The following is a 72089-nucleotide window of genomic DNA, read 5'->3' on the forward strand; positions in this document are numbered from 1 at the left end:
TCAGACTGTCTGAGTCGGGATTTAATTTTAGCACAATTGAAAATAAGTACTAGCTCTAATGATGATGATTTGGGTCACCAAGGCATCATATATAATTTGGAGAATTGGATGAGTGCAGTGTGTATGAGACCAATACACATGAGGTTTGCTTTGAGAAAAGAGGTGATGAACCCATCTTTACCAACTGCTTTAGGAATAAGAGCCGCTACTTATGCTGAGTTGGGTGATTCTGCTGAGTTGGGCTGTAGATGCTAAGAACCAGAACTGAAGTCAGCTGTCTGTGTTATCCACAAACAACCAAAATATGAACCTTCTTTCCTCCCCAGTCATGTCCATTCACATTTCACAAAATGAAAACCTACAATATTCCCAGACTTGTAAACCTTCACTCAGAGCTCACATTTTACCAGGCACCCATGTCAATTATCCACAAAACACATCTACAGAGACCCAGACTTCATTAGTTCTGCTACTTGTTTCTCCTCACAAATTTTTAATTTCCTACTCTCTCCTTAGTGTTTAGTAGAACACTACTAAAGAAAGAATGGAACAGGCACAGCAGTTTAGATGGAATTCTAAGCTTTAAATCTCTTTTTTTTTTCCCAGTACTTTTTTATTTTTTTTTAAATATTAAATATCAAGAAACATAATCCTTTAAGATATATATTGAATTTGGCATCCTGTCTATAAAATTCACTAAAATTAATTAAATGCACATTAGTAAGCTTTCTAAAACATTCCTGTAAAGTTTTGAGCCAGAAGTGCTTTGGCAGGTGTGGCGCAGAGATTGAAAGCTGTCAGCTGTAATGTTTTTCTGGTACTATAGTAACAGATTGCAGAGAAAGGCAGTAGCTCTAGGAACACTGCCATGTCTCTCATCATCTACTGTGGGTTTCACTGGAAATATTACATGCCACATCAACCTGGCTATCTACTACATCTCATGTGAATGTTACCCAAATCAAATTTACAGACTTAAGTGTTGGAAAGCACACACGGACCTGGGGAGATAATTTTTAGTATTGAGGGAACAAATTCACAGAGTATTTTGTGATTGAGCCAATTGTCATTAGAAGGAAAACACCAATCAAAAGTCCAATTAGAGCTTGAAAATTAGTGTAAGTATCATCTGTCCAAACATAAATAATGCTGACAAACAGCTGAGATGATAATAGGAGTAACTTCACATGCCCCAATGTCCCATTTATCAATACCATAGAGACTGAAGCACCAATATCATTATCTTGTGATAAGGGCAAAAGCTGGGCAACATGCTGAAAGGATTCCAGAATCATCCCTGCAGTCAGCTAATATAAAACTCTTTTATCTGAATTAAAAAATGTGATCAACATGAATATTTTCTAACTCAGCCTGAATTTGTACATATCTGAAAATAACATTAAAAAAAAATTGTTGTCCTCTGTGTTTCAGAAATAATACCTGGCATAAATGGCTCTTTTGTCAGTCATGGACTTTATTCTGTAAAATTAGAGTAAGTTAAATTTAATTTTAATACCTCTTGAGGCAAGACATATTTCTGAAAATAATTGTATCATGCATTTTTTGAGAAAATATCTGCATCTCCTGTTTCCATTACATGTTATATATACATATATTACAACTATTACTATTCCAGTAAGATATGCTAAATTTTCCTGCATAACTCTGTAAATGTATTAACTCTTACAGTATTTAACTGGCAAAAATATAGCAGAATGGTTGAGATTTTTAGATCTGTATCATCAAAATATGTCACTTATCCCTTCATATAAAGAAGTCAAAATGATAAAGGGAAAAAATTAGAAGGTTTGTTCTGTTTTCTGGCAAAACCCAGCAACATTAAAGTGCAAAGAGTCATTAAGTTTCACATCTAATTTAATTATACAAAGAGTTTTGAATTTATTGAATAGTGGCATATAAAGGGAAACAACATAGCAAAGCGTCAGTTAAAATTTGGTTTTTAATATTCCTGTGTTGTTTTACTATTGCTTTTTCATTAAATATCACTCAGGCCTCCATCCAGAAAACTGCAAAAAATTATGTGCTCATACAGAGTAACTTTGGATTTTAATTGACCTCAAAGTTCTTCTGGTGCCTGAAGTTCTGTTCCTAGGCACAGACAGAAGTTCTTGAGGTTCAACCAAGCAGAACATTTGGGTTCCTGCAGCCCACTAAAAGCTTTCATTACCCCAAGACAAGAGTTGTCCTGTGTCTATTGCTCATGCCAGGTACAACCCTGTAGTTTCACATAATCAGGATTTTGTCAACCTTTTCTTATAGAAAGTAGAGTCCTATGTCGATTGGTCTTGATCAGTCTAACTAATCTGCACATCTGTAATGTTTTTTAAAGACAGCTAATGTAAAGTAAAAAGAAATTGAATGAGTATATGGGAAAAATTAAAAGAAAAATGAACAATAGTATAGAAATCAGCAGTATTTGAGAAAATATTTGGAACTTATTCCTTTGTTACTAACAAGAGAACATAAGAAGGTGTTTCTGATTAATTTTACCTGCAGAGAAAATAAACTTTTGTGAAAAATACTAATTGGCCTTTGAAATTTTTCTATGTAACACTTTACCTGGGTAATTAATGGCAGATATTTAAGAGATTACTGTAGTTTAATTAAAATTAAAACTCTGTTTTTAAAACAATACCATAAAACGTAGCAAAGCAGAATAAATTTTTTCAATTAATTTGAGTGAATTTTAAAAGATCCTCTATGAATGTTCACATAATAATGAATATAACTTGCGTGAGTTCTATTTTATCACCTCATTTTAAATCCTAAAAATATTTTACACTAAAAATGGAAAAGTAACAAGTTATTTTTGTCACCATATTGTAGATACAGAGAGTGAAGTTCATCTTAAAAATGACTGAAAAATTCCTTTTAAGGTTTCTTTTTCTTTCATATATTATTTTGCTTGAACTTTTATCCTTTTCTAGACCCAGAAGTGTCATCACTGTGATTATTTTACTTTAATTACAGATATAGAGTCAATTAAAAAAAAAAAAAAAAAGAGCATGAAAGAAATATAGCTTTCAAACTTTTATACATCAATTGTATTTGCTCTGTCTTAACCCCACTTAAATTTTTTTGTGAGGGAAGCTCTATGGCAACATTTGCCATGACTTATTTTCTAATAGATTGTTATGAAGTTCCATTAATAACACCGTGGCATCCACTTCAAAAACCAGCATCTTCGCATGAGCAAGCAATTACATGTAAAGTGCATAATATGTAATTATTAGGTATTCTGAGTTGGCTGTTTTTCTTTGCTTCTTTTTTTTTTTTTTTTGTTTTTTTATAGAGGAAAAACAGAAAAAAGGATTTGATCATAACTTCTATAACACCTGTTGTTAGATTTCTTCTCTCTAGTTCTTGATAAACTTTTTTTTTATTATTATTTAGTAAGAATGAATAATCCTCTGTGATTTAATTTCCTTATGTTTTTCTGATCCCTGTCATAAAGTCATAGAGATGTTTAAAGTGAATATGTCACTTGACCTCATGAGTTGATTGTTAACTCAGAGATGAAATATAATTTTGTCTCATAATTCTCAGATTGATTTTATTCAAAGTTTTGAAGGTTATTTTCTATTTATTTTCCTTTGCATTACTAAATTTGATGACAGCCGAGGAGAAAAAAGCTGAAAATTTTCTGGTTTTCTTTATTTCTCTGTTTTTATATTGTAATATGCTTTTCAAAATATATTGTTCTAAGCAATAGGAGATTAGTTTAAGAAGTTTAAATGATGTCTTTATTTTCAGAGAAATTCAATGTAAGATTAAATAATCCTACGATTCAGTCTTCCTTTCCAGTTCTTTACTGCTAATCAGACGGACTCACTGAGAGATTATTTCATAAAACTAATAAGGAGCCAAATCATACTATTCATACTGAATACCAAATTTTCTTTTATTTCAGGTCCAGTGCTCTAAATGTTGACTAATGAAAGCATGCAAGTTTTTGTGAAAGGTAGGTAATTCCAAAGTATGGGAAAACTTTGATACATCTGGTAGTGTAGCTCTCTATTTTAATAAAATGTTGTGGACTTCTGAGTGCCTTGCCATTGAATAGTAGTCATAAGATACCATAGAATAGTCTGGTTTATGTAGCTACAATTTAAGTTGAATTTGTGAGTTCAGTTTCCTATTTCTTTTTGACAGTTTTAACGAGAACATATCCTTTACTTTTCTAAAATATTTTTTTTAAATGCTGAGCATTCATTGTTTCACTGCAGTGAGGTGCTTTTTATTATTTTTTAAATATTTGAAGTCACCTTGCCTAATACTGAGGTTGTCTTGCTAGGCATATGTCTTTATTAGTCTTCTGAAATTTGGAAAAAAAAAAAAAAAAAAAAAAAAGAAAAAGATCTTTAAGTACATGCACCTGGGAGATGACATATGTTGATTTAGATACATCAAGAATACACTTGGCAGAACATCCTTCCCACTGTAAGTTAAAGTAATTCTGAAACGGGATAACTCAGCTCCTGCTAGTGCTTTAGCAGATGTTTAATTATATAGGGGAAAATTTGAACATTACAAGGAAGGATTGATAGAACTATATCCCAGATACCATACAGCTTAGTTGAGAGCAGCATATTCAATAATTGGAGCAAGAGTGGTATTTCCACTCTCAACAAAAGCATCCAAATCCCATTGCCATAGTTACCATTGCAACCCAGAACAAATGATATTTGTCCTCTGCATTACCTAGAGGAATCGCTCAGCCACTTTAAGGAGCAGTGAAAAAGGTGAATGACAGATACCAGCAAGATTCACTACAGCTCTGGATAGAACATGGGTATGGAATGGCAGATTTGAGCTCTCATCTTTCGCATTTTACTAGGGAAATTATGTCCAAGGTGAATATCCCAGCTACAGTGAAGACTGAAGGTGGATCTGACAATTTTTCTTTTCTATTAAATGCATAATTCATTCTCCCTTCCCTTTTTTAACTCAAGCAGAGAGGATTAAAAAACTAAAATTATGGATTCATCCCAGATAAGTGTAGGCACTTTACTGAGGATCCTATGCTAAGATCCTAATCATTCTAGGCTTGTGTTAAAGTTAATGGAAAGAAAGTTGCCTCCTGAGAGCAATTAAGACCTTAGTTGACTGGAATAACCAGATGTAAGAGCCCTTCACTCTTCATAATATATCTTTAAAGCTTTTGGGATAATTCTGGACCAAATATTTAACTTGGGTTTTAACAGGTCTGTCATGTTGAATGGATCACTTTTCTAAGGAAAAAAAAAAAAGAACAAAACAAGAAGTAATATTTTAAATCAAGCATTTTTGGGCTAGAAAAAGAACATTTTTCCTTTAAAAATTACTTTAGCATTACTATAAATAGTCACCTTACTAAGTATAATAACTCTTGTATTTATATTAGTCTTAAAAATGTACTTATAATGGGCCAAGTTCCTCCTAATATATTTACAGTAAGAATACATTTGAACTCAAATATTAAATAGCTGTGTAGCTTTTACTTCAAATTGAGAAATGAGCCAATGGATATTATGCAGGTTAAAATGTGATACTGCATCAAAAACAAGCCCTTTGTCTTTCATTGAAATCTTTAATTTCTTCTCATTTTTTCAAAAAGATTTTCAGCAGGGATTTAAAAAAAATATTTTGTTAAACTGCCAATAATTCTCTATATTTCTGTTAGCATCTGGTATTTTCAGATTCCTTCTTTTCATGTCATTAATTTTTATCCACCTGAGTACCAGCAAAAAACATGTCTGTGTTTTTCTCCAAAGTGTAGACATGATCTATCCTATTAAGTCATAGGGCCACTATTTATAAAATCCAATGGTATTGTTAATTAACATAACAAAGCTGTTCTAAATTGAAAAAATAAAATAAAAAATTATTTAACTCTATGTTAATATTAATTTAAGTACTAGGTATTAAGTATAAACTGTTCCATTAAAGATTTAGAGATTAAAGAGCTGTATAATTTCCATATTTGAAAAATACTTCTATAAAATATATAATATTTTATTTTCTAATATCTTCTAATACTAATATAATGTAATATATGTAATATAAATACTGGAAGAAATCTCACACAATGCTTACAGATTCTGTTCCTTCAAAACTTGGTGACCACTTAAACTACATTTTTTTTTGAATTTCAAACTGTGAGGCATTTCAGAAGTGTGGCAGTGCCTTGAAGACAAAAGCTTGAAGAAGAAACGTGCTATCACAACAAACTGAAACACAGTGTTAAAATCAAATGAAAATTCTGACGATAAATTTTCTATCAAGAGTAACCACTGGTTCATGAATTTGCTATGTGGCCTCCAGCTGTTCCTCCCCTATCACTCCCCTTTGCAATATACACTCCCACAAATCCACTCCCAGTGCTTAGTTCTTCCATGAAGAAGAGGCATAGCCAGGTTGTTCTGACTTCCAGAGATTACTCCGTGCAATATCAGCTCATCACCATGTCTTCTGGCCTTCCAGGTTTTCCATGATGTTCCTTATGTCCTTGCATCATCACACTCTCCGCTGTTTCCATGTCTTTCACAAGTGCTCTTTTGCCTGGGAATCAAAATAGCAGTATCAAATGTTGAAATTGTTCTGGAGCTATATTTTTACCCATGCCTATTTTATTATGCCTATTGGATTTCTAGGTACTATCACTCAGTTGATATTTGACTAAATGAATTCCTCACTGGAATGCTGGTGAGTGCTCTCTTTCATCAATTTATCTGCTTTTAACTAATTATAGTAAAATTTCTGGACTGGTGATACACTTGAAAAATTACTTCTTCCTATCCTATTAGAAGTGAATATTGCAGTTGTGAGTTACCTTCAGGAAAAGAGGAGTTCTAGAGAAACAGAGGCAGACATGCATTAGCATCAGATAATCTGGATATTCCGATAATGGTAGGTAATTTGCATTATAGCACATACAACTTTTGCATTATGTTATCTATGATTGAAACATAGTTTTTCAAAGATGGACAATAAAACTGGGTTTTAATAAATTGCCTCTGTTACCAGAAGGTAATGGGAGACTCCAGAGTGACAAATCCTTTTGGTTCTTTTAAAAGGCCACAGAAGATTCTAATTTACATAGACAAAAACACTTCCCACTTACCAAAAGATTTATTTATATTTTAAAATAAATATATTTATTTATATTTTAAAACTGAATTCCAATGGAGCTCTATAAGAGCACTCAGAACTTGGAATAGACAAAAAGATCAATTTTAGTAGCATCACTTACACTTTATGATATGGTAAAATATTAAAGTCTTTAAAAACTTCAATAGTATTTATAAGGTTCAATATGCAGCTCAAAATTATTTTAAAAGCATTTTGTGTATTGGTTAAGAGGAAAAGTCTGCTGTGTTTCAGTTTTGACAGAAAGTTACAGTGCAGAAAAAAAAGATGATTATTCCTCTAGCATCTTATTAAAAACACCCAAAACCAAGTTATGTCTACAAGAGATAAGCTGCAGCTGCAGCTGCAGCTTTAAAAACAAACAAACAAACAAAAAGTAATTTAGATGATAGACTGCCCATCAAACATTAATCTGCAAAGCCTAAGCATCACAGGAGAGACAGACCTCACTTCACAACTTTCTACAGGAGATTGCAGACAGCTGCAGATTTGGTTATCAAGAACGACTGCTAAAATCTAAAAGTTTTCCAGCATCACTTTCCATCACTCTATTTTTCAGAGAATATCTTGAGCCAACTAGAACTTAGAGGAAGGTTGTGTCAAGCTGTTTCTGTTAACCCCTGTCTATGGTGGAAATGGCTTATATTCTTCCACTGTTTTTTATCCTTTTGTTTCTATGTCTTGTGGGCATTTCAAGCACTTGTGATTCTCTATGCGAGAAAGGTTTTTAAAAAGCCATGTATGCTTTAAAAAATTATGGTTTTGCCTACTTTGTCTTAAGTTTCTCTGCCTGATGAGTTACAATGTTTTTAATAGTTCATATGTGTTCAAAAAGTTCATACAATTTTTTTGTATCATATTCATTCACAGTTACATGTAACTTGTCATGTTTTATGTACCTTTTAAATTTTCTTGATTTGTTCACCTCTTCCACTTGGAGATTTTAATGGGTGTCAAGATCACTTGTTCAGCTGTTTAAGTTGCCTTTCAGCCATGGTGACGTTTTCCTTCTTCCAGAATTCCTTTGATCAGCAGCATGAAGCACCTAGAGCATCTCTCCTGTGAGGACAGACATAGGATTTTAGGATTTTGGTGTTTTGGGTGGTTTGTTGTAATTTTTTGTTATGGCTTGGCTTTGTTGGTTGATTGGCTGGTTGGCTGGTTTGTTGTTTTTTAATATTGGGGTGGACGGTGTTCGTTTGCTGGGAAAATACTGATTTAGAGTGTATTGTGATCAGAGACATAGATTTTTGGGGTGTTAGCTACATCTTGAACCAAAATATCAAGATCAAGAACTGAAGATCAAGAACGATACTAAACAAAATATCTGTGGACTATTTAATTAATTTCTGCAGGAGACAATCTTGTACTTTGTATAAAATGAATTGCACCATGGAGATACATTTATCAGTTTATAGACTTGTAATTGGACCTTTTCATTCATATTTCATATTTTCACAGCTTCTCTAATCTTGTATAAGTATGACATATTTACAAGAGGAATTACATCACGTGGCACATGTCATACTAGAGAGTTGAGTGAGGCCTCTAGGACCTTTTTCAATCATATGATCTCATAATTTTGTGAAATAATTTTATTTTTTTTGGCTTAAGATAGATAATTTTCAGTTTGGGAATATATATTATATATGAATCACATTTGAGAGCTACCTGAAACATGTAACTGTATATATGTATGTATGTGATCTTGACATTATTAAATTATATTATATAGCCTAAATTTTGAAGTTATTTAGGTGATTGGTGAGAAAAAATGATCAGCGATAGAAGAAATAACTAATATTTAAAAAAAATTAATTAGAGATAGAATTTTATGCTTTTTTTTTTTATGGAAAAATCACTGTGCATCAATGAAAACAGTTAAGCTCTTCCCACAGATTTTATATGAACACCTATCAAATGTAGGAAAACAGGCCTTCCTTTGCAAGCTTGTTTGTGTGACTGGCAGATGTGAAGTTTACCATAGCATTTTCTTATGAAGGTGTAAATGCTTTTTTATTACAGCTTGTTATACAAATAGTATTTCTCAAATTTATAAATTTGAAATAGGATTTTTAATAGATAAAATGCTTCATTAAAATTCTAAGTCAAAAATACTTCAAGTTCTTTACAGTTGAAATGATAAAGGTTGGAGAATTTGTCGTTCTTACCATATAGAAGCTTCTGCCATGAGGAAAAATATATTTTTTTTTCCTAATTATATATCGGTATGATACTGTTAGCTTTACTTTGGCAAGAAAAAAAATGGAACTTCATAGTAACTTCTATATTTGTGCATTACTCCTTCCTGTCCCCCAACAAGTGTTCCTCTGACAGTGAGTAGCTACAAGTCTCAGAAATGTTGAGCATAGTAACTTGCCTGACACTGAAGGATCTTTTAAAGTGAGCCACTGAAAAAAAGAATATGAATTTCAAAAAATATCTGATTTACACATTTAGGATCAGGAAACTTATCATTTGTTATTCCTACGTGATGAGCTGTGGTTCTGACTTCACAATCTGTCTGTGAGGGCATTTTTAAACCTCAAGACACAGCTGTTGCTTGTCTTGCTTTAAATTAATCCACTCGCTTTTGTCAGAGTCTGGACTAGCTCTGATTCCTGAAGCAAATACAGTTCACTCTTGGCATTTTTAATTAAAAATCCCATCTCTTAGAAATAATATCCATTCTATGTCAATGGTTGCCATAGAAGAATCAGGCTCAAGATACTTATTTACACCTTAAACACCTCCGCAAAAGATTTTTCTTCAGATACTATGCGACCTAAGATGACTCTGGACACGTGTTATGTTGTCAATGTTAAGAGATGTAGAGGTCTTTCCTAGGACTGATACTGATGTCTTGAATACAGGACTGGCTCCCCAAAGATACAGATATTTCAATATGTTTGAGCAGATAAGATTAACTCACTACATGATCTTCTTGATTAATGGTGCTGCCACTGCTTGGATAGCCCCCTCACTCTTCACAGTATTCAATACATTTTAATGCTTAAAGCTATTTTCTCAGCCAATTTATAGTTCCTCAAGGAGAGAGGTTTATCTTTTGTATAGGTTTTTAAAAGCTCATGCCTACTTCAGCACTTTTATTAGCTATTTAACTACAAATAAATGAGTAACAAAACTTTTTCATAATCTGCTTATCCTATCACTAACTCAAAGACATTTACTAATTGCTAATTGCATTAAAATATATTCAGATTTTGTTGATCAAAATTCCTCCATACTTTCAACACTTGTAAATGACTTCTGTTTATCTTGACATTTGCTCACTAGCAGAAAAAGAACTACTATCAATATGAAGCAGCCAAGGGTATGTTGATTCTTGTAGTAAGTTAAGGGAAAATTGGTAGAGATACAGATATTAATGTGGTACAGATGCCATTTATATCTAGGTTTCTTTATAACATTGCCCCTCGTAGAACATTATCTTGTGTATCATCTGTGTTGGTCAGAATGGAAGATATCAACACCTTTTTGGATGTCAGCCTTTCTTAACTATTTAGCATTTCATGAAATAGTAATTTGAAATGTATCTCACAATGCCTACTCTAATGAGGGAAGGAATCCTGCAGATGGCTCTTGAAAGCCACACACCAAGTGGGGACTAATATCTGCTTCACTCACAACCACAGCCTTAAGCTTAACAAAAGCTAAGACTTGTTTTCCAATGCTGGAGCTCCAGCCATTGCCCAGATAAAAAAATACACAGGGAAGAAACATTTTTGCAGCCTATGCCTTTCACTGGGAACCAGTTAGGAGACATTAAAAACTGGATCTCTTCAGGCTTTAACTCTGCTGTGGTTTGACCCCAGCTGGCAACAGCCCCACAGAGCTCCTCACTCACTCCTCCCAAATGTGATGGGGAGAGCATCAGGAGAGTAAAAGTGAGAAAACTCATGAGTTGAGATAAAGACTATTTCAGAGGGAAAGATAAAGCTGCACATGAGAGCAAAATAAAACAAGTTTGTCACTTTCCATGGGCAGGAAGATATTCAGCCTTCCCCAGGAAAGCTGGGCTCCATCTGGTCTAACAGTAACTTGAAAAGAAGAATGGCATCACTCTGAGTATTCCATTCTTCCTCTTTTTTTCCCCCAGCTTTATATGCTGAGTATGATGCTGTGTGGAATGGGATATTCCTGTGGTCAGTTGGGGACTGCTCTCCTGGCTGTGTCCCCTCCCAGCTCCTCCTGCACCCCCAGCCTGTATGCCAAGTCAAAGCCTGAGTTTGACATTCTACCTAGAAGTACTGCCTGTGAATGGATATTCTTTTTAAGCCCTTGGTTCAGGATTGACCAAAAGGCATTTCATGTGATTACAGTGTATTTCCCTTAAGTATAGCTTCTGAGGAGTATGCCATTTGAAGTAATGGGAAGCAGTGCCTATTTGCTTTAGGAGGGGTGGGTAGAGCTTATTCCTAATATACTTGCAAGCTTACATGCTCACAACTTGTCAAATCAGTTCTTCTCATATTCAGTGTTGTTAAAGGTAATTTACCTGGGAGAAGTGCAATGCAAAAAATGAGTCATTCCTGGAGTAGGCATCATTGTTCAAATGTGTCATTTTCTATATGCATTCTGAATACAAAAGAGCAAAATAACCCTGACCTGATGTATTTCAATTTAAATAAAATAAGGTGTAAAAGGTACAAGTTGTTGTACTGGTCACTTTTTCTCTTATTTCAACTTGAAATCAAAAATATGTATTAGCACAGAATCATGATATAAAGGAATTATTTTTTATTATAATTGCATTGTAATTTGAGAATTTCAGCTGTCTAACTGGACTTTTTTTTAAATTATATTTGAGATGTGCTGCATCAGACTGTAAATGGAAAGTAGCTTTTGTAAGTTTTCATTATATTGATTTCATTTTTTGATGAAGGTTCATTTTCTGTAACATTTGAAGATCAGTCTCAATCACTGTAGAATTCAAGAGCTACTCCAGAACCAATTCTCAGGTTTAAAGATCCAACACATCTTCCACTCCACATCTAACTTACAAGGCGCCTCCCTGTAGGGTTGAAATGTTCACCTGGACACTGTGCAAAGCATTGAAAAAGCCTCAGGGATCACTGACTCCTCTGTACTGGCTGTAAGATCCCTTCTTTTATGGACCTAATTACCAAAACAACATAAACAGAAGAAATAGTAATAATAATAATAATAATAATAATAATAATAATAATAATAATAATAATAATAATAATAATAATAATAATAATAATAATAATATACCAAACAATAAAAATAGGTAAAATATACCATTGTTCTTTAAAACCAAAGTACTGTGACTGGGAGAATAATGGCACCAACAAACGCACCATATCACTTAGATATTGCAAGGACCATTCAGTAAGAACTAATTAAAGAAGTCCCAAATTGAAGGTTCTGTTCTTGACAGCTTGGACAGAGTCTAGAAAAATATGCATTCCATCTGTTATACAAACATAACTGGGTGAAAATCCAATGATATCTTTTGATCCTGAAACAAAATCCAGAAGCTAGTGAAAAAAACTCGTAGCAAAACACTCTCACAGAGTATTTTTTCTTCCCTTTTCATCTGAGTGACCTCAATAAAATCAATGCTTAAATAATTCTGATCTTTATTTAGCAAAATTCTGAAGATTGTGAAACCACTTTGCTAACTACTTAAGTATGAGCTTTAACTTCAAGATTGCAATTATACAGAGTTCAATAGGACTCCTTACTAGCTGTTGTTTTTTGTTGAGGTCATGATCAGTCAAATTCTTTAAAGTTATATTAAACGAGACATTTCTGAGAGAAAAGTCTTGAAAAGTAGAGGAGTACCTTTATAAACCTCTTTTTGACATTTAGTAAAGCTTATATGAAAACTTGTTACAAAACTTATAAAAAGGGACCACAGAAATGATAAAAGAGTTTTCAGTTTTCTTGGAAAGATGTACAGGTACTCACTGCAAAACAGACTAATTTTTATTCAATTATTTTGACATTTTATGCAGAAGTGGACAAAATTTAGAATAAGTTTGATCAAGTGGATTGGAAGTAAGCATATATTATATATTCCCCTACTTGTTGTGTATTTTTCATCTCCTGAACTTTAGAAATACATGTAAAACTGCAAAAGATTATAACTTTTTTTCTGATCTAATCTTAATCAACTACTCAGAATATTTTTGTAAAAGTGATTTTTAAATATGAAAAGAACTTCTACAAAATTATCAAATTTGGATTGAAAAGTACTGTCTTTCTCAATGAGCTTACAGTTTCTACCTGAAAAAGTCCTAGTGATGAGAAAACGTACACATAATTACTTCATCTTGGCTGTTGGCTTGCAACTCGCTCAGTTTAAACTCAAGCAGTGTGCCTGCATCCTTCTCTTTGCTGAGAGAGTCTCATTTATCATCATGCAAACTATCACATTGTCAGATTCACTTTTTCAAGACTTTCTGCACATAACTCCCAGTTGTACCATTCTAGTCTTGGCAGTCTCCTCAAGTCCTTATCCAAAGGCAGTCTCTCTTCCCTCTCTAACTACCTCACCATTTTCTTCACCATTTCCCTCTTGTTTTGAATTCCCAGACTCCCCCTCCCTCATTCCCAGGCACCATCTCTGCTTCCACCCTGATTCCTTATCCTTATCTGTGTTTCTTCTCCCATTCCAGTCTGGCTCTCTTCCCACTGTACTCCAGTCAGACATCTTTCCCTCCCTAATACCCTGGGAAAGAGCAGAGAATTGAAGGTTGAGTTAACAAAATGTAAGAAAGGTTTTAATTTTCTTCTCTCAATTCCAGTTCTCAATCTCCTTCCCACTTACAAGAGGAGCTGTTATTGCAAGATAGGAAATGTCTAAGGGTATTATCTATAAATAAAATTTTCAGTATTACTTAAAATGACATGAAATGCAGTCTGAATTCTGGTTTCATCAACTTACATATCATTCAGTTAAATCCACAGAGCAGGGGATGAAAAGCTCCAAATGTACTCCCAAGTTAGGCCAGTGATCTACAAATTCATATGTTCACACTGTAAAGTGCTTTTATTTTTTTCTATTTTTTATATTAAATTTTTAATTTCATTTAGAATGTGAATTACATGCTTGCATTTGTATGCCAAAAATGAACAGGAAGCAGTGTAGGTACTTCTGATGTTAACATAAGGCTAGGATACTTTTGCAGTTGGCTTTGAAAGCAAACAAATTCTTTATGTGCTTGTTCATTTCCTGGACAATATTTTTATTCTCCTTTTCAACTAAATGACTTTGTATAATAAAGAGTGCTTTCATATACACTCCTAATATACGCATGAATAAAATACTGGCATTTTAAGTTTTTGTTCATGAATGAAAATATACATTGATTCATTTTAGAAAATATATTCACATGCAATATCTGTCCAGCAGGGAGATTTTAATAAAATATAATTTATTTCATTATGCTTTAGCAATTTCTACTCTTTCCCGTGTGTGCCACCATGGAAATTTCATTATTCATATTGGCATTTAGACCTTTTTTTTATTCAGTGACTGCATCTTTTAAGAATTTGATGTATTTCCATTAGGCAGCACACAAGTAAAAGAAAATAACTGCTGAGAAAAAAAAAAAAAAAAAGATAAAGGAAAACCAACAAAAAGCAAAACACATTAGCTCTACAAAAATGAAGAAAAACAAATCTAAGAATCCAATTCGGGAATGAAAGCTTGATTAAGGCAAGAATGCCAGGGATTCCTAACCCTCGCATCCCTAAATCCTCATTCTGACACAATCACAATTTTGTCTACAACCATAAATTTAACTTAATGAGGAGAAAAATAAATCTTATTAGAACACCCTTATTTAAATCCACAGAGTTACTGATATATAAAGTGATTTTAACAGCCAGAGAGCGTATGTTTCAGCGAGTGTCTGGATCATACAGTGAGGTAAAGAACAGTGTGTGTGGGGTGAGTAAAGGAGCTAAGGGAGCCCAGCACTCACTTCTCACACACCTTCCAGGCATGCTCTCAGCCTACTGATAGCATTAGAATGCAGAACCAGGAGTGGGAACTGGCAGCCTCCCATCAGTTAACACAGGGGGGAGCAATTCAAAGAAGTAACTGAACTTCCAAAACTTTAAATTTTTTAATATCAGGCACCCAAGACTCTTACCTTTCTTCTTTCTTTACTGCAATAACTTCACTCTTCTTCCGTTTCCCTCTTATGTCTCCTCCATATTATATTTGTATTCTGTATAGTTTTGTCAGACAAGTTCCCTTGGGGCATTCTGCCAAGCTTGAGGAAGGGAAGATTCAGCAGCTGTAAGTAGGTAATGCCCCTCTCAACCAGCACAAGCCCAAGCAAATTGCTCTACAAATGCTCTGAAGTGCAGCAAGCCAAAGGAACGGCTTAATTTGCCCTATGATGCTGCACAGCCCAGAAGCAAAAGGTTTATTAGTCTTTGCACATCATGGTACCAATCAGCATATATTACTCGTATCTTATCAGCTTTGTATTGTTTTGTGGGTTTTTGTTATATTTTTTTTTGTTAGTTTTTGTTTTTACTTTTGTTTTGGGGGACTTCTTGTTTGTTTGTTTGTTTTGTTTTGAGTTTTTTTTAAGGAACTGAAAGAGTTATTGAGTTATTGAGAGACTTGAGTCCTTCTCAGTTCAATAACAGCGTTTTCTGATATTTCAGGAAACACTGAATTCATGATACATGGGTAATCGATGGGTCAATATCTTATGTGAGTTTAGCAAACAAGACAATATTGAAATACTGAATTACTGTATAAACAGGAGCAATATTGAAAACATTTCAGTTCCCTTCCTGTTTAAAATTCTGGTTTCTGAGTGAAGAGCAATTTGTTGCTTCCTATTCTGCTTTGTGCTGACCACTGATGATTTTGAGGTGCAAAACAAGCACATGACAAAAAAATGAAAAGACAAACCATATGAAAACAACCAATCTGTTATGCATCCATATACCTCAGAGACTTTTAATTGCCACTGGGGGATTTCAAGGAATTTCTAAAATTAATTGCAGAGATGAATACTCTCCAAAGAATTGAATGGTTGTGTAAGAGCACTAGAAGCAATGTATAAGGACCAAACATCTCACATCATAAAAAATAAAGTCTGTTTATGAAAAAAATGACCTGTTTAACTTAAAGATGCATAAACACAAAAGGAAGCAAAGGAACAAACAAAAATACAAGGATATTTCATCCATCTAGAACGACAACCCAAGTTGAAAAAAAAAAAACCCAAAGAAAACCCTCAAAAAAAATTGGAGATACTTACTACTTCCTTAAGTTGTGTCTGGTCAATGTACACATTTCTGCTCTTTTTTTGAACTCTGCCTCTAAATAAATATTTTCAGTGCTGGGTTAGTGATTCTTTTTGTTTATTTGCTGGAGGATTTGCTGTAATTCTTAGAATTCAACATCCCTAAAAAAGGGACTTTAGTATAATAGATAATAATTCTGTTGTTGGTTTGGGTTTATTTTAATAAATTAATGAATAAAACCCAATACAAACTCAGTAAAAATAATAAAATTTATTATTATTGAATTAAATTTAATGTTAGGGGTTTTTTATGACTTGTACTTTGGGCTTGGACATTTGGGATTCTCAGAAAAAGATGATAGCCTTAATAATTATTTTTTTTTTTTTGATCTGCATTAGTTATTTGAGTCTCAATATTAGCTGTGTCAATCCCTGTGTTAGCAGTTTTTCATCTCAATCCATATTCTACTTGAATTAAATTTTATAATTTTTGCTGTAAAAAAGTTTATTTTATCTGCAAAAGAGTTCACCTTTACTTTTGCAAATGTGATAACTGTGCAGTTTGGCTTTGGAGAAAACAAATGCAAACTGTAGATCTGTATGCAAGTTCCATAGTTGTTATTGGCTTTAAATTGCCTTTTGTTCCACAGTAAAGTCATAGAATGATAAGAAAAAAGGCAATGTAGAATCATGTGCAATGTCTAATAGTTTCAGTCACTTCACTGTTAGATTTTCTTTTTATTTGTTTTATTTTGGCTGCAATCACTGGGATATATTGGCTACAATACTTGCAGATGGAAACTAAGCACAGATGTGCCAACACAGACTCCAGGTTTGTGAGTATACAAATTTTTATTGCAAGTAGAGCAAATAGCTTTCCTTGGATTATCCAAGATGAAGTTGAAAAAGTGCCATATATGTAAGATTTCCTTTTGGGAACAGTTAAAACTCCATGTACAACTGCACTTTGAATGGGATATTATTTTTTGATGCTGTTTTGGGGCAATTCTGTTTCCTTTAGTATTGGAGACATTACTGTGGTTTTCTTGAGAAGATGTGCACTGCCTAAATGAGTTCCCTTGGACAGAGCAGCAGCAGACAGAGCAGAAGCATGTTTGTCTAACTCAAGAACAACTGTAACCAATTCAAATCTTGCTGAGCATAACACCACTGCATTGGGACACCAGCTGATTTTACACTTCTTGAAAGCTTTTGGGATTTGTGATCATTGATGTTTTTACATTTTACAAGATTAGAATTTTGTATTGATTCATTTAAATTCATGACCAAAATTAAGTGCTTGAAACAGATTTGTTTTTGAAAGATTTGTGTCCTGTTTCATACTTTTTTTTTCCCCAGTGACTCCATAAAAACTTGATTATAAGGGTAATTTTGTCTCTTCAACCTTCTGTCTTTTTTTTTGGTCTTTCCAACTAATTTCTGTAAGATTATGTACCAGAAACAGCCCTTGAGAAATAAGTAGTTTCTAGGGAAAAAATATAGACAAAAATAATTAACATCTGATTGAATATGTAAAAAATTAAGGGGCAAAATATGAAAAATTACAAGCTTTTTTATATCAATCATTTTGGTTTGGTTTTCTAGCTTCACAACCTAATGCTTGAAACACTATATGTTCCTAACGGATATTTAATGTTTTCTCTTTACGACATTAATATTTAAAGAAGCCTAAAGAGTTTTTGCTTTTAAAATATTCATGACTACTGCTCTTTTATGTGAAACAAATTTCTAAGGAAGGATTCCTAATTCACTTATTAACCAATTCACATGTCTTCTGACTTGCCTAAGCAATTTTTAGTGGTTTTATCCATTAATCTGAGTCAAAGTGCAAATTTGATAATTGCACTGAAGTAACAACTGTTGGGTAGATTTACATTTGGGAGAATGGCAAACTATTTTTTCCAGATTTCTTATTGACTGTAGAATTACATGACTTGGAAAAGCAGGCATATTTTAAGGGGAAAAAACTTATTGCAAAGAGTAAATGTCTATCTGAAACATATTTTCTAAGCTTACTTCTACTCTCCAGAAACTTGTTTTGGTGCCTTTTAATAAAAGATATTAGAACACTATTCTGGAGGGTTTGGCAGTGAAGTACTCCCAAGAAATGTAAAGGTAAAAACTTAAGCATGTAACCATACATCTCTTTTTTACTGATGAGCCTGTTCCAGTGAGACTGTCCCAGGGAGTAGCTGTGTAGCAGAGTTCACAGCTTCATTCACCTCTGCTGTGTGATGGGAAGAGTCCCACCCTCTTGTAACTGAGTACCAGAAGTGGATGGAAACTCAGAGGCTGCCTCATTGCTTCACATGGAGAGCAGGTGACAGCTGCTCTGGTCTGAATTTACCTTGGCAACATGAGCATGACAAACTCATGTCCCATTATTAGCAATATGCTCAGACAGGGCTTCCCTTACTCTTGTTTTCATTTTCAAATGTAGCTTGTGAAATTTACTCTGTTTTTCAGATGAGCATCACAAGAGACTGATGCCAATCTGCAGATTTTCCTCCAGCAATCTATATTTGCGCCCATGGCAGAGTCTGCAGGCAGTTTTTTGGCAGCATCAGATATACTTCTGTGTTTGCCACTTAATTAACTGTTGATGGACCATCTGGGCAGCTTATTCTTTATGCATGTAATTTTTCTTTGATTCACCTTGGTGTCTGTATAAGCAATTCACATTCTTCTTTTAAAACAAAGAAATTAAATTGTTGGGTAAGTATCCTTTATGATCAATGTGTAAGCATATTTTGAAGGCTATATTGTACCAAAAAGCTCTTAGATTATTATAATTAGACATCAAGAGGGGAGGGTGAAATAGGTTAAAATTGATTTTACAATATTTTTATCCCTAAAATACCTAAACAATCATCTTATTTCTCAGGGAGAAATCTGCACTACAATATTCCACTAATGTCTTTAATTTGTTATTATGGGATTTCAGAAGAAGGTGAAAACCCAAAATGTAGTTTTAAAGAAGAAGTAAAAAAATCAGATTGTTTTTCACTATCTAAAAGAGATGTCTGTGAAATATCTCTTTTGTAACAAATATACAACAGAAGTCATCCTAGCCTTATTTTCAAAAACTCTAACCTCTAAATCAGGATCTAATTAATTAGTTCCTGCTTTGAAGATGTTAAAATAAATGCCCTATTTCAGAGGTGATACCTTCAGCTAAAACAAAATTAATTTAACTCCTGTGAGAAAAAAAAAGTCTGAAAAGAATCCAAATAATATTTAAAAAAAGACATATCCGCATTTATCTCATATTTTATCTTGTTCATTTGGGGTTTTATTGTTTGTATGTTTGTTTGTTGTTGTATTTTTTTTTTTTGTTTGCTGGTTTGTTTGGTCCATTTTTTGGTTTTTTTGTTGGTTTAGTTTGGTTTGGTTTTTGTTATTTTTGTTTTTATTGGTTGGTGCTTTATTTGGTTTTGTTTGCTTGTTTGTTTGGTTTATTTGCTTGCCTGTTTCTTCTGGGACTTTTGCTCACTATAGAGCACAGATTATTCAAAAGCCTCAAGACCTGACAGTGTCGTCTCATATCCTCAGGCAGGTTTTTTGGTATTATAAGCAGTCATTTCAAATCCTTTTTTGGAAACCTAAATGGCACTTTTTGCTTAGTACATCTAGGAGTATTTAAAATATATTTTCCATTATAGTAAAAACACACTTCCTGGCTTCAGCACTGTAGTATCTGGAAATAATGAATGGCTTGCACACTTACTGCTGCAATAAAGTAATTTACTGAGTTAATATAGAAAATAATATTTTCATTTTCAAGTGCTAAGAAGCAATTATGTTTCATATACATCATGATAAATAAAGTGGTCAAGAAAAATGGTAGGATAAATATATATATATATATAAATACATGGTTCAAGAGCCATAAACAAGAGTTTAACTTAGGAACAAAAGCTTTAAAGTAAACTTCCTAGATATGATACTTCCTGTGCTATTAAACTTCTGAATAGTATATTTTTAAAGATTCCTTTGCATTAAAATTTTCTTTTTCTGAAGCAGCATCATTGAAAATAGGAAAACAGATGAAAATACATGGAAGATAACAAAAACATCTAAATTATATTTAGGACAAAAGTTTTATTATCATAAACTATTTTTAAATTATTATATTATTTCTGAAATTACTCAAATTCTTGTGGATCTTTCAACTTAGGGTTTCCTAATTCTCCATACAATATTTACTAAGTCCAAAATAAAACTGACAAAGGAGAACATACACTTTCAGAAAATACCTAATTTTGCAGAATCAGCACAGCTTATTTAAAGTATTCTGATGTTCTAATGTCTTTGTGACATTTGCAATATACATTTTAATTGGAATTTGTGTCAATTTTTGATGACTTTCTCCTTTCTTCTTTGATATCTTCAAACTTAATTTGAATGATTTTGCGTATTTGTAGGTTCCAGTGAAGTCAATGGAACTTTCAGTGCTGATCATATTTCCTCAGGGCTCAAAAGCAGTAGGAAATTAAGTGAAATTTAGTTTAATTCTGCAGATAATCTGAGAAGATATCTATATCTTGCTCCAGCACTGTGTTCCAGAAGTGACTGCAAATCCCCTCCTCTGATATAAAGAGTTGCTATTTGAATTAACTCTGGTAGTAAATTAATTTGGAATCAATAAAGAATATTTAGTTTTGTTTCATTTTATTAACCTCATGCCAGTTGTAACATTCTAACTTAAAGTTGTACTTCATTAATAAATAAGTGGCTGAACACAATTTTTGTACTTTGTTCTACTTTCTTGTAATCCCTAGTCTGTTTTAGGTGATGTCACTGTATTTCACTCTCCTATTTTTACCTTAAGAGATCCTACAGTGATTCTGAACCTTTACCAGCAATCAGCACCTTCTTAACTTCACAATGTTACAAAGCCAGACAGATTAATTTCAAAACTCTTCAGCCTAAATAAATTTTGCTGCTTTTCCTTATTATTATTATTTATTATTTTCATTAATACATGGCCTAGAAATGGGCTAAAACAGCTGGCAGATTTTATAACTAGTATCCTTCTGGACAAAATATTCAGCTCACAGCTGGATAAATACATCATGAAAGGGTGAGCAGCTGGTTCAGGGGTCAGGCACAAAGGGTTTCAGTGAATGGGGTGACATCAGACAGGTGACCTGTGACTAGTGGGGCTCCACAGGGCTCCATCCTCAGCCCTGTGCCCTTCAACATCTTCATTAATGGCTTGGACACAGGACTGGAAGATATACTGAGCAAGTTTCCAGGTGACACAAAACTGGAAGGAACTGTTGATGCCCTTGAAGGCTGGAAGAGCCTGCAGAGAGACCTTGATAAATTAGAGAGCTGGGCAATCACAACCCATATGAATTTCAGCAAGGGAAAATGCCGGATTCTGCACCTGGGATGGGCCAACCCTGGATGTTCAGTACAGACTGGGGAATGAGATGCTGGAAAGCAGTGCCATGGAAAGGGACCTGGGGATCCTGGTCAATGGAAAGCTGAACATGAGTCAGCAGTGCCCTGGCAGCCAGGAGGGCCACCCATGTCCTAGGGGACATCAGGTACAACAGTACCAACCAGGCAAGGGAGGCAATTCTCCCACTCTGCTCTGCACTGGGGCAGCCTCATGTCCTGGGAGCAGTTTTGGGTGCCACAACATAATAAAGATATAAAGCTATGACAGAGTGTTCAAATGGGGGCAACAAAGATGGTGAAGGACATTGAGGGGAAGCCGTATGAGGAGTGGCTGAGGTCATTTGTCTGTTCAGCCTGGAGGAGACTGAGGAGAGACCTCATTGCAGTGTGCAATCTCCTCCTGAGGGGAGGAGGAGGGGGAGACACTGATCTCTTCTCTGTGGTGACCAGTGACAGGAGCCATGGGAATAGCCTGAAGCTGCATCAGGGGAGGTTTAGGTTGGATATTAGAAAAAGGTTCTTCATCCAGAGAGAGAGTGGCTGGGCACTGGAATAGGCTCCCCAGGGAAGTTGTCACATCACCAGAGTTCAAGAAGTATTTGGACAAATGCTCTCAGGTATATGGTGTAACTTTTGGGGATGGTGCTGTGCAAAGCCCGGTGTTGAACTCAATGATCCTTGTAGGTCCCTTCCAACCCACCATATTCCATGACTCTGTGATAGCTCACACCTTATCTTATCATACTGGTTGCAACCAAATTAAGAGAAAAAAAGAGAACTTAGTATTTTTAAAGCAGAAGTGGTGGATGAGCCATAAAAATGTTATCATTCATATGTATATTATCATTACCAAACACCATCTGAATCTCTTGAGGATGCAAATTTAGCCCTGGTTTCTGAAATTGGATCTTCACAAACAAATTCTGTGTACAAATCTTTTGGGAATTTCCATGAATTAAGTGCCCCTCTTCAGAGCATTAGTCTATGCCTTCGTAAAGATCAGATTTCAAAATTAAGACAGTTCACTAGGAGCTTTAAGAGGCATGTAAAGCCATTTCATACCCTAGTGGATCATGAAATACCCATATTTATACACTCCCACAACCCAAACACCTCTTGCCCCAGTTGAAGAAGAAACAACAAAGCAAAAATAAGTTTCTTTTGGTTATTTGAATTTTGTGTAATTTTATTGGAATTTGATTGCATTTTATTGGAATACCATGAATACTAGACATGAAGCCACGCCACAGTATTTATATCTAAAAAAGTGAAATTATAATTTCTCATAAAATCAATGTCCTTGGTTCTCATAAACAGTTCTAAAGATGTCTTTTAGCCCCTTTACAGCTGGGACTGAAATCTATTCCCTCTCCCTTATTAACAGTCATTGAAGAGTTCCGTAGCTGTTGAGCAGAATTCTGAAAGCTTATTTCTTGGTCTAGGCACTTATTGTTGTGACAAGAATTTTTTCCTTTAATACCCAGGAGGAGGGAGAAAAAAAGAAGACAATTTCCTGAGAAGCTATTTCACTGGGCACTGCTTTTTTTTTTTACAGTTCTTCCAAGGCTGTGAATGTTAATAGCAATAAACTGATATTGGCAAGTAATTACTCCTTTATGGGTACCATTTGCATTTGATGCATGTTGGTAGACAGGTAATGATTATCCCAGAAACTTCCCTTACAGCTTCATTCATTCTCCTAATCTTTGTTATAAAGCATGACTAAAATTTTATTATATTTTCAATGAAAACATGAATATAGGGAGACAAGTATTTCCACAGTGTGATGTATGTGTGTTTGGTGAAGATGCTTACAGAACAAAAAAGAAATTTCTGGGATGGCTAAACTCTGAAGTAACTCCCTAATGTTAAGTGCACAAATTAGGTAAGAGTAACCAGAACTTCTGGAAGCAATCTTTAAAAGAAAAATCTGCCTTTTCTAGTCTTGTGATACTAATTCATAAATTAAACTTATTTTCATATTTTTCTTTGTTTTTCTTTTAATTAAAAAATTGAAAATACTTATCAACACATTTAAAACCAGATTCAACTGTATCTCTGTGGTGTTTCTCCTTTCATGCAGCCCTTGCTATTTTGTATCAGTCACCTTTAAAGCACGCGATGAAATGTTCAGACTTCTAAAGGAGATTCAGTATCAGTCGCACTTTTTAAAAACTAGACAAGTAACAAGAAATAATACAGAACCATGGTTTTTGTTTTGTTTTGATTGGGGTTTTCCGGCATTGAGCTCTCTAAATATATTTGATGTTAGCCTTACAAAATTACTGGCTGGTTTTCAGATGTTTTATTTTAATGGAAGTTTAACTCAGTGAAAAATAAAAGGTTCAACTCAGCAGAAAATTCTAGTTGAATGAACAAATTCATTTTCCATGCATACCATATTAGCTTACTACAGACTTTATAAACTAAATTCTTCCAAAAATATAAATGAACTAGAGGCTGTGCAATTCAAATTGAGACAAGGATTTAAACATTTGTCACAACGGTAGATTTAAAACATGCATCTAAATAAGGGCATAATTATAGTCTGATGCACAAAAATTATCACAATAATAAAAGAAGTATAAAAATAGGAGTGTATTATGCATTTGTATGATGTATTTGCACAGCAAATGAGAGGAATTTCAGAATGATGCTGCTAAGAGTTATGAGCATCTTTTTACATAATTCATCAATTCTGTTTTTAAACAGGAAGACAAGCACAGCACTGAAGTGTGAGGCTTTACGTGGAAGTTTAAGACATAGTGTAATATTTGATTTCTTAGTTGCCTGTTTTGGTTCTATTGTATGATTATGACAGTCACTCATCAAGTAAAGAAATAAATTTTCCTAGTAAATTGAATTTAATTTGTCTTTTTTTTATTTTAATTAAGACATAATGTGGTACTACAAGGATGTGTTAAACTGTGTGTATTGCCTGCTTCACTTAGAGTCAAATCCCATTACATCTTGGTAGAACCAAATATGATTTAATAAGAAAAGTATCCAGATTGGAACTTTCTGCATAAGGAAAGACCAAGTCAACAGGGCTCAGCAATATGGTCTACTAGCAGTGATAGAAATTAGATGTTTATGTAATAATTTTTCTCAGTCATAAGAATGTTTTATTTTTGGTTTTCTCTTTGATGAATTATAGAAACATGATGACAATAATTTCAGTGTAGCATCCTAATTTTCTCATTTTTACATTAGATTTAGCTCCATGCTTGCCCACAGAAAATATAATTTTTGTTTATTTCCCTTTCCAGAACAAAAACGAAAAACCTACATACACAAAAAGACATGTTAGAACTGAGAGATCCACAACTCAAAACTCATCTATTAGTTGTTATCCATAGAGAAGTAAAACTGGTTTGTTTTTTTCCAAACAAACCATGTACTCTTATTTCCCACTCTCTTCACAATAAATTGTTTAATGCAGTACTTTAGGCTTGCAAAAATTAGGAGCTTTATTTAAGATGCATAGTACTAGGTATCACTGGTGAATTAAGATATATGATTTATGCATCATATCATCAATCTGACTGAATTCTGTTCAAATGGTTTGAACCAATGCTCTTCAAGATCTCCCTGCAGAGCTATATTACTGTGTGAGGAAAAGGCACAATTGCAAGAAAAATAAAAAGAATAATTAGAATAAAATACCTTTTGCACTGTAAATATAAATATTTAAGATCTATTCATATCTTTATTGGGCATTATTTTTCAATGAATAGGGTTCAACTCAAACAAAATTCAGAATTTTCATTTTGCAAACAATATCTATATACCCGTTCCACTTAAACATGACATAAAAAATGTATACAAATTTATCCCGAATCCTAGTATGGACATTTCTTTATACAATATCTTTGGAAAGGAAGAAAAACTCAATTTATGTGGGATTTAAGTTAAAATTTTTGTAAATTTTAAGCAGATTTACTTGACTTCACAGAATATGAAAAGCAGACTATGGAATGACTGATCCATGTCTCAGTCTCTTAGCAATAATTAACAGATTTAGCACAGCACAAAGTTTTTTGATTGCAATGTAGGAGATCACTGAAATTTATTTTTAATACTCTACCATGGAAATCTTTTTCCATCACCTACTTAAACCTGAAAATGTCAAAAATTGTGCCATGTTTTACATCCATCTCTAAATGCTCATGTTTTTCTGACACAGTTTAGAGCATTCAGTCTTGCAATAGCAGAGCTCTCTGATGGTTAACATGTGATCTCACAGGGACACCAAAAAATTAATGTTCTCCTGCTAAAAGCAGTCCAGTTTGGTGGATATTCTGATAGCATATCTAAGAAGTTCAGGTCTTCAGAGAAGACTGCTAAATCTAGTTTCTTTGAACTTACACTGGTAGAAAGACCTAGCACCCTCCTAAACACATCAGAACACTTGGACTGGATATTGCAAGCCGTGAGTAAAGATGTTGCATTATTCTGACTTAATTTAAGGATTGACTCATTTTTCACTCTATAAACTGAGATAATAAGAAGCTTTAATGGCTTACATTCTTAAATCTTGATCTGCTAATCTGTAGATGAGCTGTTGTAAACACCACTTGAAAATTTGCTTTCTCAAAAATACAACTGCAAACAAAGTTGGAAGACAACACAATTTCTTTCTTACAGTTGTTTTCCATAAAAAATCATAATTAAAAAAATTATTTTTTACACAGATTTTTTTTTTTTTTTTAAGTCCTCCACATTTAAAGAACACTTTAATCATCTTTAAGGGGGTTTCCCATCACATATTTGCAGGGTTGATACTTTTCATTCTGGTTTAATGTTGATCATAGACTGAAGTTATCTAAGATTTTGCTAAAAATAGAATTAAAATTCATTGCTAAATAATGAAATCATTACTGGCAGATTATTAATAAAAACCCTGTAATGTTTACAGGCACCTAGAATATTTATAATTTTATATAGGAAGGGATCATGCATATTATATGAGAAGCAAGCAATCAAATATTTAAAATGGATTGAATGATTCAGCATATTAATAATGGATTACATCACAAGGCCTCTCATCACAAGATTTATTTCTCTGCAGATCAGTAGGAAACAGACATTATTGCAATGTAAGAACTGCTGGGTGTTTTCCTGGTCTGGACTTTCAGAATTTAGTAGGAACACTTCCACTGACATCAGACTTTCAGGACAAAGGTTGCATTCTAATTTTTACTATGCTTTGAGGGCAGAAAATGGCTTCATGAACCTGAATATGTTTCAGAAAAGTTGTGGTGGATCTCTTAAAGATAAAAAACCTCACTCTTACCAGGCTCCAAGAAAACAAGAATCTCTCTGAGATATAAGCTTTCATTTTATCTGATGATCAGATTTATTTTTTTAGACAACCTTCTGAGTGACACAGAAAGTTAAGTAATTGCTTCAGATTCAATTTTGTTTCAGAGAAAAAGAAATAATTCATCAACTATATAAATCTTTTAATGGAAACCAATGAGAAATCATAATTTTCTAAGTTTCAAATACCAGAGAAAATCTGAGTGTTCTCCTCAATTAAAAAGCAGACAAAACAAAAAATATTATAGAGCTTCTCCACATCAGTTTCTTTCCAAAAGAAAAAATAATTGTTTCCTCCAATTTAATGTCACAGAAATATTTAAATATTTACTGTAGTAAATTCAAATTTATCCCAAAATTATCCATACGAGAAATTAATTTCTACTCCCTTCTTTTCTCTTCTAATCTTTCCTTACACTAGCAAATTCCCCATACACAAGACAGAGTATTATTTTGTAGATTATTAGGGCAGAAAGGTGAGGAAATGCTAGTGGCACTTAGAAATTTAGTAGTATTTATTAGGGAATATTCAAGTTCTCAGAACCTAATTCAGAGTTACAGAAAATACTTTGAGACTGATAGCTTAAATGTAGGGAAAAAACCTCCGTTATATCAACAGCTTTCATTTGAAATATTATTCAGTTGCTCACATACCCAGCAGGAAATAAAGAAGGAAAAACAGGCTTTCAAAAGCAAGTATTAAAACTAAATGTCTGTAGACTTGCAGCAGATAACAAACAAGCAAAAAATATTAATGACCTTTGCTATAATTTGCTAAACTACAACACAGCTGGAAACACTGAAGGAAGAGCCCATAAACAAACCTTTCACTAAATACAAATTCTGCTTAGCAGGGAAAGAAAAAGGAATTCTCTGAAAACCCATTAAAACTCACAGTATGAAGTGGCATAAAGAATTAAATGGGACAACATAATACAGTAGTCGAAAATCAGCATGTTATATGGGAAATTAATAGAGATGACTTCATCTGAATTTCTTTTATAATGGGAAATTACATTCCAAAAGTAATACCCCAAAAAATTAATTACATAAATATTTTCATCTTACGGTAAAAATCTAACCAAAATACAGGTTTAGTTGGAGGATTTTTTGAGCTCTCATCTAAATTTCACTGAACTGAATCAAATATTTGACTTAACTGGAAGAGTTATTGGACAATATATTCATATTATGACAGTGCCTTAAGAAAATCACAGTTTGCTACGGAAAATATTTGCAGGAAAGGACAAGAAAGTAGGGAATTTAATCCAAAATTGGTGTTGAAATAAGTAAGTTTGTAACTACTTTTATTTTTAATGCTTTAATTTTATTTTGAAATTAAGTTTGTAAATATTTTCCTATGTAATTCTAAATTTTTCAATGTGTGTAGTCGTTTATGTCTAGACAGAACTTCAGGGGAAAAGAATACAAGTACGACAGTAATCTGTTTCTACATTTTCTGTCTCTCAGTGGATTCATAATGTAACAAAAGTTTAAACTTAAATTGTGTTTCTGCTGCTCACCATATGCAGAATACATCTGTGTCCTACCACAGAGACTAGCATAGAGCTAGTCAAGTAAGTTTAAATATCAGAAACATTATTAATTCTGGGATTAATCTGCTGCCTTTATTTGTGAAGCAGGGTAACTCTGCAATGCTATCCATTGTGTCCTAGAGACTTTGGTTAACGCTTTCGGGGCCCACTACTTAGTCCAGACCTGGGCTTCTGCCTAGAGAAGGAACAAAATGCAGCCTGAAAAATGCATTCCAAAGTTTGAAATTAAGGTGTTTCTTCCAGATTTATTCCCAAGACTTCTTGAGCAGAGCTGTTTTTCCGTGCAACATGAGCATAGCAAATTCAGTTCCAGGATACACCAGACAAGCTGCCCAGCACACCTCATTGTCAGTATGCACATTCACAATAGCAATTAGTCCAGGTTACTTGGACATTCAGAAGCTTGCTGTTACTAACCTGAAAACATCTCCAGATATCCTGCAGAAATGCCTAAAAGCATTGTTTGTCTCTTGAGTATTAGATAGCACATTCACTCACCAGCTGAGCTGGTGATAAATAATACTTTAAACATGAAATGCTGAAAAGACAAGATTAAAATAACGAAAGTCGCAAAAGAATTAGTATATAATAGCCAGGGATTTTTCTTGTTTTTGTCACCGATTTTATACTGAACAGAGAGAGAAAGAAGAGTTTTACTAAAATTCTCTCTAAAGCAAAAAATGGTAGATGGATGGATAAATGAAATAAAATTTCCACTTCTGTACCCAGCAACCCTGTTGAGCTATACTGCTAAAAAAAAATGATTGCTTGCAAAAGAAGGCCTCTTCACAAGCATGAGTTTCTCCTGTCAAATGGGGGAATAATTCAAAGGCACATCTGAAAGAGACAGAGGAGGAATATAAATGCTAGATTAAGTAAGGTGTTTAGACACCGAGAGATAACACAGTGCAATGTCTGACTTTTAGTCACTGTCATAGGAGAACATGAGTTACAAGCTTCCTACTCAGGATCTAAGTCACAATGCCAGACCTTCAAAAACAAGCCTAAATATACTTGTTCTGGTTGGTCATAGATTTCTGTCAGGACGTAAATATCAATCCACTGCTATTTACTTCAGACTCGTGACTACTTGTGAGTAACCTTCTTCCACATAATAGCTGTAATTTTGTATAAAGACTGTGACTAGAGTTCATCCTCCAAAACACCATTGCAGGACAATGAATGTTTAAAACGAGTAATAAATGCAATCTTGGATGCAGGCTGGAAATCATAGCACACACATATATGAAAAATGCATTATGAAATAGAAAAATAAAATGTATTTAGGGAAAGATGATGTTTTATCGGTAACTTCATATAAAACTTCAAATGAAACTTCAAAATAAGAACACCTCTCAAGTTAGACACAGCAGAGGAACAGAAGACTTTACCATATCTGTGTGATTTTTGAGGGAGAAATTATGAATCAAACACTTTCTCTCCAGGGAAACAGAAAGCAGAAGCCGCTGGTTCTGGGTGATATAGTAGTTGTGAAATAGTCCCACCATCTCTCTTGCTTCAGCAACATAATAAGATAAAAAAACCCAGCAAGCTCCATTCAGTTCTCACCCTCCACAGAAAATTCCAGGCACCAGACCATGGCCAGACATATTCATCTGCAAGCCTGGACTCTGGAAGAATTTCAACAGTAGAATTAAACAGTAGAATTAAACTTCACCTTTCTTCTAAAATGCCCAAGAGCACTTGTCCTATGTTTTGCCATTTGGTCTCTTTTGCTAGTGGAGGGATTCAATTTATCACACTGGTGTACTTTACATTTCTGATCAGATAGTCTATGGTGTATATACAGTTTCTATATTCTTCACACTGCCCTCCTGAGCCACCTACAAAACAAAGTTTTGTGATGCTGTAACTTCAGAATGAATGCAGTTCCACCACCGTACAGCACCCCTGAAGTTTATGGATAATAATGGACATACCATTAGCATAACTGGGCAGAGAAGAGGCAAAATCCTACGGTATAATTGTCTCATGGCAGCTGAAGAGCTGGCCTTACACTCAGATTTTGAAGAATTCATATTAGTTCTCTTGGTAAAAGGCAGAATTGACCACTGAAGAAATTTTTAGGTTCACTTGGTAGGAATAACAAGTATGAAAGCACATTTGCTCACTACACTACTTGTGTCACTGCAATAGTTTAGACCCCAGACAGAGCTGGGTTGTAAGACCAGAGATGAGCCTTGATCTCCCCATTTCAGAGGGTCTCAGTGGAAACAGTCTGTCACTCACTGGAACAAGACAGCATAAATATTAGGAATACAGTACTGAAGCCTTTCTCTCAAATTTCTGTTTTGCAATATATTCTGCTCCTGTTTACCATCGTTCAATCAATTTCTGTTCCAAGGAAATTTGAATTATTGCTGGCTGAATTATGAATGATAAATTAAGAATACTTGATTCAAATCAGTGAATCATTCTACATGGACAAGTTGTTTCCATATTCTGTGAACAGTGTGGATAGAATAAAATTAATTTAATTCCTCTGAGAGACATCAGAATTGAGAAACAATTTAGTGAAAATTCAGGCAAAATGCGTTTTGTAAATATGCTGTTATAAAATGTGTTTAACTCCGTAATAGAATCCATATATATCTCATTCTGTGTGGCTCATCTGCTTCTTCTCCTCTCAATATGTCAAACTATTTCCATTAGTTCTGCAAAAGACTTCCTTGCTTATTTCATATCAATTTATTATTTTTCCATCATGATTGATTCTTTCTCTTAATTTTATTTCCATTATTTTATAATAATAAATACCTTGCTCCTTCCTCTCCCCTGATATTGGACAAAAGTAAAGGAAAAGTTTATTATTTAGAGCTTGGTGTTTCATTCCTGGTATTTATTAAATTACATTTATTCCCCCATTGAAGAAATTTTACCTTGAAAAGTTATCTTCTTGTTAAGCCAAAAAAAACCCCAAACCAAGAAAACCAACTGAAAGACAAACAAAAATCCTGAAAAATCCCATATTCAATTTTTTCCTATGCTGCTTTTATTCCTTACATTTTAATTCCACTGAAATTGTTATCCTGAAATAGTCTTTCTACATAAATTCTTGTAGACAACCCTTCCTATGCTGTCTTTCAATAGCTACAGGTAACTCACCTACTGTATATTAAGTACCACTCAGTCTACTCAGTTCTTTTTAACTTAGATAAGTCAAATGTGTAGATATATGCTTATGTGTCTGATTTTTTAAATTTATTTTTTAATCCTGAGAGAAACATAACTTTCATTTTGTCTATTTTTTTTAAAAATGGAATCTAGTGAATAGAATATTTAGATTCATTAAGGCTGCTACATGTATCTAACCCCATCCACAGAATTATCATTATAATACATAGAATTTTTGTTATAATTGTCTACTGGTATAAATATTTCTGATAGTTTTTCCCCTTTTCTATCCCCCCAAAGAGACTTTTAAAACCTGGTTCAATTATTCATTTTAGTTTGTCATATTATCAGGGTTCTCCTAAATTTCCTGTTGTAATCACTTCCCACTGTAATCCTGACAAGAAACAAAATTTAAAAGAAATATTTTTATCTTGAAAATCAGATATCATAGTACACAAAGTTCTTGTTACTTGTTTATTTTTAGTTTTAAGAAAGGTAAGGAAACAATTTGCTTTAAATTGCTTTGTTATTTAATAATAAAATGAAGAGGAAAAATTGCTCAAGCCAAATAAGAAGTTAAGTGAAAAATATAAAGGTGGTTTACTAGTAAAATTCTAAAACTGTATCTTGCTTATAAGTCCCTCTCATGAAAAAAAAAAATAATAAGTAAGAGATGACTCTTATAGAGAAACAATAGCACAATTAACACTCCCACCTACCAGTGTTCAAAACAGCCTATTAAATAATTGTTGACCCAAAACTCAGACCATGTAGATGGCGAAGGAGATGAAATGGTACTTGGCTATATATCCAAACATTAATTCCTCAGAAATATATTTCTGAGGAGGAATAGTTTTATTTTTATGTGAGGTTTTCTAGGCTTTTGAACCTGCACATTTGAAATGGTATTATTTTCTAGAAGTGTATCTAAGCTAAACTCGTCTCATTCTGTGGTCAAACGAGGGGAAAGCCTGAGTATTACTTGCTGTATATTGTGATATTCCAGTTTAATGCAGTACTTGAGTCTGAGTCAAAGGCTTTGCAAGCTAATAAGAACTCATGGAAGAGGAAAAATTAAACAGGGAGCTCATGAAGCACCTTGACTGAAGTAGTATGTATTTTTCTCCTGTGGATAACAAAGGAAAAAAAAATGATTTTAGCAATATTACTGTTGCTAATGGTAATGCATACACTTCTGTGGGATTCAGCAGAAGTGTACTCACTTGCATCAGCTAATCAGAACTTAAATTTCTTCCATTGCCACAAGCTTTGTACTTTGGACTAGACCTGTTTGATTTGTGAATTTCTTGTTCTGAAGCATAAGTATTTAGCTTCAAAAGTGAATTTGTAGAGAGGGACTGGGGGCATAACTTTTTCCTTTCAGCCCTTCTATTTGAAATCATGGGGATAAATATTTTAGACCTAGAAAGAAATGAATGGTCAGCAAATATTGTCAAAGACACAATGAAGAGGTTAAGAGGTTGCCTTTTTTAAAATATTTTGGTGGGGAAGGGAAGGTTCTTATTATTTATTTATTTATTTAATTTTAATATATGGATTATTGTTTCCAATCCTGAGAGAAAACAGTCTGACTTTGATGGAATTTATATACACTGCTGTACATGTCAGTATACAACTTGATAATACTCTCTTTTACAAGGTGTAATTTTGAGTGCATACATAATGTTTTATTTTAAAGATGTTTTTCAGTGTTTCCCTTTGACTCTCTGTTTTCCAATGTGGCGCTGGTTTCGGGTGGGGTAAAGCTGATTTTCTTCACAGTGGCTGGTGTGGGGCTGTGTTTTTGATTTGTGCTGAACACAGGGGTGATGATACAGAGATGTTTTTGTTATTGCTGAGCAGGGCTTACACTGAGCCAAGGCCTTTTCTGCTCCTCGTACTGCCACGTTGGTGAGGAAACTGGGGGTACATGGGAGGCTGGGAGGAGACACAGCCAGGACAGGTGACCCAAAATTACCAAAGGGATATTCCAGACCGTGTGACATCGTGCTCAGTGTATAAAGTGTGGGGGAGAAGAAGGAGGAAGGGGGGGGACATTTCTAGTGATGGTGTTTGTCTTCCCAAGTCACCATTACATGTGATGGGACCCTGCTCTCTGAACACCTGCCTGCCCATGGGAAACAGAGAATTAATTTCTCATTTTGTTTTGCTTGTATGTGGCGTTTTTGCTTTCCCCATTAAACAGTCTTCATCTCATCCCCAGGGTTTTCCATCTTTTACACCTCTGATTGTCTCCCTGATCCTGCTGGTGGGAGGGTGGGTGGCTTTTTAGGGCTTGGTTGCTGACTGGGGCTAAACAACAACTTAGAAAAGCTGTAGAGGCTAAATCAAATGAACTGACTGATTTAATGTACCTGTCTACAGGTACACGGGGCAGATAAGTAATGATGATATGGGCACAGAATATCCATTACTGAGAAGTGAAGGTTTGTCAGGTAGAGCCATTAAAGGGAGATGAAAAGGGCATTAAAAATTAGGCTTTGGCCCAGGAATGTGGCTTTGAAATGCAGAACACCCACATTTTATTTCTTTGTCTCTGGTGATAACCTGCTCCAGATGCCATGCAGCAAGTGTCTGGAAGTGGCTGTCATTCACAAGAATTGCTGCAGTTATTTGCTTCAGCTCAGGAGATTAACATCTTCCTCTCCTACAAACCTCTTTTGGAAGCCTCTTAATGGAAATAAGGGTGGCAAAGGCTAATCCTAAAACTAGGTTTAAGCTCAGCTCACTTTACCTGTTTTTGGTATATCTCCATCTCTTCCATATGGAGGATATTCTGGTTATCTGAACCTGTCTCATTGAAAAGAGAGAAAGGTATAATTAAAATTGTCTTCTGGAAATCCCTTTGAGCTCTTGGACTAAATTATGATCAATTGTTAAAATGAAGAATACCTGAACCAGTAGAAAAAGCAAAGGTTGATTAAAAACAACAAAAAAAGAGGTTAAAAATATTAACTATGCCAAACTTTGAGTGGGATCTGTCAGGAATCAGAAAGTATTTGCACAAGTGCAAACAGTTATAGGTCTGTTGGGAAATATGGGGATAAGAAATACTCAGTGACAGAGGTCACTGAACAGTCATAATCTTTATTAAACAGAGCAACTCAAGCTGGAGATTTTTAGCCAGAGTTCTTTGTATGATCTGTTGTGCCTGAACTCTCCTGTGCAGGTAAGAGTGCTGTTTTCCAGCAAGTGCTCACTTAAGAGCTGTTCTCATTTGTGTGAAGAACTGAGAAATTTTGAGTGTTTTTGTGCCTGAGCCTATCTCCTATGCCTTTCTCCTCAGAACACTTCTGTTCACATTAATATTTCACCTTGCTTTAGAGGACTAAGAAAGGAAATTTCCTGGCAGGTTTGCTTGGAAAGGTCTGGCACAACATAAGAAGAAATTTATTATTTTTTAATTTCTTATTACAAGTGAAGGAAATCAGTGGAAATTGTTGCTTCAACTTTTATTGTCTCTTTTCTTCTTATAGGCATGATCTCCTTCAGGCTTCTGCAAGTTTTGGGTGACAAAAAAATGGTTACATTTAAGATTTAATAAAATTTGTGCTAAAATTTAATCAAAAGAAGATTAGGAGAAAGCATCTAATCAAGGTCTTCAACTACCTTAATTAGTGGTCATAGAGGAGTCAAGGCCATACTCTTTTTAGGGCACACTGTAAGGAGGAAAGACACAGGACACAAGCTGCAGCAAAGGAATTTCCTTTTAAGTGTGTGGAAAAAAACTTCACATTGGTCAAGCAATGGAATAAGTTGAATGCAGCTTGATGAGGAAGGCTGTCTCTTTGAGGAAATTGAATATTTTCCTTGATAAGACCCTGAGTAACATCACTAAACTCTAAATAATATGCTTTCCTTTCAGCCAACACTACACTAGTGATGTCCAGAGGGCCCTAGCAACCTAGACTATTCTCTAATTCTGAAACAAACAAATTGCATCCATTGAACAGAACTGTTGAACTTTTCAATAAGAATAACTGATAGACAAATGTGATTCGATATTTGCTATTATAAAACTGCAAAAGGAGATGAAAGGACATACTTGAAAATGAGAACATGAAAAACCTAAGGCAAGGTCTGTTACACTGAAAATAAAAACAAACTACACTGTTTTAAATTTAATTTTATCAGTTTTCTTTTTTACTCTCAGTCTCCTTGGATAATAGTATTCTGTAATTATCTTCACCAGTTTATCTGTCCCAGTTGTTCAGTTTGTGTTAGAATGTACTTTTAAACCTTAAGAAATTTGCTCATAAAAAAAATCTTCCTTGGGAGATTGATTATTGCTGTACACATAACCTGCCTGTATTATTGAATGAACTTCCTATGTTCTTATATATCTTCCAAAACCAACACTGTGTTTAAGACTTTTTTTCTTTTTTTTGCCTTACTGCTCAGAAGGGTGTTGGTCTAGCAAATGGCCATTACAGTGTAGTAGTATCAGATGTTTTCTGCAGACTGCTGCCTCCATCAGACATGTGTTTCAAATAAAAGTTGCCATAGGTCCCACACCATACCTATTTTCTTTTACTTAATTCTGTTGTAATAGTTATTCTACCCAAATTTTATCTCCCAGCAATAAATGTAAAACTTAATTTAAGCTATACCAATTAGATCTGGGTTTGTGATTTTATCTCCTAGTTATACATTTAATAGTTGATTTAAGCTTCACAAATTGCTTTAGATCCTGGAGAAGGAGGGGGTGTGATCCTGATAAATCATACCAAGTTTCAGATGAAGTGCAAATGTGCTTGGTTAGGAGCTGCTGTTACTCAGGTTCCCTATGGTTTTCTTTACACTAGTAATTGAGCAAATTATGGGTCCAGTCCCATAAACCCTCAGCAGATGGAACTTCTGTTTCCAATAGAAGCTCTGGTTGTGAGGGGCTCTCTTCTAATCCTGGGGCCAGGCAAAACTGAGAGTTTGGAAGAGGAGAGGGCAGCACACAGCAGCTCTGTCCCAGGAGCAGGCTGAAGAGGATGACCTATCTTTCACAGCTTTCTTTTTTTGCCCCTTTTCTCCTTGCATTGGCAAGGGAGAAGAAGAGAGTGGATAATTTTACTTCTCCTTACTCTCCTCATTCTGCCATTTGTTTTGATACCCCAGCTAATATGTGAATAACCTAGACTTGATCTTACCTCTGCTGGCTTCTGTGCCATGGGATTAGTAGCATTCCCACTTCTGACTGAAATCACAACAAGGAAATTCCAGGAATTTGAAGGAAAGCACCTCTTAACAGAACTGAGTGCCATGCTGAAACAGCTCTGAAGAAATCCACTTTGGAAATGAATGCCTAGTAGGAAGGACAAGCAGGATGGTACCTCACGTTGTCTGCATAATTTTCTCTGCTCATGCTACCTTATCATCTGCTGACAAACCTCTTCCTTACACCACGGAAACAAGCTCAGGTACATGGGATACCTTTCGAGACTAGCTGATAGCTTATCCCTTCCTTCACATACATTTTTGGTAGTAAGATATCATTCCACAAGGGAATAAACTTAAACACACATAGTACAGAGGATTCCAGCCATTCTCAGCTATACCAGTTTGGGATTATTGTTATACAGAGGAGTCCTAATAATGTAATTTTAATAGAGATGCTGAAAGTGCATGCAAAAAGGAACTTGTCACCCAGCTACCAAAATAGGATTAAAGGGTTTTAAGATGCTGGTCCTATTAAGTTGTCATCTCAGATAATTTCACAGTTCAGAGTGAGAGGAAGAACTTGTGTTCTGAGAATGCAACAGCTCACAGGTACCAGTCATCTACTAAGTGGGCAGGTGTAGGGAAAAGAAAGACTTTTTGCAGGAAGTGTTCTAAAATGGAAGCAAACAAACCTCACCTGAAGGAAAACTCTGCTGAGAAAGCTTTCCCAGAACTGGTTCTGTAATGTCTAAGGACTTATTTAAGGAGGTAATAGGAAAAGATCCTGGACAACTAGATGACAAACACAAGTTTCTATTTAAAAATAAATGGTGTTTGGAAAGAAAGTCTCATAAAAACCCCAATATATAGATACAGAGCCAATTCAGAAAAAAAGATTTATAAGAGTATAAAAATTACCAGACATTCTCTCTGCTCAGCTTTTATCTCAAACTGAAAATCAAACAACCTAATATGCCCCGCCCTCAAAATAAAACTCAAAAAGAAGATTCTACAGCCAAATGCAATCAAAAAAACTGCAAGCTGCATTCTTACTCATAATCTTTAACCTGCATGCTCATTTGTGAATGCATATGGCATTTCCCTATTTTTGTATTTCTCCCTTGAAGTTATGCTAGTTAAGATGGCCTCAATTTACATAAAGCAACCCATAGAGCATAGTCCTATAGCACACACTGATCTTCAAATTTAATGATACTGTGTGAGGTAGAGATGGCTGCTCTCATATGCTGCAGATGTCTACAAATGTTGGCAACCACCATTTCATAGATAACTCATGGCTGGTTGCTTCCTTGTGAAACTTGCAGATGTCGATGAATTTTCTTCAGTGAAATTTATATTTTATAGTATAGTTTCATTGAATGACATATATCTTTAAAATAATGCATGGTTGTAACAACCTGTTAATAATATATATCAAGAAATTACACAGTTGGATAAAAACCTCTTCAGCACATGCTATCATCTGCTTTCCCCTTCTTCCTACATTGTATCCATGATACTTAGAAGCACTGCATATATTATCATCTTTATCAACCCTTACAAAGTTACTATTCCTCTGGACTTTTTTTTTTTTTTTTCTCTGAGGCAGTATGACATTGCAAAAATGACCCGCTCTGCAGAAACTTCTTGCAAGTTCTAGTGCCAAATATGTGAACAAAAATGACAGTGTGAGCAAAGATCTGCAGAACATGGTACACATTCAGATTAGGCAGTTACTTCTGAAACTATTTATCCTTTCTGTCTATAGTTTGCATATGACTGCAAATAAATAGAACAGAATTTGCAAGAGTGGTTATGCTAATGTATTTATTTTGCTTTGAAAATATTTCCCCTCAACTTTTCTGGTAAAATGTAGAAGATAGTGGGAGAAGAATCAGTTTTGTCTATTTTGAGATGTGAAGTTTTGTCTCATGACACAAATAAATGCTAAAACAGATGGCTAATTTGTCACAGGGGTGTACATATTTTTGTATAGACACACACACTCCCCTCAAGCACACAAGATTACTAACAAAGTATTTATAATTTTAAATATTAAACCTGTGAATTCCAAGAAAGCTTAGACTTATTGCAGTAATCAAATCCCCTTAGTTCCTTTTTATTTTGGAAGAGCATGGGATGAAAACACAGGACAGAGAATTGCTGTACAAAAATGTACTGGGGCACATCAGCAGTGTCTAGCTACATCTTAATGGTCACTCAAATAAATTTAAGATTTAAGTAGCTTTTGTGAAGAGCACACCCAATAATTTCTTAAATAATGTTTTCCTGTTTAATTTCCTTATACAAAGGATCTGTTCTTGAATCCCTGGAAACAATATAATTTTCCCATTACTATTACAGAAATAAATAGCAAGCCAGAGGGAATATTCATCTAGATATTTACTGATCTGAACCCAGTAGAAACTTATAATGTGCAAAATATCACATTATCCTGTTCCTGGAAGTGTGCTTACATACAGTAATAGCCTCCCTGAAATAGATGCAAACTGGGCAGAAAAAAATTACTTCAGAAATTTAATTTCCTATCTTTTTTTCCTGGAATATTGAAGACCTAAGAATCCATCACCAAACAGATTCTTATTTTGGCTGCTCTTCTATTAATAGAAACAGAAAATGAAAATTCAGTTCACTGGTTTACTTGGGTATTTCTTTCTGTGTGTTGCTGAACAGCCTGAAGAATGGATGGGCCATGGAGGAGTTTAGGTACATGATCAACAGATCTTGCAGGGAAGCAGCCAAGGGAACTAAGCAAATGAGGCAGAGATGAGAAAGGCCAAGGAAGCGAAAAGATTATGTTGGGATATCAGAGTGACTTAATGAGAAAATCTCTAATAAAAGCAAAGTAACTGAAAGTTATTTTTAGAATGTGAAAATGTTCCTATATCACTATTAGGTAAAAAAAGCATGAAACTTTTGGAATGCATTTAATAATTGCATTTAAAGACTATTTAAGAAATTCAATTATTTTTCTCAATAAAGTAGTCTACAACAGCCTAAACCAAAGTAGGAAATGCAGGGTCACTTATTTTTAAATTGCTGAAAAATCTTACTTGTGGCACTTACGATCTATGAGAACTCATGATTTATAAGATAGTTTATAAAATCCCATATTTCAGTCCAAGACATTATCTTTTACTAGATGATAATGAACTAAATAAGGAAGTAAATTCTCTCATATTATGTTGAGCTTCCTCTCAAAACTTCTTGTGAAGAAGCAAGAGCTTGATATCATAACTATAATGTATATCCTTGCAAGGGAGGGGAGATAAGAACAAATATCTTGGTTTGACTCTAAGAAGAATACAGTCATTTCAAATAAATACAGAAGCTCCTGACTTAATATCTATTTTTATTCCAAGATTTCTTTTGTTCCCATTAATAAATTTTAATTTACAGTCTCAAGGAATTTTTGGAAGTGCCTTTGTACAACAACCCATTTCAGAAAATTGACACACCATCAGAGCTGCCAACAGCCATTGTTTTTATAAATATTTGCATGAACAATTAGAATAAAATTATTACTTACCGAGCTGTTAATAGGCATTTTAATGAATTCTTGAGCATAGATTTTTGACAGTATGTTCTTTTCAGGGACATAACTTTTTGAAGACAGAACATTTATGTACCTGTATACTGGCATGGAATTCAGATTATCAAAGGGCCCCAAATTTAATGTTTTGGGGTTTTTTTTTTCCTCAGAGTGCAGCAGAACAGTCTTCAACAAAGACTCATCCTAAACTAACTTATTCTCAGATTTCACCCTGCATGACTGTGAGGGATTGGAAGAATCCAGATTTAGATGTCTGACTTCTAGCAGAGGTACTGTAATTTTTTTTTATTTTTTTATTTTCATCTTCTAAATGAAGATGTGTGAGAGATGTTTATCTTTTTCTATCTATACATTCTTAGTAAAAGTTTTTATACAGTTAGTTTCAGGGCCTGGGAGATAGGCAGTGAATCTTGGAGACCCCAGTAGTCTGGTTTGTTGTTCATTCAGGGATGTGAAAGATGGAATTTATGATTCAAAATATTTTCAAAAGGCAGACATATTTAATACTAACCCCATAACTATTTATTTGTGCACAATGTAAAATATATATATATATATATATATATATATATATTATTCATACCATTTTATCAAACAAACCAAATTGAGATAGATCTCTGACCACTTTTATTGACAATGACCATTTCTGAGGATCTTCAGAACTCACAGACATATGCATGTTTTTCAGCTGTGGGAGGTGAGTAGACAGAATATATGAATGTATTCCAAATTCAGAATTTTCGTTCATCTCCTTTTACAATTTTTTAGTTTGTAAAGAAAGCATCTATAATACCCTTTAGCACCTTTTGCCTGGTGATCCACGATCAAAATTAGAAATAGATTAGCAAGGTACAAATCATTCCAGACAAACATGAATAGCTTGTTTTGATAAAGTGATGAAACCAGTTGATGAGGGGAATGAAGTAGATGTGATATATCTAGCTTTTATTAAAGCATTTGATATAGCGTCAAACGAAATCCTGCTCATAAAATTAATTCAAATTGGCATGGATATGAACACTGTCACACAGAATGAAAACTTGCTGAAGGACTGCAAACAGTGCACTGATAAACGGCAATATATTCAGCAGAATTTACAGCATGTAAATTAAATTCAGAGATAATACTAAATTCATTTGGGAGGTGTTATGAAAACCTCCAAGGGAAGAGATTAGTAATATGCACATAAAATATCAAAATGTTTCACAGTTCCATAAATTTTAAGATCAGCAGGAACTATAACGATCATCTAGTCTGACCTCCTGCATAACACAGACCACAGAATTTTAAAAAGTGATGTCTATATAACTTTAATATGAGTAAGGCTCTGTATTTGACAAATAAATCTATTCTCAATTTTAAAACTTTACATTTTAGAGAATTCATCACTTAGCTACATTGTTTCAATGGCTAATTATCTTTATGAGTATTAAGAAATAATTGCACCTTATATGATGTTCAGAACAGAGACATTGTAACTGGATATGGTTAAGAATATATATAATATATATAATATATAAGAAAATATAACCTATAGTGAGGATATCAAATAGAAAAAAACCTTGCAAAATATAATATGAAAAAGCCTTTGGGATACTGAATTGTAACTTCAGTTGGAATTTGGCCTTTCCACTGGCCACAATGCATCATGACAAGCCTTTAGAGATGCAGAGATGAGTCATACATGAGCCCAAACATTTGATCTCATTTGTCATGTATAGTTTTGTGGCAGTCACTAAATGAAGATGTAGGTACTTTGGAACTAGCTGCATCTACATGGCAGTTTTAGATTAGACATGAATGTACTTTGGAAGTAGTATTTGTCTGATCCCCGCTCTCTGATTCGCATAGGGGAGCAGTGTCAGAACACAAAAAGGGGTTTCTTTCACATAACTTTGGATGGGAAGATAGAAGTACTGTCAAGACATTTGAGTCTACATAACAGTAATTCTGGAGTTATGCTTTAGAACAAATTCACTGTGAACATCAGATCCTCAACATCAATGTTTTTGCTGTGTGTGCTTGTGCCCCTTGTTTCACTCCACCAGCTAATGCAGACATTCCTGCTGAAATCTTGACTCTGAGCCACAGTTCCAAGAAAAAATTAGTTTAGGAATTAAACAGTGATTAATTCACTTGAGCATTATACACATAATTAGCTTTTCAGTTTGTAAAATAGGGGATATTGCCATGTACAGCTACATACACCACCAACAGAGCAAGTGTTATTTCAAATTATCAGTGATATAAGATCGTAAGAATTAAAATTCAGGAGGGATGTTTCGTTTGAACGTCTGTATAAACTTTCTGGCAATGAAATGTGATTACTTTGCCAAAATGATGGCTAAGGAAAGTGTGGCAGCCAAATCATATAAGGCACTTAAAGCTCATCTGGACAAGAGACATTGTAGGAAGTAATATTTCAGTGTCACGGAATCAGAGTGAATTACTAGTTAGAAGGGTTCTTTCCCTGTCTGTGATTTCCTTGAGTACATATGTTCATAATCAAATATTAATCTATTTCAACAGTGGGTGATGGAAAGCTGTAATGCAGCAACATAAGCCAGCAACCAAGCACCACACAGCCACTCACCCTGTCCCCCACCAGCAGGATCAGGGAGGGAATTGGAAAGGTAAAAGCAGTTTAACAGGAAAAGCAAAAGCTGCACATGCAAGCAAATCAAAACAAGGAATTTGAATCACTGCTTCCCATGGGCAGGCAGGTGTTCAGCCATCTACAGGAGAGCAGGGCTCCATCACATGGAACAATTACTTTGGAAGACAAATACATCACTACAAATGTGTACCCCTTTCTCCTTCTTCCTCCCGGTTTTTACACTGAGCACGATGTCACACGGTCTGGAAAATCCCTTTGGTCAGTCGGGGTCACCTGTCCCAGCTGTGTCTCCTCCAACCTCCTGTGTCCCCTCAGCCTCCTTTTCAGGGTGTCACTACAAGAAGCAGAAAAGGCCTTGGCTCTGTGTAAGCCCTGCTCAGAAATAAAAAAAATCTCTTTATTATTAACACTATTTCCAGAAAAAATCCAAAACACAGACCTCTGAGAGGTAATGGGAAGGAAACTAACTGTATTTCAGACAAAACCAACAAAGTGGTTCCTTTTGTTTAGACATTATGTGAAAAAATATTTCAGTGCTTAAACTTAGGAAAAACTAAATACATTCAAACTTATTTTTATTTCAGCCTTTTCCCTGCTACTCAGCTATTACTTAAACTCAGTAAATACCTGGATATGTATTACACCTGATATCTACTCAAATATTTTTTGTGAGATCTGTCAGAAGAAGTTTTCTAGAACATGTGTATAAATATATATTGTAGGTTCCAATACAAATTAGTAGAACATCAAATATGGGACATCAATACAAGAATTTTGAGCCTTGGGCAATAGAAACCATTTTCCTCTTATTCCTCCCCCTACTTCCCTGGGGCTAACTGGAAGTCACCTATCAAATATCAGTAAAAAGAGGAATAAAATAAATTAAATGTTGAAGAGATGTGGGAACAGAGTAACACACAGTGCTCTAGTAAGCGTAGAAGCAAAAAAGCCAGAACAGAATTGACAGGTAAAAATATGCCATTCTTTTTAAAAAGCTAAAAAAAATCTAATAGTATTCATGATCTGATAGATCAATTTCAAGTAAAAGAAGTCTGGGTCAGATTCATTTTACCTCATAAATATCTGGCCAACGTAGGCTTCTTTTTCAGACACCTGAAAGAAATACACATTTTCAAGGCACAGTTCATGTAATATTGAAGTCAAAAATCTGAAATGAACTGCTACTTAAAAATGCTTATTTTTTTTACAGACTGCAAAAAAATTTGGCTTCTCTAAAGAGATTTGCATTTTGCTGAATGAACTTTCTCTTTTGTAGCAGCTAGATGAATGCAAGAAAAACAAAAAATAAGGAACTCCTTTTATTTTTGATGATGATCAAGAAGAAAATAATATTACAAATTAAATATTATATTATTATAATATTATAATTATAATTATTATATTATAATTATAATTATAATTATATAATATTATAAGTAAATAATATTACAATTTAAAAATCTGTGTTTTGCTATTTCTTCTTGGGTTCAAATTTTGGAACAGCTATGGGAATTCCCGCAGCTTTAAGCCAAGAAATTAAGATCTAAGAATGGGAACCCTGGTGACACTTTCTTTGGATAATACTACTTCTGTTTTCATTTGATCTAATTACTATTTTTATTCTTGCTGAAGCAAGCTACTATCCTTTAAAATGTTGATAAGGCATGTAAACAAGAATAAGAAAAAATTACAAAAAATACATAATTTTATGCTGTGATCTCCATTTTCATTTTCTATCATAATAAGAAATATTAGTATTAATATGAAAACTTTTACTATATCTATATTTAATTAATATTTGAAATAGTAATATATTTTCCAGATTTTCGAAATATCAGTTGTTAGAGTCTGTTGCCTGCTTGAATTGATCAAAAAGTTTCTAAAGATAAATATCATCTAAGAAAATCTTTAACTAAGATGTTTAATGAAAATAAGTTCCTGCTTTTTACTGTGGAGTTTATTCTGTGAGCAAATATTTTATTTCAGTGTGATATTTTAAAGGTGACATTTTATGCATGAGGTATCTTATAGACTTATTTCTGAATTTCACAGTTAGAAGTTTTGTAAACTTCAAGGATTCATCTTAGCTGACATTAATATGAACTGCTACCATTCTTGGTACAGCATAATGAAGTTGTACATTGCTTCTTAAAATAATAAGCAAATGCTGTGGTGTGCCATCCATTCATTTTCTCATAAGACAGTGTTACACTATATTTTTTATCCCATTTTTTAAGAAAATTAAACATGCCTTGGTGATATTCTGTTAGGTTCTTCAACCTATGTCTTACATACAAACGGCTCTTAATAAGACATTAGCTGCAGTACTGAGATATCTACAGCTTGGATTCTTTTTCTTCTATCTAAGAGATGTTTTTAGGATTTTAATCTATTTTTACCTTCATGGTTTTCAAACAATACATTTTAAAAAGGGGAATGGGAACAGACATAGTTGAAAAGAATTTGTTAAAATAACTCAAGATGTACACGTTAATTGAGAGGTAAGCCATGTATGCCTTATTTGTACCATTCTAATTTGCAGATACCTATAAATGTACTTTTAAGAGTTTTGATGAAGCTATAGATTTCATTGTACTGAACATTAAATTTGTGCCTTGCTAATAAACTATTTACTAACTTGTTCACAGTAAAGGTACCAAACCAGAAAGTTACAGTGAAAAAGGAGTTTTGTAATAGTGTCTTCACTTTTTTCCTCAGCTTTGTCATCTTTCGTGTTTGCATTTCCCCATGGTAAAGACCATTCTGCCAGCTTTCTCCCACTCAGCAACCCAAATGTCCACTAGAGCATTAGTAATGCACTGACTTGTATAATGATATCAAATTAGAGATTTCTCATTTAAAACATCAACCATTTAACAGTTTCAATGATCTTTAACAAGAAATTCAGTAGGAATTTTTGGGAGGAATGGGAGTCTACTAGGTTTGTTTATACATTTTGCTTCTCATGGAATAAATAAGTTGCTCACGAGTATTATTTTCTTTTTCTTCTCAATTGGGTCTCAATATAAGCTAGTTTCTATTATGCCACATTTTCCTTTTCTGTGGTTCAGAAGACAGAAGACATTGCCTCAAAGGGATGAGTGTCCTAAGGGAAAAATTCAACTTACCTTTAACTGACATGTCAAAAATAAGATGAAAGTGTATAAAAAACATTCTGTACACTTAATAAGACAAACCAAAGCATGTCTTGGGCAAGCCCTGCTTTGTTCTGTCCCAGAATTCCTCTCTCAAGTCTCTTGAAAAGTCATGCTTGAGTGTGATTCAAATTACAGTGACTGCTTCATTGAAACAACCAGGAACATAAAGTTGTTCTAGGGAGTAAAGAATAGTATCTAAAGAGTTATAAAAGTTCACATAATCCTACTTCTGCTGCTATGCTACATGCTTTCACATTAGCCTAGTCTTTCTTTTGTGCAGCCAAATTTATTAGCACAGTAAGGTGAAGTGGAAATAGTCACAGAGGCTGAAGGGGTAGGATACAGACTGCAGTAATATTTAAACTCTAGCCTGTGGTTGGGTAATCATAAATGTGCAGCAACTGTGAAAGGATTCAGCATGACCAAGACCACAGTGAAGATGAATTAATCAAAATTAAAATACTGATGCAAGCACATGGGAGATCAGTGAGACTCAGATGATACGTAGTTGTTAAAATGCAGTAAGGTGACTGTGACTCTGACCTTATGCTCCTGTCAGCAAAGTGCCATGACTCTCTTGACAACAAAAAAATGTTTAGTGTTGTAATTTTAACATTTTGCAACAATCATAGAAGAAAAAGGAAGGAAAGAAATCTTATTTTTGTGAATTCTGTACATGTGGATCTTAGGTCCTTATAATAAACTGAATTTCATGTTCAGATTCAAAATGAAGCTGTTTGTGTTTCTTCAGGTTTTATTGCTTGTTCATAATAAGGTTATTTTTATCGGGGAAGATTATTTATTGTTGGAAGATATGTATTGTTATTTAGTGATTATGTATATAGTCAAGAAAAAATAGTAAGGGTGAGTTTTTCACACGTAATGTTCAATTATGCGTGCTTCAATATTTATAGTATGTACACTTATTCCATGCTGCAAAGCTAGAGGAGGAGCAATCCAAAGGCTCCAAATTTTGACAACTTGGCTAATTCACTTAAGCCAAGGAAACAAAGGCATTTTTGTGCTTAACTGGGAATTCAAATTTCAGGTTCTGACACATGCAAATATTGGTCAGAAGAGAAATAACAATGTGTGGGTGGGATACATTAACTTATCAAAAGCACGAGATAAAATGTTGTGTTTAAAATCCTGTTTCTTTTCCTGTGATTAACTGAAGATTGCAATTTTGTGTGAAATAATTCTGTGAGGCTACCTATCTAGGCTAGGATCACAGCTATAAACCAAGCAATTACTTTGGGTATAGACTTCAGCTTATTAATTCTTTTCAAAGCGAATGTTTTCAGCTCTATCTAACAAAACACCACTTTGGACTGAGTGGGATAAAACTGATGTCACATGGTTATATCAGAGGGGAATAAATTAGGCAAAGTTGCAGTGACCTAGGAGAAGAACCAGTTCTACCAGTAGGAAAAAAAATAAGTGAGATTCATGGATAAAAGAGAGGGAGGAGTCAGGTGCCTATTTCCATAACTGAGTGTCATGGATTCCCAGAGTCTTAAAGCCTGTGTGAAACTCAAATGGTGTAAAACACAGAGAGGATGAGGAAGAACAGGAAAGCAGAGCTTCCATCATGACAATATGTTGTCAGGCTTCTGCATGCTCACTGCTTTTTCTAAATCCCCACAAATCCTGGATTCCTTCTAGTATGTTGTGACACATTTCCCAAAGATGGGATAACAGATGCCAAATGATGGGGGTGGTGGTGAATGATGATCTCCACCTACCATGTCCGTTGATGTCAGTGGGAGGTGAGAATGCTCTGGTACCATAACATTTGAGGAACTAAATGATTAGATTGTAAAAAAAAAAAATAAATCCTGCCTGCACTTTTGCAAAGACACTTTACACTGTACCCTAAAATTCAGTCTAATATCTTGTATGTGCCCTGCCCTCAAGGACTTAAACCTAATTTTGAAAAATAGTTTGATCCACAGGTTCTGAATGGCAGCATTTACCAACAATAACACATTTGGAGAATTATATGAGGGGGCTAAATTAAGCCAGTTCTTTGCAGCCTTAATTTCAGTCATTTCTATTTTCATTTTCTCTGTAAATTAATTGTCTATTAATTATCACTGTAATGGAAAAAAAATTAATTATTTTTTTTTTCTGTGTTCTTCAGCTCAGTTTAATACATCGGTCCAAAGAGAATAATTCTAGTTATTTTAATGAATATTCTGAAAGGGAACGATTTATCTACGTGAACCACACACATAGCTAAAACTCCTCCTGTGGCAAACTTTGAACTTACATTGTCTTTGCTTTGTTCTTTAGGAACACAAGCACATTCACACACACACACGCTCTCAAATATGTCACACAATAAAAGAAAAGTTATAATGGAAACAAGGCAGCTCCTTGGAGAGTTTGTCATTGTAAGATCGAGTGGATTAAGAATACTCAATTCCCAGTTCTTTAGAGAACTATTTCTCTACCTAGGGGTGTTGCCTCCTGGAGAGGAGTGCAAGTAAATCCCTTAAAAAAAATTATTTTTTTTTCTTCTTTCCTCTTTTGCTTTCTGTTGAAACTTAGCAAAAGCTAAGTCGTAAAGGCTCACCATGTGAAGAAAGTGAGGAGGTAAGCAAGTTAAAAAGTAAACCAAGGCAATATGACAGACAGAGCTGGCTATTTTGTACCTTGCCATCTGTAACATCAAACACTGTTTTGATTTTATTTTTCCTTATCACCTTCTATTAAAACTCATGGACCGATTGCTGATTTGTTCTACTTAGAATAGAAGTTAACTGAACAAGTTTAGAGTGTTCTACTAGAAAATCAAATAGATGTGTATCCATATATTATTTGTTATATATTTATGCATAAAGGTTTATTCATTTTTCTCAAATAAATATAACATCAGCCAAGCACAGAATTAAGCACTGCTATTTCAGCTGATAGTTTGTGTTTGTATTAAAAATTTCATTTGAACAAATTCCTTTCATTTTCTACAGCCTATGGGTGACTCTTCATGCCTGAAAGAGTAAATTTTAACACAGCAGAAGATGGCACTACAGAGGTCTTCATAAGTATAGCTTGAAAGATTTCTGACTGTGATATGGAATTTTGCTGCAAGCTGCTTTCCCTCATGAAACAACACGGCTTTCCACATAAACCCCACATTGTTTGATCTTGTTTGTGACAACATGCATGCTGGTACCCAGGAAGATGCATTAGAAGTAGAAAAATATAACCTGTAACAAATATTAAATAATTAAAAAATATAGAGATATCTTATTAGTAAGGAATATTCTTTACTCGCCATCCTACTCCTGGTGTAAGGATGGCATATGCTTACACTGGTGAATGAACAGGGCAACAGTTACCCTAAGTAGACATGTTTGGTGCCAGACATGCAGATACTTAAATAATAAAACAATAACTCAGTATTCACAAAAGCACCTGAAATTCAATTTATTTACTTAACAGCTATGTATTTAACTCCTCTCTGCCTTACACTTACATAGTTTGAATTCCTGGCTGAAAATCCTAAATTAAGGAACGCATAATTAGTAAAGGTTCTTCTCACATACTGTCTGTAACAGATCCTAGTTTATAAGAGTAGCTTTGGAAGGACTAGGTTTCAAATTTTCTTTTAAAAAAAAAATGCTTGAGATATTTTTTATGTGAATATTAATTATTTTCATTTCATGTCTTTATCCCATTTACATTGAAGGGGATAAGAACAGCTACAAAGGCAACCCATCCACAGGTGCGAACCTGTGTTGATGGAAATACATTTTAAAATCTGCAAATTTCAGTCAAATAACACATTTAACTAGCCTTGATTGCTTCTTGTGCTGAACCACTTTTCTTTTTTCTTCCTGAATAGTCCTTGTATTTATATTAACTTATTCATAGTTTGTCTAGCAAGAAAACATCTAAAAATAACAAACCTCAGAAATTTTGATTATTTCCTTAGCAATTTTGTACATTTGTATTCATATACATGCTTATTCTGAATTCATGGTCTTAGAAAGAAAAGCTTTCATGAACTAAGTTTCATGAACTAAGGGAGACAAAATTTATTTGTAACACTTCCTCTGATTGTACTTCAATTGGTGTCAGCGCTACTCCAAGTTTTCATTTCACAAGGACTGTCGTAGTCACATTTGTGTCCAAACACACCAGGATATGCTGAATCTTTGATTTCACTTACAATTAGTACCCTAAAAATAACAGTGAAGGAGTTTGGTTTTGTTTTTTTTTTTTTTAACTAACTGTAATAATTTTTTCTGTCTACTCTTCCTCTTGAAAAAAAAGCTTCTCCCAGGTAGGGGATATCAGAAACAAAAAAATTGCTTTTTTAGTGACCTGCTGTGGGAAGACATGTCTCACAAAAAAAATTATACAGTCTGAAAGATAAACAGTCAGGTTTTCAGATGAGTAAATAGATGGAGATAGGCTAGTGAGTGAACCTAAGAGAAAGTTGTTTGCATACAAGGAGGGAGGGGACAACTAACATTTTCTTCTAACTTTAGACTGGGAAATGTTTCTATATAAAAACATCAGAAGAATATGTTAAAACTGGAAGAAATGGAACAGAAATTAAATTTCCATTAAAACCTGCATGACTTTCCAGCTCATCCCTGAGCAGCAATCAGTCCCTCCATGTTTATATACTGGGTGTAATATTCTGTATGGAATATCCCCTTGGCCTGCTCAGGTTATCTGTCCTGTATATGTTCCTTCCTGGAGTTTTGTGCACCTGCACTGTCTGAGCATGGGAAACTGAGCAGTCCTTGACCAAAGATAAGCACTAATGAGCAACATCCTTGTGTTTTCAACATTTATCTTGTACTAAATCCAAAGCACAACACTGTACTAGCTCTTAGGAAGAAAATTAACTCTATGCCAGACAAAACCAGGACACATTGGCTGGAACTTTCCTTGAGGAAAATAAAGACATTAATGCATTTAATGATATTGGGAAACTAATTTTATTTTTCAATGTGCTTTCAATTCAACAGGGAAATAATTTTGCTGTTATTTATTAATAGTGCCTCATGTGGAAGAATGTGCAAAGCTGATCATGCATACTAAGACAAGACTTACACCATCTTTTACAGAAAGTCATGTTAGGAGCATGATCTGGAGAGAAACTATAATGAAAATCTGCCAAGTAATGTGCACTTTAGGCAGAACTGTATAATGAAATCTTTAAGAAATAGTTTGTTGAACTCTTTGCTGGATCTTGGGAGTATCAAGAAGCTTTTGCAACAGATTAAATTTTTCAGTCAATAATGCAGGACACAATAAAAATCCATGCATACATGTATATACATGTGTAATCAGAAAACAGAAAAAAGCACAGACCTTCATGAATAACCCCATTCAATGTGTGTTTCAAGGGGGATGAAAGCAAAGTATTGTTTAAGCTAAAAGAAAATTTGCCTACAGATTGTAATACCAAGTTGCCATTCAGCTGAACCATTTTTGACCATATCATGAAGCTGAGTTGGGGAAGGTTTAGGTTGGATATCCAGAAAAGGTTTTTTACCCAGAGGGTGTTTGAGCACTGGAACAGTCTCCCCAGGAAAGTGGTCACATGAACAAGCCTTGCAGAGTTCAAGGAGTGTTTGAACAACACCCTCAGGTACATTGTGGCACTCTTGGGAATGGTCCTGTGCAGGGCCAGGAGCTGAACTCAGTGATCCTTGTGGGTCCCTTCCACTTCAGAAAATCCTATGATTCTAAGATTTAAGTACCTGTATAAAATATGTTTTGGCAGACAAGCATGCTTTTCTCCTATTATTTTTAGATATTGTTTTAATATTTTTTCTTTGGCTTCCACCCATATCAAGCTGCTCATATTTTTCTGTACTCTTCATACTTTTATTAATAGGAAAACTTTATCCTCTTTCTTTTGTATCACTTCTTTTATACCACTTTCTATTTGGACTTCTCATTCAGATCTTCTTTTTATTATTTTTTATAATTTTGCCTGTATTGTATCCATGTCTTGTCTGTATTTCCTCGCTCTGAAACTTTTTATCTTCATTATAATTTTTTCCAGGTTGCTAGCTTGTTCAGCTTCTATGGTTGCCTTCCCCACACTACAGTTCTCACAGAAAGTAAATTGTATTTCAATTGCAAGCATACTTGCATTTTCCCATAGCTTCCACAGCAGGCAAGCACCCAAATTTGTGCTTGCAGAGATGCATGCACTTAAAAATAAGCAAACAAATGTCTTCCATTGGATATATGACAGCTCAATTAACAGGCAATTATTCAGTTTGTACTTTATTTTTGTTCTAAGAAGAATCAGTGTCACAATGAAATTATACATCACTCTTCAAGTAAACATAGACTGTCTGCCAAATCTGCCTTGCATAAAGATAATGCCTAGAACTTCATCTATCATTTTTCAGCTTTCAATGGTTTTATAATTTACACTGATAATAGCAGCTGTTTTTTGTGAGACCTGTTTCAATTTTGCTTTTTTTCACTGCTTCTTCAAGCCATTAAAATGGACTCAAGATTCTTTCTAAAAAAAAAACAAGTGACTTTCTATGACCAGGAGCAAGCTTCTGACATAGGCAATCTATGATTCCCAGTGGTTTTCATTTATTTTGTTGTCTTTTTCAGTTTTTTTTTTTTTTTGTAGTTGTTTATTTTTTTTTAAATTTTTTTTTTATTTTCACAAAAAATGAATATCTTCTTTGACTGGGTGAGCTCTTAAGTATTTCCATAAAATTCACAGACAAATAAATAAAATAAACTAACAAACTACTTCAGAAATGCAGTGTCTTCTCACAAGGCAATTAGGATGACTAACATAAAGACAGATCTTACACATGATTGACACTTTGGACACAGATTCACAAAACATGAGCGTTCACCTCCTGCCACACAAAGGCTCCACAAGGGAACAGAAATGGGAAAAGAGTATTTAGAGGCTGTTTTTAACTGATAGTGCAAATGGAAGAGGGGTTTTGTGCAAACAATGAAAGAAACAGATTATGAATCTGAAACTGTATGATCTATACCTGTTGCTTGTTTGGAAATGTCCTCTGTAAGCCATATGAGGAGCAGCTGAGGGATCTGGGCTTGCTTAGCCTGGAGAAAAGGAGGCTCAGGGGAGACTTTACCATTCTCCAGACCCACCTGGAAGGAGGCTGTAGCCAAATGAGGGTTGGCCTACTCTCCCAGGCAGCCAGTGACAGGATAAGAGAAAATGGCCTCAAGCTGAGGCTCAAGATGGACATCAGGAAAGTTTTTTCATGGGAAAGGCATTTAGGTGTTGGAAAGTGCTGCTGTGGGAGGTGGTGAAGTTACCATCACTGGAAATGTTCAAGAAATGATTGAATGTGACGATCAGTCAGAGGCTGATAATCTTTGAGGTATTTTCCAGCCTTAATGGTTCTATGACTCCATACCATGTTTTCTGGCACAAATGGACTCTATTGTATTTCAATGTGGTTTTGAAATATGTTTGATGAGAATATAATCTTTAGAAAAATTTTGTTCATAAATGCAAGCACTGATTTCTTTCTGACTTGCAGTAACAGAGCAAGGGATTTATTCAACAACATGCCTTCCTGCTTCTAATGTTGTGATAGATTTTTTAACTTCCCAAGGCAGAATACGTGCTGAACTCCACAAATGAATGCATCCTGTCTTGTTTACAGCCCTTAAATGACTAAGAAAATGGTTTATAACACTAAGACTATAATTTTTCTATTTTAGTAGTGGGCATTGTAAGATTTTTGTGGCTTTCACCTTAGCTGACAGATTGCAGGCAGTCTCTGAGAATTTTAATGCCTACCTATTTGTTTAACTTATTTATATTGCTACTAAAAATAGTTAATCTAAAGACTTATTTATATGTTTAATCTTTCACTTTTCAGACTATTCACTGGAATATTTTGTTATGTGTATCTGTGTATATATTATAACTGAAGATGTGGATAATTGTAAGTGTATAGACAAAATTAATAATCATATCTTTCTTGTGTCTTAAAAGACAAAGCTTTTTTTTAATGCTATCAGAATTTTTGGGTGCAAACATGAGACAATCAGAAAACTCTCAATTCTTAGAAGCTGGACGCTGAGCATGGTTGAGGGGAGGCCCTGGACAGTGTCAGAGTTCTCTAATTCTCTAGCCTCTCTTCTTAAAATATTCTGCAGTGTTGAAAAAACATCATTTATTTATTATATTATTCAGCTGAAAAGGTGTAAAAAATTTCCAAATAAAGCTTGGCAAGCTGCATGTGAAAATCTCACAGGAGGACCTGCATTTTACATAGAATTTCAAAGTTTTTTTGCGTTTGCACTGCCATAGCCATCAGTCTGCTGCCAGTATGTTTCAAATTATCTAGTATTTCAGTTATACATTCTTAAGCTCATAGATCTATTTGCTCTTTTGGGTTGTTTTCAGGGACAAAACCTCTAAGCCTCCAAGGTGTTTAGAAAATTTGCAGCTTGGGAGACAGCAAAGATAGAAGTTAAATAAATGAGAAGTTGAGTGTAACTCTGAGGCAACAGTGTGAAGAGAAAAAAATGCAAAATAAGAAAAAACTTATGGAAAGGAGAAAAGAACCATGTAGACATGCAGAAAAAGTAAAAGACTGCTTAGATTATACGGGAACAGAAAAGCACTGTAAGCTGATTAGAATGAAGTGAGAACAAGGGCAACACAAAAAAAATCTAAAAGGAAGATGTGTGAAAGAAAATTGGTATGAGACTAAGTGGTAAGCAACAGGAGAGAAACAGGTTAAGGCTAAAACCTTGGAATATGAGAAGATGACACAGAGATGAAAAACTGATTTAGAAGTCTTCTGGTAATTAATCCAAATTTCCAGAGAGGTTTTTAATCGTTTCTCCTCAGATCTTCTTAAACATTTTTGAAAATCACCTTTGTGTGATTTCATTCATGTTTTAGACTAACTAAAGCTTTCTCATATTTAATTGGTAAATGGTTTCTAATGCTAACTATGGCATTTTAATTTCCTCTCAAACAGATCATATTTTGTCAGTCCTCTAAGAGGTTATATTTACCACATTGACACTGTACAAGAAAGCAAAGCTGTAGAACTATTCAAATACTTTCCCACTGATTTAAATCCTGATTTTTGAATAATAATTAGAGAGTGGGGGCAGGAGGCTTATCGCAGATCAAGTCAAAGTGTAGCTTATCACACATCAAGTCACTTTGCAAGTAATAGAGTGGAGCAGGAGCACTTTAAACAGTGAGGACAAACAAGAAAGTGGTTGCGTGACTCTATCACCAAATATACTGTTATTTAAGTGACACAGTCTGTGAAAGTCTTGCCTGTGGATTTTTTGGAAGTGAGTTCTGTTTAATTTATGGTTTAGAAAAAAGAAGATGAAGACTGCTTTTTTGACAGGGCTTTGTGACCCCTTTACAACAGCTGTCCATATAATGCTCAGACACCGCTGGGTGAGCTAACTTAAAAATAATGTTCTGAGACAATTTTGTGAGGGCTGAGCTCATTAGCTTGCCACAAAAGGAATCAGTATCGAATGTCTGAAAGCATTTCGCCTTAATCCATTTGCAGCTGAAGGCAGAATCTCCTCACTATTGGTTGGAAACTGTAGAGATAAGTATTATTTGCTAAACCTCAATCCAGTGCATGATAAATCCCCTTGACATCAGTGGGATTCAATTAAATTCATGAAAGTGTCAAGATTCTTTTCTTTACTTGTTTGAGTAACTTACACATCAGCTAGAGAATGATAACTTTCATTCCATTGCAATCAGATATTATTTTTCTTCATACAAAGCAGATGGTCAGAGAGAACACAAGAACGAAGAATCCTGAACTTTTTACTTTTTCGTCAAGCACTTAGATAGTGGTAAGCTGCCTCGGTCCTTCACTGTTTAATGTAAATGCACATCATCCAATTATTCTCCAGCCTAGTGATTAAGGAATTACCTTAAGCTCCCACAGATATGAATTTGAATCTCCTCAGTTTTAAGAGAAAATCGAACACTGGCCTCCCACTTTTTTGGTCAGCACACTTTTCACACCATTTACTTCCCTCCCTACGTACTCTTTCACTGGCTCCCAAGTCTGTTTGAGACATTTGTTTCTCAGAAACATCTAGCTTTACAGGAAATCTCCATCTCGAAACTGAAATGGCATCTAAACAAATCCTCAGGTCTTTGGAAAAAATAATGATTTAGAATACATTTTTACTTCTGTTTTCTAGGCAGCCCTCTTTCCTTGAATTGTCATTTGCCAGCACCTCCTTCTCTAAGAGCATCATAATTCTGGATGGAATTAATCTAAGAAGCTCTGTATTCCACTTTTAAAGAGATTCATGCTTTTGCCCATGAGATGAGTACTCAAGCCCCTGCAGACACTCCTTTTCCCACACAGTCTCACTTTTTAACAGCTGTTCTGATTCTGGAGTCAGAAGCCCAATTCTTGCTCTTTCCAATGAATCAGAAACTGTCTCACAACTTTGCTGAGTCACTGCCAGAGACTGACCCTAACAATTAGGTGGTACAGCTGCATTTGTGAAGGCAAAATTCCTTTTGCCAAGCCACAATTTATGGCTGAAAAGATTCAGGATCAGAAATTATACTTCCTGCAAACATACAAACATTTCCCACTATAAATGCAATTGTATGCAACTACCATATCTCCTGCTTTATGAAATTGACCAAAATCCAGGTTACTTTTGAGATCATAATTGTGCTCTATGTATTTGTTTTACTAGTTTCTAAATGCTTTTTTAGTTAAACTCTGCCTCTTCTACTCTCTAGCACTTAAAATATTATCTTTCTGCATTGCCTCTTCAGTGCTGTCCATCTTCAGTATCTCTTACTCTGTGCCTTTATCCTTAGGCTCTTCTTTTCCCTTTTCCCATTCTGTTTTGGTATTGACAGTTCAGTCCCCTTCCAGGATTTTATAGCCTTTGGCTACTCTTCTAAGTCTTTGCTCATCTCCCCATGGAGAAAAGGAGTAGAATGGGGCTTAAACTTAATAGCTGTCAGGAAAAGGAGTATAGATATTGCATATCTTTCTTTTAGCTGATGACTAGGGAGAAAAAGTCAGAGATATCTGCTGAGAGGTGTATAAGTAGAAAGAACATCTGCTCAAAAGCTTGACACTAAGCTTCTGAATATATTTTCTTTGCAGACGTCCTAGGGTGTGCAAGGAAACAAGGGAATCAGTTAAAAGACAAACCTCTGTCTCACTCACATCATATGGATGGGCACAGGAAATCTACTGCCAATTATTAGCGCTTTCTCAGCAGCTCTAGAAAGTTTTAAGAAAGAGGATGGTTGACGGGATTAGGCTTCAACTTTGCTTCTCAGAGAACATTTAAATCAGAGAATTCTAAGTGAAAGCAGTTATTCTGAACCTTTCTAAGAAAATATTTAACAGAGTGCATGCACCATGTCCATTGAACCTATATTACTGACATGTCCTACCACTTTTGTGTCACATCACAAATGATATCTCTTAACTTGAGCAAAGCTATGTCTCCAGTTTTTGCCTGAGAAAAGAAACACCTTTTATTTTCAGGACTTTTATCTATTCAATTCAATCTGACCCAAAGGCATTTCAGTCACATCTCCTACTTAGGACAATTTTAGTCCTTTCTGGCCAGTATGTCAACTATTATTCAGTGAAGTTTTTTGTAAGGTATTCTACAACTATTGACTCAAAACCTGACATTTTTGAGCTATTTTGCACCACTTTCCAGGGTACAAAGCAAAAGTCCCACAAAAAACAAACAAACTAGCAATCTGAACAGACTTTCATTTGTTTAATTTCAGGATGATAAATATACAAAGACAATGTATATATCAATAATATATATTAAAATAAAAACAAGCAAAAAAAATCTGCTTATTTTTCTTTCTCAAGATGATTGATTCTCTGAGTTTCCTGAAGCTACCAACCTTGCTGAGACCCCACTTCTCTGCTACTTACATAATTAGACTTGCTTTACTTTGACCCTTTCCACATAATTTAAGACAACATATTAGACTATTGTTAGAGGCGTCTGTAGGTGACCTAAGAAAGCTATGAACTGTCTGCTTTGGGGGATTTTTTTTTTGCCACTGTTCATAGCTGAAAATCAGCATTGTCTGATTGCAGGAAATCAGAAATAATTTTCTAAAATAGAAAAAACCGTCTTTTCTTCTAGTAGTTTTTGAACAGCTGAATTTTTTTGTTTGTTTGTTTTCATATTTTCCTCCATCTCTTTCTCTTTCTTTTATATTCAAAATATAAATGTCTAGATTTAGGAATCTCTCTTTTTTTAATATAAGTTTTTCACTGAACTTTATACCCTTTTTTTGTCACTTATTTTTACGCCATCATTTAAATGATCAATATAATAAATAATATGTGTGTGTATATATATATATATATATATATATATATATATATACACACATATTATATATATATATATATATATATATATATATTTATTTATTTAAAGATGTATTGGGTTTACATGCCAAGCCTTAGGTTTCAGGGGGGTTATGGGGTGGCATACATGAGAAGCTGCTGGAGCCTTCCTCATGTCTGATGGACCCAATGCCAGCCATCTCCAAGACCTGCTGCTGCCCAAAACTGAGCCCATCAGTGATGGTGGTACTGCCTTTGAGACAACAGATTTAACAAGGGGGTAAAAACATGTGTGCAATGGCAGACAGACAGTGGAGTCAGGACATGTGAAACAGTCCTGCAGAAAAAGGTTGGTGGAGGACGAAGTGCTTCAAGCCCCAGAGCAGAATCTCCTGCAGCCTGTGATGTGGGCTGTGATGAGTCAGGATGTTCCCCTGCAGCCCATCAAGGTACGTGGTGGGGCAGAGATCCACGTGCTGCCCATGCTGGAGCCCAGAGGAGGCTGTGAGCCACGGGAAACCCACAGTGGTGCAGGCTCCTGGCAGGACCTATGCACTATGGAGAAAGAAGCTCACATTGGAGCAGGTTTGCTGGCAGGACTTGTGACTTTCCAGGAGACCCACACAGGAGCAGTCCTTCCTGAAGGATTGTACCCTTTGAAAGGGATCCATAGCAGAGCAGTTTGAGAAGAAGTGCATCTCATTAGAAAGATGCTGGAGAAGTTTTTAGAGGACTGTCTCCTGTGCCGGAGCAAAGGAAGAATGCCAGGAGTCTCATGCCTGTGAGGAGGGAGGAGTGACAGAGACAAGTGAGGAACTGACCACCACTCCCCAGCACCCTGCACTGCTGAGGGCAGCTAGAGAAGGAAGGGGCCAGGGGGAGGTGTTTCAAGATTAAGATTTTATTTCTTATTTCACTCTGATTTCACTGGTAATAAATTAAACTGATTTCCCTGTGTTGAATCTATTTTGCTTGTCACAGTAACTGGCAAGTGATCTCCTCCTGTCCTTATTTCAACCCATGAGCATTTCATTATATTTTCTCTCCTCAGCTAGCTGAATAGGGGAGTGACAGAGTAGCTATGGACACCTGGCATCCAGCCATGATCAACCACCATAAATAATTATTGTATATAAACAATGTTATAATCTGGTCATACATTGGATTTCACAACATCAGAATACCTTAAACAGTACCAAAATGCATTAGTCTCCATTGCCTGAGAACACAGATTCAAATACCATGCAATGTTTAAAAATTATACTGGAAGACTGTATAGTGATTTGCTAGAATTCTGTGTGTTGAATCTTTTTGAGTCAAACATTATCTTAGGCTTTCATTCAAAGAAGATTTTTGAAGTTGCTGCTGGGAAGGTGATTACACATTACTGACATCCTGCAGGAGCAACATTTCTCAACTCCCCTGGGCACAGGCTCATTGGGATCATATGATGAAAACAGTATCAATTTGCTCAGCCCACAGCATTCCAGGATTAGGAAAGAGAACTCTTAATGCAAAAAGGGAAAAAAACTACTCAGAGGGAAATGTGATGGATGAAAGGTGATTATCCATACTGCACAAAGGGACCATGCTTCAGAATGAAGTTGAGTTAGTCTGAGATTTTACACAAGATAAGCAATTGAGGGAATTGTATTTGAGGGTGTGCTGGTGGATGCAGGTATTTCAGTGAGAAGACACAACATTGTAGAAAACAGTAAGGTGATAGTGGAAGCAAATTTTGTGCATGAAAACTTCATCAACCTGCTTTGTAAGCAAAACTTGTTTCATATGACCTTCAAAGGGTTGAACTAAGTCTCTTACATTCTTATTAAAATGAAAGCAGAATAAAGATATAAAAAATGAAAATATAGAAACTAAAAAAAACCCAAATCTGACTAAATTATTTTTCTTGATTCAGAAAAATGCTTAGCCTGAAGAGATAGAGAAAAACATATTAAAAAAGACTTAAACGTAATTAAACACAGTAATTCTCTTATTTTTTTTTCCTATGCGTAAGAGCAGTGGGCTATAAATATTGGGAGACTATTTGAATCAGAAATATATTTATGGTCCTTGCTGTGTCTGCGAGACACAAGCAATACTTGTCCTATGGCACTTTTAGAAAATATCATTAAATCATGCAAAACTGCTGCTGATGAAAAAGTCACAAAGAAATAAAACATTCTTTCTCTTTCCAGGTCTGCTGAAATGAGCCATAATTTTGAGTGGCTTTTGGCAGGCATTAGTGCATGTTTTTGTTTGCTGTCCTTTACAGGCTTCCTTTAACATGGAGATTTCTGCTAGGATTGCAGGCATGCAAAGGGCTGAATCCAGCCACAGTTTTGCTCCACAGTTTGCAGAACCAACCTCCATTCAGCCACATCAGCCCAAAAACCTGAGTGACTTGATTAGGAAATGATGCCAGTGTAGCATCCAGCGACAGTGCCAATTTACTGCATGCACCTTTGGGCATTTTTCGGAATGCCCTCAGTTCAGCTTCAAGAAGTGATGAAAATGGTTAATAGTTATTCAGAGTCACTTAAAGTTATTTGATTATACAGTCAAGTGATGTGTCTCCTTTCACAATATCAGTTATTTAACACTTATCACCCCTGTTTAGGTGCTCAAGGAAGAGCAAGAAGCACTTACCATTATTTTCTGACAATTTGCTTATAATATCAACTACAGAGAAAGTGGAATAATATATCCTACTTTCCTGTCTGTGAACACTTTTGAAATTTAATGAGAAGTTAATGAAGAGCTGTGAAGGTAAAAGGGTAGTAACTCAAAGTATCAATGGAACGAGCATCTTGTCACATCATGGTCTTAAAGTCAGGTAGTTTAGTAGACTCAAACACAACAGGGTTATTTTTAAGAAGAGCAAGGTATAAGTTTTATATTGTTGAAAGTTTCCAAAAGGAAAGCCTGACATCACATTTCATGGGAAATTGTTATTTTAATTAGTAAGAACTTCATTTGGACCTGTGAAGAGGGGAAGAATATAGGGATGCAATTCTATTATTGGAAATTTTCTATTATGTAAATTCTATTATGGAATTTTTGCATTTTCTCCTATGTTAGTACTGAAGAAGTTAAAGTATGCAATAAACTGGAGCGTGCATTTAAATCAAATTTGGAAGTTTATTCCTCACATATTGCATATACATGGCAACAATATTCTTGACATAGGGAAGGAATTAGGAAAAAAATGCATTAAGCTTTTCCACAGCAATATTTAAGCTTTTTAGGAACAAAAAGTTTGAGTATTCAAATTTTTACTACCCAAGGTATATTTAGGAATTTTCTATATTTTAATTGTAAGCTGTTATATATGTGCTATCTTTAAAATGCTTTGGCATTTGGTTCAATTTACAGTGCTGAGCTGTCTTTAATCTTCTTTTTACTGTGCAAAATTATTTTCTTTGGCAGCTTCTGGCAATAAAGACAACAAGAACCCGTTCAGCCCAGTAAAAAACATAGAGCTATTAAAGGGTTTTTTAGGGATCCATGCAATTAATTTTCTTAAAAGACTTGCTCAAACTAGCTTTGCAGGTCATGAAAAGAAGAATGACCAAGCAGAAAGTGATTCTAGGCCCAGCAGGAATAAAACATGTCCTAGAATCTGATAGTGTACACTAAGCTCCAAAATCCCTAGCTCTGAAACCCAGGACAACTGTTAGCAGTGATAACAGTTGTATTTTTAAATATGTAGAGACATTTATTTGCTAGACACATTTAAAAAGAGGTGAATAAATGGAATACTTTTGGGAAAGGATGAGTAAATTCCCTCCAGTAAAGCCATAGTAAGTTCCATTAGTTTTGCTTTTCCCCAAGGCACTGAAAATTAAATAGAAAACTAGTCCGTGGAATTTCTCTTTGTGCTAAACAGATAGGTTAAATGTGACTTTGAATGAAGTTATTCTAGTGTGCAATCAGAAGCAATATCTGCACATCAATTTATCCTATTGATTACATTAGAATCATAAATTATCTCACATTGTGGATGGCCTGGGGTATCTGTAATAATGATTAAAATTAACTTCTAGATCATTAATGATCTGTAAAATAAGCAAAGTGACATGACAGTCATAGCTGTCTGAGATTAATCAAAAAGTACTCTTCAAACTATGAACTACTTTTGATCAATAGTTTTGCAGGAACACGTAATTAACACAACTCACTAAAATTATTTTGTTATGTTCAGTTCACTAACCTAAATTTTTTGCATCTTATATATTTTGGGGCCACTCCTGACGTCAGATTCCAAAATGAAAGTCATTAAATGCACCAAACAACAGAATGTGTGCCTGTGTACTAGCAATAATGACCAAACATTAACCCCTTTTCCATGTGTATTACCAAAGGGACAACCATATGAAAAGGAAAGGTATATTCATTGCTGGTTTATATTCCCTGTGTTTCAGCAAAGACAGGCACAACTATTGGCAGATTATGTTGCAGAACTGAAGCTGGGCACTAGTAACAAAATGGGAAATTTTGTTTGCTAGTCAAAGTCTCTGCTGTAAGTATTCTGAGGAACACTTGTAGTAACACACTTTCTACAGGGAAAAAAAAAAGCAAAAAGATGTTTGAAAAAACAGAGGGCCTATGCTTTTGCTAAAGAAAGGACTCTGCACATCATCATTATTTCATAGTCCCAGTCTAGCCCATTGCACCAAATGAATATGACAGATTAAAGAACATTGTTGAACATTTACAATTATTCCATAAAGCCCCACAGGGTGAGGGCAGGGTATGTTCTCTTTCAATACCTCATATGAAGATCATATTTATAAAATTTCTATTCTCCTAAGCGTGCAATAAGCTTTTTCCCATGCTGTGTGTCTTTGAGAAATATCATCATCACTACCTATTTCTCAGAAAATTTGCTTTTTAAAATAAGGAATTACTAAGTACTTTACTTTTTAATTGCTTCCTGTAGTCCCTGAAACAATGCATATGACATGTCCATTCAGGTCAAGCCTATTTTTATAATCACAAAATAAATGACAACAGTCAAAAATAATCCTTCAGGTTATAACTATGAGCTAGCTGTATTTTATTGTGTTGTTTCAGTCTTAAATTGCTTAATGCACAGCAGATTTATATATTTTCAAATAAACTTCTGACTACACCAAAAAAAAAAGTGTTTACTCTTGTTTAATATTCAAGAGCTTATCCCTTTAACATCATTGATAAACCATGGTGGAAAAAAAAACAACAAACCCACAAAAATATGGGCTTCTCTTCCATCTTGCCATCTGCATCTGTGGTTAACAGAGACATACCAGTGATAGACAATGAAGATTTCATTATACGTTGCTTCAGGTATGATTAACACTTTCTAGTGTGAAATTCATAATATATGGACATAGGTTTTAAGGGAGAGTAAGGAAACTCTAAAATTTAGTACTGAGTTTCAAGGCATAGACAAAGATAGGAACTCGCTGCATAAAATGCAGACACATAGAAACTTTGCTATTGTATGGTTTTCAGAAACTAATATATGGGAACACCTGAGAAGTGCCTTTTCTAAGAATAAAGGAACCATGCTTGAATTCAGTGTTTATAGTGACATTTGTAAGAAAGAACGGAGGTAAGTAATTACATGAAAATAATAGTTATGGATAGCTTTTATAATTGGAAACGAATGTACTTTATTATCTGTAGATAAAAAAATTTCAAAAACCAACAGATATAAACGTAAAATACCACTCCATATGCTTTTATTAGTATTTTTAACTTTCTTTGTAGGCCTAGAGTTTGTTTTTCCATACAAACATTGTGATGTTGTATTACTTAATAAAAATAAGTAAAGAATACCTTCAGTATCTAGATTTCTTGAAATAGAGAATTATTTTTAAGCCTTCTCTGTTGCGAATTACGCTAACACAGTGAAAGAATCTGAATACTACTGCAATGCATAAAAGAGCCAAAGAACAACCACAAGTCTGAAATCCTTTCCTCACACCAGTTAACTGTTCCTTTGCTCCATGACTGATTTGGGTTGCTAACAGCACGCTCTCCAGGGAAATATCTGGACATTGGTTGGTTCACTTCAGGTCTGTTCACAATGGAATAAAAGCAAGTGGCTTTTTCTGTCTTCCAAGTCCACTGACACTTATCCCAGAAATCTGTGCACCTCCAGAATCCTTCTATCCTGACTTTTGTTTCATCATTATAAAACAATGATCTGTAATACAACCTCCACATTGTGTTACATTCCTTGAACTGAAAGAAACCTGCACAAAATAATAGTGATGACTCAGGGATACTGTATAAGAGTCAGAGCAGCTGCAGTCCAAATGGTTTATAGCATGGATGTACAAAGTCTGATCCAAGAGAGCTTATTCCTGAATGCTGTGAACGAGCCCCTCCATGCTGTGTGGCCCAAAGGATATGATTATCTAAAAATCCATGCAAGGCCAGCTAACTCAGTCATGCATAGTGAATATCATTCTTAAAAAATTTTCCAGGAAGAAACATAAATGATAGGTTTTTAAAAACACACTAGTAACAGCTGAAGTAAAACATGAAAAATTAGTGACTCGGAATGGCAGGATAGCATAAAGCCTCACTGCTGGCTTCAGTTTCTTTTGGACCCCTTTCTGTGCAGCAAAGCCAGAAAGGCTGTTATAATCTACTCACTGTTACCAAAATTACCAGTCTTTTCTAAAGTAACAATAGCAACACGATAATAACTCTTATTGTAGAAATACCAGAAAGACATTAGGGAATAGATTAATTTTCAGCATCTGCCTCTTGTAATTTTTCACACATTTATAAGAGAAGATTCTTGAACTTCAATTAAATGAATAATGCTAAGCAAATCATATAGCAGAATGTGCTCTTCTGAGCTTTGTTTTCATTATTTATTTTAAACTTTTCTACATGCATCACAGCTCCATATTTGAAACGGACTCCTTTGATACTTAAGACCTACACCTGATGTGTTTTTGCACAGCATCTAGCAGAAATACAACAACATGTATTTTTTTTTTCTAATATTGTTTGGTTAGGAAGCAGTCTACAAGAAGACATGATATTACGGCTTTATCTTGTGCCATAAAATCCTCGCACAAAACCCTGGATTCTGCGATTTGGCCAATCATTCGATGTCAAAATACTATTATTTACTTATAATGATAATTCCAAGCAAAGGGTCAGCAGGGTCATTCACCTGTTGGTCTCCCCAAGACCATGGTTCCAGTGCAAACGTCTATTGGATTATCTTTGAGTGCAGACAATAGAACTTCAGTGGTGCATTATTTGTTCTAGTCTGGAACTAGTCTAGTCATTATTTGCACAGTCTGGAAAACACTGAACATTCTGACACTGACAACAGGATCCATCACCTACAGAAAGTTCTGACATTTGATAAAGACTTCATAGTCAATAGGAAAGGTGCTCATGTTAGATTGAAACAATTTTCTATTGTCAGTCTTTGAAAGCCACTTTCTATTTACTGTAGAACTTAATTTATTTAGGGGAACCAGTGCACTAGGCACTGGTTAAATCAGGAAAAAAGTTAGATGTCTCGATGAAGCAGACTAGGCCCCAACTCTGTCTTAAGAAAGCAGCTCCAGAAAATACTTGATCCAAATAATGGATTAATATCTAAATATATTTATTAATTCACCAAGGGAGTTTTGTTTTTCTATTTCTTAACTTGCTTTTCAGAAGACAACAGTTCTCTATTGCACATATACATCTAGAATTCCCACACCACTGTCATTTTAAAGAGAAAACTAACAATGCAAATTGAATCTTGGTACAGTGTAAAGAACAACACAATAAAAAAAATAAAAAACAGAAAATGTTTTTAGATTTATACTGTTAAAACTGGTAAAAACAAGTTTCATTGCATTTGTTGTCTGTTGGGAGATCTGAATATAATTTTTCCAAATATGTCAGCTATTAGATTTTATTATTCAGACTGATTCATTCTTTATTTGTCATAAAGGGACATATTCATATAGTTTTCACAAATGAATCTAATATACATATAAAAAAAGGAAATAAACAATGACTTATTCTAAAGTTGCAACTGTCACTGTTTACTGCTCTTCACTGTGTTTTTTGTTATGGTAATAGCTAATATTTTGTGAGATTTACAGCACATTTCCCAATTCCAGATGTCACCTCTGACAGTCTGGTACGTGCAAGGTGCAATTCATGGTTTTGGCTGCTAAAGAAGTAATGGGCTAAAGATTTCTCTGCAAAGCTCTCAGATGTGTTTCCATCATGGTGTTGAGGTGTAGTGATCTACAAGGAGTACGCTGACCAGCAAAAAGTTTAAGGTTCAGAATAGGACAAGTATGGTCTACAAAATAAAATGGCAATTTCTCAACATAAGGTAACATATCAACTTCTTTGATGTTTATTGTGTTTATTTATACATATTTAAAGCATATTACCAAATGTTATGTTTTTTTTAGGAGGAATGGCTCAAAATGTGAAGCTTGAATGTTTGTATTTTGCTGACTGTTACATTTGCTGTAACTTTCTGAAGGGAGGGATGAATGGCATGTTCTCATATCATAGCATATGTGTATGATTCTTTGGTGAAGCATCAAGGCATGGGATGGGGCAGAAGCCTCAGGACACACAGTGACACACTGCAGCTAAACCAGAGAACTGATTCTTGAAAACAGCAAGCAGCGTGTAGGCAACAAGTCATCTTAGAGTGAGAGAAATGAGCTTTCCTACAGATGGAGACAGAATTAGGCAGAGCTTGTTACAACTCTGGAAGCCATAAGAAATTCCAAGAGTGATACATTTTCAGACCTTAGTTTCAATCTTCCTCACATGGCTATTCTGAACAGTTTTCTACTTTTTTCTAATAAAGTGTGAAAGGTGGGTTTTGTTGTTTCTATTTTTTTTGTTTGTTTTGTTTATTTTGTTTTCTTTTTCTTGGCAGTGGTGGTTGGTTCAGAATTTTTTGCTTTTGTTTTTGTATGTATATAATTAAAAGTAATTAAGTTTTTAGCAAAATGGGTTAACAGAAAAATGACTAAACTTAACAAAGCACGTTCTCAAAATAATTCTTCCTTATCCAGGCATTCACTGTTGCCCACGGAAATTTCTTCTGTGTTTTAGTTATAGTTTTTTATATTGGGAAATGTCTCCTTTTCATCCTGTGCTACCCTGTGTGCTCTTTACAACTGACTTCCTTAGTCACTGACTTCTACTTTCACACTGAGATCATTAAACATCTCCAACATGCAAATGAGATCTTCAAATGGTTTCTTCTAAATAAGTGCATTTTCTCTTTAGTTTTAAGTGGAAGATGCTGTTGTGTCTTAATTCAGACAAAACTAATACGATATATGGAGGATTCCTTGTATTATATGTTCCTTCTTATAACTTTAGAATACCTCTGATGTCTTGACCAAGTTGTATAGTATAAATGCTTCAAGATCAGTTTTCAACAATTGTCATAAAATTTTGGCCTGAACTTCAGACTTGTGATCTGTTTTTTGTTTAGTCTTTCTTACCAATACACTGTTTTTCTAGTTTATGCAATTGTTTACAAGGAAGCATTAACTACAGAAACATCTCAAGATCTCCATATTTGACAGCTTATCACAGCTTGTCACTGAGCCAAATATGGCACATCAGTAGATAAAATGCAGTAGGTAATGAGGTGGTTGGAATAATCACATAGCACATGGTATTAGGAATGGGAGATCAACCACACTCCCATTAAGTCTTCTAAAGAGCACAGAAGAAAATCATAATACAGAGCAGAATCTGCTCTAAGAAGAAAACTTAGATATTGTGAGCATTCCAGGTGTTGAAAAAAGGCACCTTGGATATGATGACAAAAGCTGTTAACAGCAGGAATTTGGACTGTAATGAAGCTATCTGCAAGGTCATGGAGTGGGGTGAAGGAGGGGATGAGATGGAGAGGGGAAGATGGGTTAAGAATTTGAATCTTTCTTAATGTGCTAAATACTTACATTTAGAGGCTTCTCCTTTTGCCCTCATTGACTGGAGACAGAGAGAACCCAGACCTCTTGCTTAAACTTGAAGCCTAAAGTTTAAACAGTTGGATTTAGGTGAGCAGTTAAAGAAATGCAGCTATTTCTACCACAGTGGAATGGCTGATACATAAACAGTTCCACTCTGCAGAGAGTAAACAAGTATTTGCAAATGTCCACAAATGGGATGCCAACAGTGAAACCATTCCAGACCATAGGAATGCTAAAGGCATCTCTATCCTCCCTCTTTCTGAAACACTGAGAAACCTCATTACAGGTTATGTGATCTCTTCTTCAAAGCTTTGGGCCTCACCCCTTTTCTTCAAAATGGAAACAAAACACTCATTAAATAGTTAAGACAGCTGAAAAGTCTGAGTCTGTAAGTTCTACAACTTTTTTTAACGATGTTAACAAATGGTTGTTACGTGATGGAGGGAAAAACCCATGAAAAAAAATAATTAAAAAAAATAAAAATGGGATCTTAAATAGAAGATATTTTAGTCTTATTTAGTTATGCAGTTTTTTCAGTTATATCAAAGAGAAAAAAAAGTGGTAGTTGAAAGGGACTAATTGCAAAATATGCAATTCATTTATTCCATGCCATTTACATAGATATAGATCATTAACATTTCTCTCCTTTGTTCTGCTTACAATCAAAGTATTTTCTATTCTAACTACTCAGGCAGCTAAGGGCCATAAATGTAATGTGTCTGTTTTTGTTTTTTACTAAATATTTTTTTATTATATGGCTACTAGGATATTTATTTCCTGCAAGTTACATATTTTGAGACTATCTCTTTGGAAACATTTCACACAAGAAGAATTTATCAATGTCTGATCTCAGTTCCATTTATCTTCTGCTATTTTGTAAAGAGAGGTAATACAGAATTTTGACTTCATTGTCTTATATTGATTAAATTGTGTGTTCTGATAAAGAGGAACTCTCTTAACAAGGACTTCAAGATTGCTACATGGAGTGGTGATTTCTGTCCCTCACAGAGTAGATAAATCTAACCATAAGCAAAGCTTAAGGTGGTCTACTGTTTTTCACTGAAGTATGTACTCCAATGTAATTAAAGAAACAAAATTCCAAGTCCAGTCCTAAATATCTTTGGATCATATATTTCCAAAGTAGCACAGTCTTGGTTCAATTAAATAATTTCAGACACACAAATGGGTTTGAGGCACTGATATTAGTTACATTGTCAACCTCACCTGGATCCCCTCACATTTCCAAATCCAGTAACACTGGAAAAATTCCTGCTGTGTAATCATTACAATTGATTGGTATATTCATAATGCAGGAATATAATTTTACTTTATTAATTATTAGAGAAGAAAATTTTGACCTTTTACAATAATAATTTTACTTTTTAAAAATAAACAACAATAACAATAATAAAAACATAGGTACAGAAATGTACAAATAATGTTGCAAAGAAAGATTTGTTTTGAAAAACAAGTGATAATTTCTTTTCTGTAGATTTATGCCCTGTTCACTCGAATAATATGTTTTTTTGTACTGTTTGGATATTCATTGAACTTTACATCATATAAGTGCACCTCTGTAATGAACAGAGAGAAGCAGATAATGTTGCAGACCTCCAGGGGAATATGCTATCTAGAAGAATTTAAATCTTTAGTATTGAATGGAATTCCTAATTTACCTGTCTCTGACTGACTGACTGACTGGGTACTTGTGTTATGAGGGCTGCTTCACCAAATAATGAAAAACTAGGTTCATTTAAATAATCTCACTTGACGATAATTTTGTCTTTTTAAAGAAAACAAAGATAGCCTCAAATTAAAAATGTATCTCACAATTTTTTTAGATGAAAAAACTGTTATTAATTTTACTTTTAAATTAAGAACAAAGTAATTAATTGATATACAGAGTGCCATAAGAAATAACACACTCCTGAGGTGTTTTAAGGACTGTAGCCCAGATGTCATTTTCTATTACTTCAGTTAGGTAGTTCTACTTGTCTTACTGCTGTCTGAATTCTATTTGGGTCTTCTGCCTGTTTGTTTATTTTAGGACTAACTAGGAATTTTCTTCTTGAAACATGTTTATTTCAGTAGCAATCTATTTTAATGCTGATGTAAAAAAAATTTGGGGCAGGCCATGCTAAGAAAGATATGAGGAAAAAAATGAGAATGAAAAGAGATTCCAAATCAAGAGAAAAGAAAAAAAAAAATCACAGAATCTGAACTCCAAACATGTATACATGGGGCAAGTGTCAGAATAAAATGCATACCTCACTGCTTTGCAGTACCAATTTCAAATAAAATGCTTTTAGTCTCACTCCTACTCCTTATTTGTTGGTTGTTTTTTTTAACTGTAACTACTTTTATTTCTTTCTTTTTATTGAAGTTTTTGATCTTTTATTCTTGTACGTAAAGGGGAAAACAAGAACATATAATTGCTTTTAAACTGTTTGTTATTTTACACTACTCAGTCATCTGGTATTCATCTCTTGTTTAAACGTAGTAGCCAACTTTTCAGCTGCTGTAAACTGCACAGTACTAACAAAATCAAAGGCACTACAGCAATTTTAATCAGCTGTTCATCTGGTTTCAGAGTTCTATTAAATATCATCTTACTGTAATATAGCAAAATAACCCTGAAGTTTTTTCTTCTTTCCCTGAATTTTATACTTGTTTTTTTTATATCAAAGAAAAGCTCCTCAGACACAATATTTTCAGTATTTTAATTTATTAATTTTTCTTTACCACTTGCTTTCTTTTATTGTGAGCCAGTGGGTATTCAACAGATGTTTTCCCTGGGGTTTTCAAAATTATCCTTATTTGTTATTTTACTTTTTCTAAAATGGCTATGGTTAATTTAGAATCCACTAGTTTGTGCAAGTTCAAATTGCTCCTTCAGTTGTACAGTAGCTTGTATTTCTCTACAGTGATTTGAACTTGCTTTCATTGCCCAGGTACCAGGCATTAACTTGACTTCTGAAGCTACTTACAACTTTCTCAAAACTGAAAAAGTGTTGTCATCCGAATATTTAACTTACCTTATGATCTGGATTTCTGCTTAAAAATATATATATTATGTTAATATCAACCTTAGTTCCAAAAATAACTTCAAACTTTTGTAGGTCTACTTTTAACCTAAATTTACACTTTATTTTTTTTTTCTTCCAGTACTTTTTATTTCATTTGAATTATTTTAGTTAAGTGCCAGGAGTTATCATTCATCAATTCTGCTTCTTCCTCTTATCATAGATCAGTAACTTAAAGACTTTTATTGCAAGTACACATCAGATATCTTGCAATTTTTCTGTTGATCAATTTTGCTTCAAGCACTTTAAAGTGAAGTATGTTATATGCCTTACATACTTTATTTTGGAAGTAATGGG

At 34.5% G+C, this 72089-nt stretch overlaps 1 long non-coding RNA gene across 1 annotated transcript; it reads left to right on the forward strand.

Moving 5' to 3' along the window:
* Nucleotides 1-32626: 32626 nt before the first annotated feature.
* On the forward strand, nucleotides 32627-36396 carry LOC147654083 (uncharacterized). Its single transcript, XR_015285444.1, has 3 exons — nucleotides 32627-32969; nucleotides 34978-35048; nucleotides 35356-36396. It is a non-coding gene; the product is annotated as an uncharacterized LOC147654083 (long non-coding RNA).
* Nucleotides 36397-72089: the final 35693 nt, after the last annotated feature.

This window comes from Cyanistes caeruleus, chromosome 3, assembly GCF_971803275.1.
Source record: "Cyanistes caeruleus chromosome 3, bCyaCae1.hap1.1, whole genome shotgun sequence".
Taxonomy (NCBI): Eukaryota; Metazoa; Chordata; class Aves; order Passeriformes; family Paridae; genus Cyanistes; species Cyanistes caeruleus.